Source organism: Oncorhynchus keta, chromosome 7 (assembly GCF_023373465.1).
Source record: "Oncorhynchus keta strain PuntledgeMale-10-30-2019 chromosome 7, Oket_V2, whole genome shotgun sequence".
In the NCBI taxonomy this organism is placed as follows: Eukaryota; Metazoa; Chordata; class Actinopteri; order Salmoniformes; family Salmonidae; genus Oncorhynchus; species Oncorhynchus keta.
This window is the reverse complement of record NC_068427.1, coordinates 46,972,026-47,044,114: the sequence shown is the minus strand read 5'-3', so window position 1 is coordinate 47,044,114 and position 72,089 is coordinate 46,972,026. Positions and strand designations below refer to the sequence as shown.

Sequence of the window (72,089 nt, the reverse complement as noted above, 5' to 3'; positions counted from 1 at the left end):
CTCAGCTGGCACCTCACCAGATGTTGTGTTAAACACTCCACGACAAAGCTTTCTTAGTGTCCAACAATCTTTCTCTGCCCTTAACATTGTTCTGAACACCTCCAAAACAAAGGTCATGTGGTTTGGTAAGAAGAACGCCCCTCTCCCCACAGGTGTGATTACTACCTCTGATGGTTTAGAGCTTGAGGTAGTCACCTCATACAAGTACTTGGAAGTATGGCTATATGGTACACTGTCCTTCTCTCAGCACATATCAAAACTGCAGACTAAAGTTCAAACTAGACTTGGTTTCCTCTATCGTAATCGCAAAAGACACACAAACTGGACCGTTTTATCTCCATCTCTTCATTCAAAGACTCAATCATGGACACTCTTAGTGACAGTTGTGGCTGCTTCGCGTGATGTATTGTTGTCTCTACCTTCTTGCTCTTTGTGCTCTTGTCTGTGCCCAATAATGTTTGTATCATGTTTTGTGCTGCGATCATGTTGTGCTGCTGCCATGTTGTGTTGCTCCCATGCTGTGTTTTCATGTGTTGCTGCCATACTATGTTGTTGTCTTAGGTCTCTCTTTCTGTAGTGTTGTGGTGTCTCTCTTGTCGTGATGTGTGTTTTGTCCTATATTTGTATTTTATTTTAAATTTTTAATCCCAGCCCCCATCCCCGCAGGAGGCCTTTTGCCTTTTGGTAGGTCTTCATTGTAATAAGAACTTGTTCTTAATTAACTGACTTGCCTAGTTAAATAAAGGTTAAATAAAAATTTGCCAGTGGCTGAATGGAGAATTGGGAAGCATTGGGAAATTGTTGTCCAAGATTGCAACAGTAACCAAGTGGGGCGGGACATAGGGTAGCCTAGTGGTTAGAGAGTTGGACTAGTAACCGGACGGTTGCAAGTTCAAACCCCCGAGCTGACAAGGTACAAATCTGTCGTTCTGCCCCTGAACAGGCAGTTAACCCACTGTTCCTAGGCAGTCATTGAAAATAAGAATTTGTTCTTAACTGACTTGCCTAGTTAAATAAAGGTAAAATAAAATTAAAAGAAATAGGCAAGTGTCAATTTGTATTGTGAAGTCACAAATGGATGTTACACACATTGTCACAATTATGATGTCACAATGGGATATTAGTACGAAAATGTTCATTATTTGGGAAATTGGCTCCTTGTGATGCATGTATAGACTATAATGTCACCTGATATAGAGGATAGCTGTCATTTTGTCAGTAAACAAAACATGTAGGTCTAGCCATGTGTTTTCCCCTTATGATGCATGAATAGACTATTATGTCACGTGATATAGGTTACTATAGCTGTCGTTTGTCAGTAAAACTAGTCAGCTTTTGTAGGTTATTCCTGAAAAGGGCCAACAACTTAAATATAAAAAGTATGTATTTATGAAATACATGAAACAAATAGTATGATTATTGGTTGATTAGTATTATGTAGTGTTTGAATTCATATTTATATGTAAATAAATAGGCATACTCTGTGTATGATTAATTGTAGATGGTTTAAATTAGCCATGATACTTAGGTTATATCATTGGAATAGTTCAGTGTTATTTTATTTCTATTTAATTTTAGAATCATTTAGTTAAAAACTTCTTAAGGCTAGGGAGCAATATTTTCACGTCCGGATGAAAAGTGTGTCCAAAGTAAACTACCTGCTACTCAGGCCCAGAAGCTAGGATAAGCATATAGTTGGTAGATTTGGATAGAAAACACTTGAACGTTTCTAGAACTGTTACAAGTATGTCTGTGAGTATAGCAGAACTTATTTGGCAGGCAAAACCACAAGGAAAAACATTTTTTGAGGTCACTCTCTTTTCAATGGGTTTTCTATGTGGATCTAGATTTCTAAGGAACTTGCTTGCAGTTCCTATCGCTTCCACTAGATGTCAACAGTCTTTAGAAATTGGTTGATGTTATTCCTTTGAGACATGAAGAAGTCGCCATTTCCTATCTGGGTGGAGTGGGAAACTGGGAAACACTGGGCCAAGTGTACTGTTGTGGTTGGGGCGCGCGACCTGAAAGCTTGCTCCACTTTGTTTTCGTCCGGTATTGAACACAGTTTATTTTTACATTTTATTGATTATTTACATTTAAAAATACCTAAAGTTGGATTAGGAAAATTGTTTGAAATGTTTGGATCAAGTTTACAGGTAATTTATTAGATACTTTGTAGTCATGTTGCTCAAGTTGGAACCGGTGTATTTCCTGAATCAAACGCGCCAAATAAATTTACATTTTGGGGATATAACGACAGAATTTATTGGACAAAAGGACCATTTGTGATGTTTAATGGACATATTGGAGTGACAACAGAAGAAGATCTTCAAAGGTAAGGCATGAATTATATCGTTATTTTGGACTTTTGTGTCGCGCCTGGCGGGTTGAATTATGATTTTCATGTGTTTGTTTGATGGGGTGCCGTCCTCAGATAATAGCATGGTTTGCTTTCGCCGTAAAAGCCTTTTTGAAATCTGACACTGTGGCTGGATTAACAAAAAGTTCATCTTTACACCGATGTATAACACTTGTATGATTTATGAATTATTATTATGAGTATTTCTGTTTTTGAATTTGCCGCGTTGCTATTTCACTGTCTGTTGTCAAATCAATCTCGTTAACGGGATTGGCGTGCGAAGGGATCACTAAGAAGTTACATTTAATTAAGAACCTATGCCCAAAGCTCTTCATCAAGTTTAATTGTTGCACTTGTGACTCACTGATGGTCTTTGACGTTAGTGGGCTAACTGTTTTACAACAGTGTGCAGTCTGTCAACAACCTTTTAAGACACTCGTTTGAGTAGAAGTCAAAGACAAAACAGCAGGTTGTAGAGCACAAATCAATTGTCTGGTTTTGTTTTTCGACTTCTCAAATTGTGCTCGTTAGGAAGTAATTTAAACCCACAGGTGTAGAACTTGCTTTGGACTGTGATGGATATTTAGCTACTGCAGTCTCCACAATTGATGAATCCATTCTCAATGTAAACTGATAGAGCCATCTAGTGATAACCTTCTACCATTGCAGGCTGCCACCCTTTAAGACCATAGATTTGTGCTAGAAGGTATACTCTATTCATTAGCATCAACAGAATCTTCAAATGCAAGTATTATGCCCCAAACTGTACTCACAGCGAAAGGTTACACTCACTGTACACCGACTGATTCGACCTTAGGAATTCAACTAGTTATGAACGTATTAGAACGTCTAGTCTGTGTGTGCCACTGTTATGGCCGTTAGAAATACAGGAACAATAAAGGAAATATACAGTGCCTTCGGAAAGTATTCAGACCCCTTGACTTTTTCCACATTTTGTTATGTTACAGCCTTATTCTAAAATAGATTACATAAATTAAAATCCTAAGCAATCTACACACAATAACCCATAATGACATCACAGTACCCCATAACGAAAAAAACAAAAACAGGTTGTTAGAAATGTTTTAAAATGTATTTAAAAAACAAAAACAAACATTATTTACATAAATATTCAAACCCTTTGCTATGAGACTTGGGTGCATTCGGTTTCCATTGATCATCCTTGAGATATTTCTACAACTTTTTATTTTATTTATTTTTATGTCACCTTTATGTAACCAGGTAGGCTAGTTGAGAACAAGTTCTCATTTACAACTGCGACCTGGCCAAGATAAAGCAAAGCAGTGCGACACAAACAACAACACAGTGTTACACATGGAATAAACAAGCATACAGTCAATAACACAATAGAAAAAAAACGTTTGGATTGGAGAAAAAAATAAAACTTGATTGGAGTCCACCTGGAGTCCAAATTCAGTTGATTGAACATGATTTGGAGATGGCACACACCTGTCTATATCAGGTCCCACAGTTGACAGTGCATGTCAGAGCAAAAACCAAGCCATGTTGTTGAAGGAATTGTCCGTGGAGTGCTGAGACAGGATTCTGTAGAGGCACCGATTCGGAAAATGGTACCAAAAAATGTCTGCAGCATTGAAGGTCCCCAAGAAACAAGACTCTTCCTAGAGCTGGCTGTCCGGCCAAAAGGCGCAATGAGGGGAGAAGGGCCTTGGTCAGGGCGGTGACTCATCTCTAGAGTTCCTCTGTGGAGATGGGAGAACCTTCCAGAAGGACAAACATCTCTTCAGCACTCCACCAATCAGGCCTTTATGGTGGAGTGTCCAGACGGAAGCCACTCCTCAATAAAAGGCACATGACAGGCTACTTGGAGTTTGCCAAAAGGGACCTAAAGACTCTCAGACCATGAGAAACAAGATTCTCTGGTCTGATGAAACTAAAATTGAACTCTTTGGCCTGAATGCCAAGTGTCACGTCTGGAGGAAACCTGGCCCCATCCCTATGGTGAAGCATGGTGGTGGTGGCATCATGCTGTGGGGATGTTCTTCAGTGGCAGGGACTGGGAGACTAGTCAGGGTCAAGGGAAATATGAATGGAGCAAAGTACAGAGAGATCCTCGATGAAAAACCTGCTTCAGAGCGCTCAGGACCTCAGACTGATGCGAAGGTTCACCTTCCAACAGGACAATGACCCTAAGCACACAGCCAAGACAACGCAGGAGTGGCTTCGGGACAAGTCCCTGAATGTCCTAGAGTGGCCAGAGCCCGGATTTGAATCCGATCAAGCCTCTCTGGAGAGACCTGAAAATAGCTGTGCAGCAACGCTCCCCATCCAACCTGACAGAGCTTGAGAGGATCTGCAGAGAAGAATGGGAGACACTTCCCAAATATAGGTGTGCTAAGTTTGTAGCATAATACCCAAGAAGACTCGATGCTGTAATCGTTGCCAAAGGTGCTTCAACAAAGTACAGAGTAAAGGGTCTGAATACTTATGTAAATGTGATTTTTCCATTTTTTTATTTTATACATTTGCAAACATTTCTGAAAACCAGTTTTTGCTTCGTGATTATGGGGTATTGTATGTAGCTTGATTGGGGGGGCACAATTGAATTAATTGTAGATTAAGGCTGTAATGTAACAAAATGTGTAAAAAGTCAAGGGGTCTGAATACACTGTAGCTTTCATCAGATTTGATGTGCAGCTACGCATTGTGTTGTATGCTCCCCGTTTTATGCTTTATTTGATTTGTTTTGAAGAACACAACTTTCTATTGACAACTATTATATCCTTAAGTATAGACAGCAAGTTTAAGTGTGATGTTCAAGTGTGATAGTGTTTCCATTTTGTGCTACTTTGAATTTTAGCCTTTATTTATCTAAGTCAGTTAAAACTTCGTAGGGCTGCAATCCCGTTAACGGGATCGATATGACAACAGCCAGTCAAAGTGCAGAGCGCCAAATTCAAACAACAGAAATCTCGTAATTAAAATTCCACAAACATATACCATTTTAAAGGTAATCTTGTTGTTAATCCCACCAAAGTGTCCGATTTCAAATAGGCTTTACAGCGAAAGCATCACAAACGATTATGTTAGGTTACAGCCAAGTCACAGAAAAATTCAGCTATTTTTCCAACCAAAGAGAGGAGTCACAAAAAGCACAAATAGAGATAAAATGAATCACTAACCTTTGATGATCTTCATCAGATGACACTCATAGGACTTCATGTTACACAATACATATATGTTTTGTTCGATAAAGTGCATATTTCTATTAAAAAAATCTCAATATACATTCGCGCATTATGTTCACTAGTTCCAAAAACATCCGGTGATATTGCAGAGAGCCACATCATTTTACAGAAATACTCATTATGAATGTCTATGAAAATACAATTGTTAGACATGGAAATATAGATACACTTCTCCTTCAATGCAACCGCTGTGTCAGATATTGTTTTTAAAGGGGAAAAAAAGCAAACCATACAATAATCTGAAGTCGACAACAAAGCAGCCAAAAATATATCCGCCATATTGGGTCGTCAACATTAGTCATAAATAGCATTATAAATATTCCCTTACCTTTGTTGATCTTCATCAGAATGCACTCCCAGGAATCCCAATTCCACATTAAATGTTTGATTTAGTTCGATAATGTCCATCATTTATGTCCAAAGAGCTACTTTTGTTAGCACGTTTGGTAAACAAATCCAAAGTCATGAAGCGCGTTCCCTAGTTACAGACTAAATGTCAAAAAGTTCCATTACTCTCCATAGAAACGTGTCAAACGATGTATGGAATCAATCTTTAGGATGTTTTAACATAAAACTTCAATAATATTCCAACCGGAGAATTCCTGTATCTGTAGAAAAGCAATCAAACGAGAGCTAACTCTCTCGTGACCGCGCCTCAGAGCCTGTGGCACTCTGCCAGACACCTGGCTCAAACAGCCCTTATGAGCCCCCACCTCACAGTAGAATCCTCAAACAAGTTTCTAAAGAATGTTGACATCTAGTGGAAACCTTATGAAGTGCAACATAACCAATATCCCACTGTGTATTCAATAGGGGCTGGGTTGAAAATCGACCAACCTCAGATTTCCCACTTCCTGTTTGGATTTCTTCTCAGGTTTTTGCCTGCCATATGAGTTATGTTATACTCACAGGCATCATTAAAACAGTTTTAGAAACTTTATAGTGGTTTCTATCCAATACTAATAATAATATGCATATATTAGCAACTGGCACTAAGGAGTAGGCCGTTTACTATGGGCACCTCTGGGCACCTTTCATCCATGCTACTCAATACTGCCCCTGCAGCCATAAGAAGTTTTTAAGAAAAAAATAGAATTTTACAATGACAGCCTACCAAGAGACAAAAGTCTTCATGCGACAAAACACACATCATGACAAGAGAGACAACACAACACTACATAAAGAGCGACCTAAGACAACAACAGAGCAAGGCAGCAACACATGACAACACATGTAGCATGGTAGCAACACAACATGACAACAACATGGTAGCAACACAACATGGTAGCAGCACAAAACATGGTACAAACATTATAGGGCACTGACAACAAACAGCACAAAGGGCAAGAAGGTAGAGACAACAATACACCACGCAAAGCAACCTCAATTGTCTGTTTTTATTGGAGTTGACTATTTAGTATATGGCGTAACCTTGAGCAGAGTAAACCCTCACAAGAGATCCTACTGGAATTGCATATTGCCTCAATTCAATTCTAAGACTTTGAACAGTGTTTGGAGTTATTGGTTCTATAGTGACATCCATGCCAATGGACGTAGAAGGCTTGAATAATAGTTGAAAATGTTTTTTTTCGAGGACTAAAATATTTGAATAGTGGTAGACTCCTATTCCAACCATAGCTAGCACAGTGGTTTGTGTATTCCCCAACGAAAAAAACGATCCCAATAGCCGCTTGAAAAATATTGTTTTCGGTTAAAAAAAATGTATATATGTGAATGTGATGCATTCATTGTTTTTAACACGAATATAAAAATATGTTGATTCCTGTATTGCTATATCATGGAATAATTTTGTATATACCATTGTGACTTTTATCATTACAATTGCATAACTAGTTTGATGTAAATATTTTAAGAATAACTAATGAAGTCGACACAAAGCATGCAACATTTTTAAAATGGGCTATTAGCTGCTTCCCATGTTTAACAAGTGTTCATGTTTTTTTTCTCCCATTTTCAGACAATAACATAATTTTTTTCTGTTCTGATTTTTTATTTGTTTGTTCAGTTCGGGATGTATTTTTACTCGAGCAAATGAATAGGCTGTTTCTGTAGTTGATTGCAGTTCAGATAGGTTCAGCCGTGAGAAAGTCTTGGCGAAGTTGGCAACGAAAACGTTATAGCCTAAGTTAACCTGTATATATCCAGTTTAATAAAAGCTGTCATTGATGAATAAAATAGGCTTTTGATACATTTGTTGACAATAAAAAACCATTGTTTTGAAGTCACTTTATGATTTTATATATGCCTAAGCATAGGCCTATTTAATATTCAAATGTCTTGCAGTTTTTACGTTTTATAGTTTTGGAAACCTGAGTATTATATAATTCACATTTTCCTTATTTTACTATTATTCTTTCCAAAACACAAAACCACAATAGCATGTCACGTGAAAGCAACCGACCAACCACATTTAGTTGTCAGTGTTTTGGCATTAGTCAGGCGAAACATATATAATGGCTTATTTGTCTTCATCCTTGGTTTGGTTTCACGCGCTGCAATGCAGTACCTTGTGGATCTGAGAGGACTATGTGAGGTTTTCCACGGAGAGAAATGGCGGTGGCTGTTCTTCAAAACTGAAATGAAGGTCTTGGGAGATAACATCTCCTCTGTTAATCGTCGTTTGTATTAATCTGCTCGTGGCTCTCACCCAAGCAGGTCTGCTTCAGGAGTAAGGGTATACACAATTTAAGTCAAACCGAACTCTCTTGGCCCAGAATCTCTTCGACCATATGCAACTCTGTCTACAACAACTGCAAATCCATCACTCACTTTTGGCTGTCATTTCGGGAGTAGTTCATTTGGATGCAAATTCCCTGACAGTAATATATTACAACAGGGTGTAATGAAATCTACGTCCCCGGAGTCTCCATCCTCTGTGTGGATACTCCACAGATAAACCAATGCATTTCTTCCTTGTTTTGTTTTTTTGGTTAAAAAAAAAGTTCCTAAACTGCAGTGAAAATGCAGTCCAGACTGAAAGATGTTGGTGATGTTTTCCCAAGGCTACCCAAGAATCGCTGGATATCATGATGTATCTCTTGTAACCAGGGCTGGTCTTGGAGATCCGAGGCACGAGCGGGATTTACCTATCGAGGACTATCATCAATGGATCTGGGCTCATGGTGCAGTCCACTCTATTATACCAGAGAATAGACCAAGGGCTCGCAAGTCATCTCTCACAGGTCGGTTATATCTTCTTTGACCTATTTTGAACTATTATTTCACCCACTTACAATGGCTTTAGTGTTTTAATTTTTAAAAGTAGTTAGCCTACCCGAGGGTTCCAGAAGAATTAATAAACACATTATTTTAGCCTGAAAACACTCAAGACCACACTACTAACTGCCATTTACGTTTGTGGTAATATCATGTCAAAATGATTTTCATATTCTCGAAACATGTACGTTCTTCTTGTTCCATACTTGTGTAGAGGAAAACATTATGAACCAGTCAGATGTCAGCACTTGATACAGACGTTGGAGAAATAACGGGTGCCCTTCACGAAACTACAGCTCACTGAACAACGAGAGTTTATTACCAAAGAGAAAAAACTACGTATCGCTTCTTCCACCAACCTTTCTGAGAGACAAGTCAACAATATGGTTTCAAAATCGTCGTGTCCATTATCATTATTGTCTCAATTATTAGTTATTTTGGTAAATATTTATATGAATGTGTTGTAATACCTGCTAATTGATCGGTTGAGTCAATGTCTATTGTTTATATTAAATCATATATTTGTATGTTTAAATTGTATATACATCTCTGAGATGTTTTTGTTATTGGTGAAATTTTAGGCCTTTGGCCACATTTGAAGTATATTGTAATAATATCATATCACCTAGATTTAGACGATGGGCATTACATTTAGGGTAGGTTTACCCAGAAAAAGACAACAAATCATTCTCAATCTCCATTAAAAGTGCCTTTTATTCCAGGGCTAGGCTTCTGTGTCCGGGAAACCGCCCCTTAAAGTCTATTGACACATGTATTGTATTTTTTATGGGTGGGCATGGGTCTGCTTGAATACGTGACCACACATTTACAATTACGCTCATTTGTTTTCATAATGTAACACTTAGCCAAAGCAAAGAGGGAATTTGGTATGATTGGGTGAATAAAATACAATTGTTCACACAATCAAAATTTCGAATTTTTCTAAGACGTATCAAGTTAGTTCTTAAACATTCATTGTGTATCTTAGACTATGGTCTAACAACACACACTTTTTGCGATGTGGCTGTGAAGGCATGTAGAAGGTCTACGCTGAGCCTACTTGCACTTAGGTCCACGTTTTTAGTTTTGCAATCAATCAATCTAATCGATCAATCTAAAAATGTTCATAGTCTATTTTTATTTTTAAAAATGTTAGATACATTTTTTCTTTCTGACCTTACACATTTACAGACTATGATCTCATCACAGGAGTTAATAATAAAATGGCAACTATTCATGTACTATTTTCGCCATCTACTGGATTCAGCACGCAATTGCTCCACAAGAGGGCACTTTCTTTTCGAAAAACACAAATGAAATACATTTATTTGCCAATAAAGTTATCAGAGATTATGGAAAATCATTTGATTTTTTATTAAGACAAATCATAACCGGTTTGGTGACGTTTTATATGACAATGTAAAAACCTTCTATGTCAGCGCAAAATAAATATACTGTAAAGACCCTGGGTTTATAAGTGCGGATATCGACTCTGCCACTCGAGCATGCTTTTGGGGCATAGTCGATAGCGCGCTGGACTTCGGGTCAGAAGGTTGAGGCTTCGAGATGTGCCTGTTTCATTACAACACCCACCCAGGCACAGAAAACAACACGAGTTCATATGAAACACACACCTGGGTTTAAATCGTCAGGGTGTTGGCAATTATCTTACTAGTGATCAACCCACATCAAATGTTGTATGCATGATATTTTCTTGAAAGGCGACCAGAGGCAATTTATTTGTTCTGACAAGCGAACAGTCGACTGTAGAAAGAAACCATACTGAACATGTAGCCAGTCCACTTCGACCTGTTTTTGATTAATCTAAGCTCTCTGGACTTTGACGTTGAACTATACCGATATACCGTTGAACTATACCGATATTACACGCTTTCAGTAAGAAAAACGTTGGCTTTTGTAATATTTTGTAATATCCATACAACATATTGTAATATCCATATAACATATTTTGGAGCGTCGTTTCCTGTGTATCAATGGCTCAAATAATGTCGTTTTAATCTATTCTTAAATTTACTAGACTCGTAAAAGATGGGGGGCTAGGCTGTCGCCTTTCTTTCCGGAGACGGAGGGTTTACAATTGTCATTTTCTCGCGTCCGAGGATCCAGTCTAGATTTGCTCGGGAAACTTAAGGAGAACGTAAAATGACTAATCGAGATATGTCAAGGGGTCAGCATGAAAAAAGTGTTGAGTGGAGGCTATTCTAATATCGATATTATAGAAATCCAGAACCGAGCAATTTATGTTGTGAAATAGATTTAAATATATATATATAGCCATATTTGTGTAGTTATAATCCAGTTGCTAATATATGTATAACTAGTTTTGCTAAAGAAACGTATCAAAAGAGGACATTTCTTTACTATATATGTCAAGAGAGTACTATTTAAGAGAGTACTATTTAAATGTGTGAAGTAAAAAATACGTTGATGTATATTTGAATAACAAATTAACCATAGCCATAGGCCTGAACGGGATTGGTATTTTTCAAGTGGCACAAATGGTAGGATGAACAGCAGTAGGCGTATAATATCTATTTTCTTCCCGTTTGGTTATTCATTAGTTATCATATTGTGGTCTTACTGAGAGAAGCAATTCGTTTGAAGTTATGCAAGGCTACCGTGTTGTTTGTTTGACCATTGCAGGCTTATTTTTCTATATACTTAATACAATAATGTATTAATTTCTAAATGGCGTATAAAACAGTGACAGTAGTGGGGAATCACAATTTCTCTAATAAGAAAACTATGTTCAGTCGTTTGAGGTATATGTAGGGCTATGTCCATGAGCTGTGAATAGAGGAAGAATTCAATTTTAGGATTTATGTAATACTCAACATTTGTCAGTAGGATTAGCTAGTATTATTGCGTTGAAATTGTATGAACAGTAATCAAGCATAGCATTAACGGGGCGGCAGGTAGCCCAGTGGGAAGAGCGTTGGACTAGTAACTGAAAGGTTGTAAAAAATCGAATCCCCGAACTGGCAAGGTAAATATCTTTCGATCTGCTTCTGTGGCAACCATACCCAGTGTTATTACGTTTTAGGAATAGTCTTCGTAGCAAACCATCATCCATCTTAATGTTGGTTTCATTTGTTTTTACACTGCTGCCTTATACTTTTAGCTAAATCTTAGTAGCTTGGCATATGATAGACCTAAGTAAAACTAGCCTCATTCTTTCTTAACTTGAGCATAATTTTGTGTAAATTACATTGTCTTGCACTGAACATATATTTTGTTTAAATTACAACAATAAATCGTAGGCTATAGCTAACTAGCAACAACGCCTTATACTAATACGAATAATCTCTTGGCATTGAAAATCGTCTCTTCGATTTCAATTTCTCCATCTAACAAACACCTTTTAGTTAAAAAAAATAATAATTCCCATTTGTATTTTTTATATAGGCCTATACATGTATTTGTATTTTTTATATAGGCCTATACATGTATTTGTATTTTTTATATAGGCCTATACATGTATTTGTATTTTTTATATAGGCCTATACATGTATTTGTATTTTTTATATAGGCCTATACATGTATTTGTATTTTTTATATAGGCCTATACATGTATTTGTATTTTTTATATAGGCCTATACATGTATTTGTATTTTTTATATAGGCCTATACATGTATTTGTATTTTTTATATAGGCCTATACATGTATTTGTATTTTTTATATAGGCCTATACATGTATTTGTATTTTTTATATAGGCCTATACATGTATTTGTATTTTTTATATAGGCCTATACATGTATTTGTATTTTTTATATAGGCCTATACATGTATTTGTATTTTTTATATAGGCCTATACATGTATTTGTATTTTTTATATAGGCCTATACATGTATTTGCATTTTTTATATAGGCCTATACATGTATTTGTATTTTTTATATAGGCCTATACATGTATTTGTATTTTTTATATAGGCCTATACATGTATTTGTATTTTTTATATAGGCCTATACATGTATTTGTATTTTTTATATAGGCCTATACATGTATTTGTATTTTTTATATAGGCCTATACATGTATTTGTATTTTTTATATAGGCCTATACATGTATTTGTATTTTTTATATAGGCCTATACATGTATTTGTATTTTTCTCTTAACATCACATTACCTTATGGAATGTATTTCCTTGCGGTATTAAGGCCAATGGTGGGACTGAACAACATGTTTTGCATATCACGTGACACTGCATTAACAAATCAACAATTAATTTCCCTTTATTATTTATCAGTCGCTAAAAGGGTTGTAAGAAGCGTTTGAGAGAGCTTCATGGAAATGTGTGAGCAAAATCTTCTCAATTCTGGCTATGTTGGTTCTCTGAATTTCCCTATTCCGGAGTCGTTATATTTTTCCGACTTGCGGAGCAATGGAGCTCATCTCCCCCGGCTGCATCAGATTTCCTACAACAGACGAGAGGTGTGCTCGCTCCCGTGGACTTCCCCAAATTCGTGCACATCTCCGCCTCAGAACCGCGCCTTTAGTGGCTACTCTCCGCCGTTTCCACACAATTCAGTGCCTGTAAATACTCATCCCAACGACCACAACAAGGGACCATTTAACGAGTCCAGTAAATACCACTTTCAGGATGTAAACCACAAACCAGAAGAACATGCTAGACACTCGCAGACCTTTTATGGTGAACATGGAGTTATCAGTTCCGATAGCTCGAAATATGCATTATCGAACTTGGACAGACGGTCACATGATTCCGGTGCACAACACGAACTGAATTACACCAACCAGGCAATTGCCTCCGGCATCAAGCAGTCGGCCAATTCAATTGCCCGAATTCAACCATCTGCAAGTAATGCATGTGCCAGAACTGATTTTTCTGATGGTAAGCATCTAACGATTTTTGTTATTTTAAAATTAAACTGCTCTGTATGTCTAGACTATGTATTTCTTTATTTAGTAACGTCACCTCCAAATTATAGTTATTGTTATATTTGATGTTTACTCGATGATAATTGCAGACCATGCCTGCTTTTGGATTCTTCAGCATGTCACGTTGGGTTTTATACCAAGAGATCAACAAGTTGCTAAGGACAGTCTTTCCATTCTCCAGGCGCACCCTGGTGCTCTTCACAAGCGAAACTGAGAAAGAAGAGAAAACCATACACAAAGCCACAGCTTGCTGAACTTGAGAACGAATTCATGATGAACGAATTCGTAAACAGGCAAAGACGGAAGGAACTATCTGACAGACTGGAGTTGAGTGAACAACAAGTCAAAATATGGTTTCAGAACCGCAGAATGAAAAAGAAGAGACTAGTGATGCGCGGGCATGCGTTCTCCATGAACTGAGAGCCTTGGGCCCTGAAAGTGACCTCGTGCGGATTCTGTTCAGACAAGCGCAACCACTTCAAACCTCAAACTCTATTTATTTTCAGAAAGGCTTGTGTTTTGTAAAGCATGCGATTTAGGTTAATTGGATAAATCTAATTATTTTGTTCAATGACCACACTTCGTATTTCTGAGCGTATAACTCAGTAATAAGGTACGCTCTTAGAAAAAAAAGTTTATTGTGTTTTTATATAGAACTTTTAATATAGCTATGCAATAGTTTATTTTTGTATTTCTGCAGTATCAAAATGAATGTTATTTATAATTTAATCTCTGTAGCCTACATGTATAAATTATGTAGGATATGTCGTATTGTATTGACGAAAAAAATTGATTATATGGTTAGAAATGGATATTGCACATATCTGATTGGACGGGTCGGTCCTACCTGAAATCAAACTGGGCTACAGGAATTGCTCGTCCAAGCTCAAGTTCGTATTTGTCGGTGGTTTAATGAACCATGAAAAATAGTTTTTTATTATTATTTATTTTGTAAGTGTTTGCATGTCTATCGCATGGCTATAATAATTGTGTGTAAATGTGTTTTTGTCTTATTTTTTTTACGTATGCGTAATCATAGGCTATGTAATGCCTTCCCCTGTTTGCGCTGCAATCGAATTCGAGCTCTTGGGTAAGCTATAGCGTTCTCTCTATATTAAAGTAAAACTGCCTTGGGGGTCCAGTTAATGAGTAGACCTAATTTTAGCTGTTTACTGGCACATAACCATCATTTCTAATGTAAATCGCTGTGGAGAAGAGCTGTCTGCTAAATGACTAAAATGTATAGGCTATACTTGTTTTAAATATATATAATTATTACCAAAATAAGCACACACGTACTTAATAAAATGCTTATTCGAAGTTTTCTAGCTCGAACTTTTTAATGGTCCGTTATTTAGCTCATAATTCTGAAATGATATTTTCTAGTTTTACAATCCCATTATCTGCCAGGATCAAAGGGTGTGTTCTCCCAGGGTCTTTTTATGAGAACTCTTCTAGAATACGTATGCTCGTGCTCTTCAGATATGGGGGCGCCAAAACAAAGTTAAGGTCAAGTTAGTCTTACAACAAAAAAAAATACCTACACAAACTTTAAGCAGATAGTATACTGCCTTCTCATCATTCAAATTGTTTTTTTGTTTTTTTTTGTGTGGTATTTGCAAGGATGACGCATCCATTAGACGGGCCTGAAAACAAGGCCTGAAAACAAGGCCCAACTCAACTCGGCCATTTGGTCAACAAAAACTGTTTTGTAGTTTACTCATCTTTTCGGTGTCAATCTGTGTTCATTGCCAATAGCAATTATTTTGCATACGATATTATTGGTAGTATAGGACTAGATATTTTTGTTTTAGTACATGGGTTGCAATAAAATATATATTTTTCCCTTCTACTATACCGTCTGTTTTTGTCGTTTACTTTTCGTTTTGGCCATGTCTTGTGCGTAATGACGTTGTACAATGACATTGTAGTTGTCCATGTGTGTTTCACGATTTTCTACTGCAAGGTTCATTTAATATAAACAATGATAGTATAATGAAATATTTTTTACATTTACTGTGTTGTTAAGATTGGGGATATTTCATTGTGGTACACTATATAGAAAAACAACACGGGCTCAACGCATTTCGGGAAAACTGAGATGAACATTTTAATTTAGTTCTAGTTATTTTGTCAAATTAGCTACGCTCAAACATTTCAGACCCAACTGAGGTTATATACAATTATATGAAACAATGGTCTGTGTTTGAGGGTCTGAAACACGCACGCACACGCACACACACACACACACACACACACACACACACACACACACACACACACACACACAAAGCGTTCTCTAACTTGTTACCAAAGGTGTCGCCCAAAAATAATTTAGTAACCCTATTGTGTTCCTGTTCTAGGAAAAAACAACGCATAGTCGTGTGTAATGAAAGTGCCTCATCTGGGACATTTATGTAGATTTTGCATCAAACGGGCATAGCCTAATCAGTGCAATAATACTATGGAAAGTAACAGTAAGGGCCCACAATTATAGGCGTAATGTGTTAGGAATTCACTATGGTGAATGTTCTCCTACTTCTCTTTCATGTTCTTTTGTGTTATTTAAAAATAGGTCTATATTTCTATCCGTAAAGTGCAAAGGAAGTAACTTGAAAATGAAAAGTAGTACAGGCTTATTGTCTGAAATACTGTTGAAAGTATAGGACAGGATATAGACTATAGGTTATTATAGGTTACTAAGTAATCGTCCCCCACCAAAGGGTTTCTCCTCCACCAGCTAAAATATACACTTAAACTCGAACCCGTCATTTTGTCTGTGCAATAAAACTATTGGTACGCATGGTCTCAGACCACAGATGGTCAAAGCCAGCAGAGATCTGTTGTACTTGGCAGTGCCAAGCCTTCTTTCAACCAATCATGCTGATGACGCTTATCTTTTTTATTTACATTTAGGATGATTTATGAAAATTATTTTATTTTAAAACATGATATAACCTTTATTTAACTAGGCACGTCAGTTATGAACAAATTCTTATTTACAATGAAGGCCTACACAGGCCAAACCGGACGACGCTGGGCATAATCCTCCTCTCTAATAAACTATAATCAACAATGGTCATCATGTTGTCTCTCTTTCTTGTTTTTGTTCTATTCCTTCTATTTATTTTCTACCTTTCACCTTTTCCTCTTTTTTTTGGTAGCAGATGTGGATTATAAAATACATATATATTTTTGTCGATGTTTGGTGCATCTTGTGCATTTGTTTGTATTATTGAGGCGCGAGCGTTGAAAAGAAAGGTACGTTTGTTTTGTCTTATCTCTCCAAATTATTAATCATATAACTTGTGTGTATAGATCTGGATTCGAAGTATACTGTGCATTGGGGGAACATTATTTGCCCTTTAACCTGAACTCTAAGAGTATGTCAACTACAATGTTGCCATTGTAACAAGTACACTATATATACAAAAGTATGTGGACACCCCTTCAAATTAAGGGATTCAGCTATTTCAGCCACACCCGTTGCTGACAGTGTATAAAACTGAGCACACAGCCATGCAATCTCCATAGACAAATATTGACAGTAGAATGGCCTAACTGAAGAGCTCAGTGACTTTCAACGTGCAATTTCATAGGATGCCACCTTTCCAACAAGCAGGTTTGTCAAATTTCTGCCCTGCTAGAGCTGCCTCTGTCAACTGTAAGTGCTAAAGTGGAAACATTTAGGAGCAACAACGGCTCAGCCCCTAAATGGTAGGCCACACAAGCTCCCAGAATGGGATTGCCAAGTGCCGAAGCACATAGCGCATAAAGTTTGTCTGTCCTGTTTGTCAGGAGCTTCATGAAATGGGTTTCCATGGCCGAATAGCCTTCGCACAATCCTAACATCACAATGCGTGGAGTGATGAATCATGCTTCACCATCTGGCAGGCCGATGGACAAATCTGTGTTTGGCGGGTACCGGGAGAACGCTGCATGCCCCAATGCATAGTGCCAACTGTACAGTTTGGTGGAGGAGGAATAATGGTATGGGGCTGTTTTTCATGGTTCCGGTTAGGCCCCTTAGTTCCAGTGAAGGGAAATATTAATTGGGATTGGTTGTGCTAACATAGGCTAATGCGGTTAGCATGAGGTTGTAAGTAATAAGAACATTTCCCAGGGCATAGACACATGTGATATTGGCAGAAAGCTTACATTCTTGTTAATCTAACTGCACTGTCCAATTTATAGTAGCTATACAGTGAAATAATACCATGTTATTGTTTGAGGAGAGTGCATAATTTTGAACATGAAAAGTTATTAATAAACATATTAGGCACATTTTGGCAGTCTTGATGCAACAGCTTCAACAGAAATGCAATGATTCATTGGATCAGTCTAAAACTTTGCACATACACTGCTGCCATCTAGTTGACAAAATCTAAATTGAACCTATGCTGGAATAATACATTATGGCCTTTGTCTTGCATTTCAAAGATTATGGTACAAAAAATACAAGAGAACGATTGTTTTTTTCTTTGTATTATCTGTTACCAGATCTATTCTGTTATATTCTCCTACATTCCTTTCACAGTTCCACGAAGTTAGAAGTGTTTCCTTCAATTGGTACCAATAATATGCATATCCTTTCTTCAGGGCCTGAGCTACAGTCAGTTAGATTTGGGTACATAATTTTAGGCGAAAATTGAAAAAGGGGGCAGATCCTTATTAAGAGGTTCGCTACAGTATACAATGACATTCTAGACATTCTTTCCTGTTATAGCATGACAATGCCCCGTGCACAAAACAAGGTCCTTACAGAAATGGTTTGACGAGATCGGTGTGGAAGAACTTGACTGGCCTGCACAGAGCCCTGACCTCAACCCCATCAAACACCTTTTCACCCAACATCAGTGCCCGACCTCACTAATGCTCTTGTGGCTGAATGGAAGCAAGTCCCTGCAGTAATGTTCCAACATCTAGTGGAAAGCCTTCAAAGAAGAGTGGAGGCTGTTATAGCCGCAAAGGGGGGACCAACTCCATATTAATGCCCATGATTTTGAAATGAGACGTACGACGAGCAAATGTCCACATACTTTTGGTCATGTAATGTCTGGTGTAATATATATTGAACTATCATGATGCGTAAATTGCTTACTTCCCTAATAGCGCGCACATATAGTACACGAAATAAATACTGACAAAGTTGTGGGTTTGCCATTATATAACTCGAATTCTGTTGCATTGATGAAATCTCTCAGGGATTGTTTACTAATGTCTATATCACAAGGGCAAGCACATATTTACAAAGTAGTTGTTTCTCAACCCAGGAAACCAATGAACTAACTGTTATTTTCGGTCAAATTAGTTGCTCTAGTTATTAATAATGACTGATATCGGTATATAGTAATTCCTTTACTGGATCACATGAGAAAAATAACTCAGGAATCGATCAAGATGAATTGCACGTCAGCCTACGTTTCCGATTTTTTTCTCCCTCGCGGATCCTTTCCACACGCCTATGGTGCAATAGATGGACAAAGTTTAACGCACTCGAGCTACAAATTCCTTTCGCTATAGCAAAAGAGAGAAGAGGAGATATGTCGGAGTACGATGAGCGTAACAACTGTGTGTCAAATATGTATTTACCAAGTTGTACATATTATGTTTCGGCGCCTGATTTTTCATCAATCTCCTCGTTTTTACCCAAGACTACTTCGTGTCAAAATAATTGTCCTTATTCTTCCAACATAGCTCAAGTCCGACCTGTTCGAGGAGTGGCTTTCAGAGACTATGGACTGGATCACCCAAGAAAATGGCATTACAGGGGCAATTACGCTTCTTACTACTCAACGGACGAGATAATGCACGGAGACTTAATCACGTCATCGAACAGGGCGGAAATGCTATTAAAAAATGATTCATTGTACGGGCATCACAGCGGTATGAACTCGCCATGCAATTTATTCACCAATGTCGGCCGAAATGGGGTTCTTCCACAAGGGTTCGATCAGTTCTTCCAGACTGTTAACTCTGAAAAGCCCAACTCTGGGCCCGAACACTCAAAACAGAAGGCAGACTCCAGTCTCCCCGGAGATGCTGCATGTAATAAACAGACTTCAGACCCAACTGAGGACATAGACGAACATGATTATTCTATATCAAACTGCCCCGGGGACAAGAACAACAGCCCAAGTAGGTACAAGCATTAAATGGGTTATAGTAAGTCCACAACGTAGTCGTTCCGATTTTATGTGTCCCTTTATAAGCACACAACGGTTTTATATACCCCAATAAGATTGAGTTTACTGTTGTAAAAATATTTACGATGGGAAACCAGTTTAGGTGAGCCATGCTGCAATACTTCTGATGCATATCCGAATAGAAGTCATCTGACTCTCTTGCACTGTGTAAATTACCATGCAGCCATGTTTATCGGTCTTATTTGTTTACGATAGTGAATGTACAAAGTAACAAAGCAATGATATAACCAGGGAGGTAGGATATGCTGTTGTTGTTCGAGATACATCACACATAAATGTGAAGGGGTTATCTTTAGCTGCATAAAAAATATTGTACCTATAACGTCGAAACGAACCGTGTAGGACAGACATAGAGTCAAATAAAATATCCGTGTGAGTTCCTACGTGTGTATGTGCGCGCTCACTCGCTCCCGCATATCTGCCTGTGTGTGTTAGCGGCTGCGCGCGGGAAGATCATTTTGTTTACTCAGCTAACTTGTTAATTATATGTTCTGTACTAACACTTGCATTGTACCAACTTTGATCTGAACTGCATTGTTCTACATCTGTGTGGTAAAACAATTGTTTGTCCCGTTTAGGTTCGTCAAAGTCCAGAAAAAAGAGATGCCCCTACTCAAAATTCCAGATCCGAGAACTTGAACGAGAATTCTTCTTCAATGTGTACATAAACAAGGAGAAGCGGCTCCAGTTGACAAGGAAGTTAAACCTGACAGATCGACAAGTGAAGATTTGGTTCCAGAACAGAAGAATGAAAGAGAAAAAGCTAAACCGTGACCGGTTTCGGTATTTCACTGGAAATCCTTTATATTGATCTTTTACATTTAGAGGAGCCATAAGTGCTTCACAACTCTTTTTTTTTTGTTGGTACATCTGTGCGAGGTACAAACAACAGTTGAAACACCGCACAACAAAACTGAACATTGCAAACAGGCTGAATCTATCTATGCAACTCTTTTTGTATCTTCCACTTAAATACTTACCTCAATGAACACATGAATCCTGTTATTTAAAATAAGATTCAATCCAGTGTCGAAATCATCCAGGAGACCTCGACATAATGTTCATTTGCATATTATTACGGTAATTAATTGTAATATCTAGGCTATGTATGCATATACCTTACTTTTGTACATATTTAAGTTTTAAGTTTACACGGTATGTGCTTTGGTGGATTCACAAACATTGCAGTAAGCAACGCGTACTTTGATTATAGTAATTAACGAGTGTAATAAGTAATTTACAATAGTAGAATTGTGTATGCATTTAATAGACGCATGTTATGTATATTGTGGTATCAAATAAAGTACACATGGTAAATGTAGTTATGCGTTACCTCAATTTATTGCAATCACGAGCTCCTTTCGGCTTTGGTCAGGATCCTCATTTGGCATAGGGATAAAATGATGTATCATTTTATACAATTCAATAAGGTTTTTATCATCTCCTATAGGGATGCTCATACCAAAGCAATCTGATATTGAATATTTTATAAAGTACTAATGGCACTGAAGCTGGTGGTTATGTGAATAGACCATAGAGCGAATATCCTCTAAATAGCCTTTTGTATCCAAGCAGAAGCGCCTTTTATTTGCTTCAACTTCAAAGTTTAGACTAGACCTTTTATCCCTTTATGTTGTGTTACACTAAGGCTGTTTACTAAACCTTGAACCGTCTAGACAGCATAATAAAAACTAGCTGTAAATGTGTAAATCGGAGGCTATTGGACCCTCTGGCCACTCCAAATGCGGCCCTACTCCCAAATAGTCGAGACAGATGCAGTCCTTTCTTACTTGTAAAAGCTATTGAGTTATACATGTAGAACATCTAAATGCATAGGCTATGACCAAATGTGTATATATGTTTAGTATATATTTGTTTATATTTAACTTGAAATCGCATGCCATTATTAAAAGGGAATGACTCCCGTGCGTAAAATGCCTATGTTTGATTTGGCAGCTTAAAAAACAGTGGTGTTTTTATTTGTAATGTTGTCAGTAGCCTACTAACGATCAAATATTGTTCATTTCATATACAAACGTTATTTGGTGCCTTTGAACTTCTTGTATAATGTCAAGGTCGTCACCTCTCACCTTTGAATATGTGGAGGCGCCTTTTGGCTGTTCTCCTTGACAACCGAAGCCTGAATAATATCTGCACTGCAGCAGGATTCCAATATGGCTGCGAAGCAGTGATTTTTCTTGTATGAAAAGCAATCAGATCCAGCGATACAGTTTCGTGTTTGAAGTTGATATACCTGTCTCCTATACTAACCAATTGAGATGTTGCATTAAATGTAATGCAATATACGTCAAATCACGCGCAAGCTTCTGATGTGGCAGCATTACGCACGACATTATAGTCATACAACAATACTATATTATAGTTTAGCTTTTGTACCAACATGGAAACCCTAAATATTTTTTTTAATCAATGGTTTAATTCCAAGCAGCGTGTGAGTCCCTCGTGTATTATAGCAGACATGAACAAAAAAAGGCAGTCAGTAAACTAAAAGCGACACAGTTAATTAATATAATCCTGAATAAACCTAAATATTGTATTTTTTGAGGCAGGGGAATGACCACTTTTATCATACCGGTAGTAGGTTTTGGTTATTCCTTTCGCTGAGATAATGTCAGCGCATATGATCATTCGAAATGTAGCCGTAGGAAATCAGTAATATAAGATATGTTTGGTAATCAATCACAAACACACATGTCAGTCAGTCTTGTGATAGTTGGCATATTTTATTAGGTTTTTGGTTTAGGAAATTGTTGTTTCGGAAAATATTGTACAGACGTTGCCAGTTGACTCCTCGTTCCCATTCTAACCACACGAGGGCAGACGTGTAGCAAATTTCGATTAGAGTTTGTTCATGAAAACACACGTATGTGTGACTACAACTGTGATCTAGAAAACTATTGAAAAGCTGCTAATGTTTCTGCCCGGGGTTTGATGAGAGAATATAGCCTAGTAAATGTTGGGAAATAGCTTATTTATATATATATTTTTTTTTTACATAATAGCCCAAGCAGACTGTGTTCAGTTGATGCATTCCATGCATTGCAATCAAAGGGACACCATCACTGTTTCTAAGAAGTAGTAGCCTAACACCACCATTTTAAAGTGGATTAAACATTAGCTTTAACTACGTGGATATGTATATCATAGGCATATATATACAGCCGTGGTGGGAGGAGCTGTAGATACAGATATAGGCTGGTATCAAACACATCAAACATATGGAAACCACATGTTCAACTTATTCCATTCATTCCATTCCAACCATTACAATGAGCTCGTCCTCCTATGGACATGACTTGACATTACTTGAAATATTACTGGGTTAAACTTAATTTCAGTTGAAACCCTGACGAAATCAAACTTTAAACATTTTTAAGTCATAAGGCCTATCTGGATTCCTCAATTGTCGTGTGCATGTTTTTTATTTTATTTTATTTTAGGCAAGTCAGGTTTAAGAACGTATTCATACTCTCTTTCAATGACGGCCTAAGAACCTTCAAAAGCATGCATATTTTTCCTGGTTCACGTATTTGCACAAAATGTTTTGCTTAGTTATTAAATCCCTTATAATACCAGTCTGAATACCTGGATGATTTCGTTAGATGCTGTGTTCCTGCAGTTAATTAACAATACGCTGCAGACACACTGATTCTTAACACATTTTCTGGTTTTAATAGAAGCATGTCTTCGGCCTATCCCGGATTTTCTTTAAATGTAATTTACAATTTTCTTGATGTTTGCGCAGTCAAGTATATCCTTCTTGTGTTTAGTAATCGACATGCACCAACCAATTGAGGTAGGCCTGTTCAACGTGCTTCTAATAACATTCTTCGTTTTATTCAGCAAAATAATCGGGGTGTCTATTTTTTGCATGCTTGTTGATTTCTCTGTGTGTAAAAAAAAATCAACATTGTCTACCTATTTGCAAACCTGGACCTGTTATATGTATGAGATGCTGAGTTGAGGATAGGCTACTATGGGGAGCGTGTTTAGCTCCGGATGGTTGAATTATTAAATGCGTCCACCTACTTTCGCAGTCCGTCATATAGGTCACAAATACAGTGTGCCGTACCCTGTGCAGGCATTCAAAGGTTACAAAAATGTCAACAAAATGTAGAACCGGGCAATCGATATCACCTTTCCTTGTAATTTAGTTTTTTAGAGGATAATATCCTAAACCAGACACGGTTTATTTAAGAATTAAATTACAAAATAAAATATATAGGCCTATAATAGACAGATTTGGTTGAAGTTTTGGTTGAAATGATTGAAATAGCCCACCTAATGTACATAGATTATTTTCGGTTAGGATTATATTTCCATCACTACACCGTGTGATTAGAAATCGTTATTTTGTGAGGCTAAATGTTTAAGATGTCCTTCGTCAGTCAGTTTGAATCAATTTCAAGTCTGTGTTCTAGGTGTCGCTGTTGACCACGACTGCTTCCGAGTTATGAGTCAATGTTTCCATGTGATGGGAAAAGAGTCTGCGTCTCAAGGCCATTTTCACATTTCATTGGTGAGGTTGTCGTGTGGCAGAGAGGCATCCTAAGCAACACGGACGTTGTTTTTCTAGATATGTCAGCCTACAAACGACATCTCTCTCCTTTAAAAACTTCTCAAAAATGTCCTTTCCCAACAGCTCTCCTGTTACTAATACTTGTGTAGTTGATTCGTTGATTGGCGCTTGCAGGACTGACCGTTTTTACTCCAGCAGCAACATGTACATACCGTCCGGTGCAGAAATTGGAATTTACGGAATGCAAACCTGTGGACTCCTGCCGTCTCTCAGTAAACGAGGGGACGTCAACCACCAAAATATGGGCATGAATTTCCACCCTTACATACCTCCAATTGATAACTGGACAGATCCCAGTAGACCTTGCGGAATAGAGCAACCATCCAACCAAATGCCCAATTGCACATTTTCACAAAACATTAAGGAGGAGAGGAATTTCTGCATGTATTCCGAAAAGAGAGCAAAGGTCAACTCGTCCGATGTCCCTGTATATGCTAATATAATCCCCGAATCGTGTTCAGTTGACTGCCCCGAGATGCCTGTCCCAGGGTATTTCAGATTAAACCAAACCTACTCGACTGGGAAAGACCAGGACTATGGCCAGGAGAAGACAAGTCCAAACATCACATTCGTGCAGCTCAACAGAGTCACTCCAAAACCGCAATTGTCTTCCTTTTTTGTCGAACTGGAAAAGAAAACGGCCGAGATATCGCATAACCGGGAGACCAGCAAGACACCCATCCCCGCGGAAATCCCGAATCCTACATCCACCGCGCAACGGGAGGAGAACTGCTCCACTGAATCTTCAGTATCCAGCCCAGAGTTGACACAAAGAGAATCTAAAGGTAAGTACAGTAAAAGGATGACTCGTATGGCGGTATCATAAAACCCAATATAAAACACAAACAGCCCTAAAGTCGTAATGTTTAATGAGAGCCTTACTAATGTTGCAGTAAAAGGCTTTTACAGGAAACGGTTCAACCGCGGACCAGACATGTCTGCATCAATTAGTATTTTATATTTATATTTTCTTAATTGATTTGTTTCTTTGTTGATAGTAATAGAACGTTAATTTTTATTTTTTGGGAAAGATATATATATATATATATTTATGTGTATATTAACACCTAGGATAAATAATGCCTGTAGTCTGTTTTGTATGTTCATCCTCAGTGTTGTGATGATACAGAAACCGTCTCTCACAAATGTGTATTTTAGTTCGTTTAAAATATTAATTTGGTCAAAAAAATAGTCGTGTAATTTACAGAATGTGTTGTTATTTATGCCTATACTATTCTCAACACGTTTGACCCACGACTACCAACTAATAATACTCACATAACACGATATCAATATATTTAAACATTATATAATTCTGACCAGAGCTGTGTGACAAAATCTGAGTGATATATTCCTATTTTGTCATGTTAAAACATTTGTTGATTTGATTAAATTTCAGACAGCAAAACGGACCTTCCAACGAGCAATTGGATGACTGCAACAAGCGGCAGGAAGAAAAGATGCCCCTACACAAAGCACCAGACGCTTGAATTGGAAAAGGAGTTTTTATTCAACATGTACCTGACCCGAGAGCGCCGTCTAGAGATCAGTAAAGGCGTCAACCTCACCGACAGGCAAGTCAAGATCTGGTTCCAAAACCGCAGGATGAAGCTTAAGAAAATGAACAGTGAAAACAGAATTCGGGGACTTACTTCAAATCTCACCTTTTCGTGAGTTTGCTTACGGAAAGCTTGATTTATTGTCTTTTTCCTCTAAGCGGTGATGTGGGAGCATCGGACTTTTGGGGGTTTTTCACCGAAACTGCGACTGACTGCTATTTTATTTTCATGTTTAAATGGTGACGCATTATGTATTTTGAATACATTTTTTTACAGGGTACATTAATAACGTCTTAAATTAAATTATTAAAATGTACTATGTATCCATTATTAAACGGTTTGGTTTGACTTGTTTGGAAGCTCATTTTTCGGACATGAAAACATATTAAATCGATAGTGGATGAAAAGTTATACATTCATTTAGAATTAAGCGCTAACTCTTAGCTGAATCGTAATCATATAAACGTTTATGTAGCATAAATGTGGTGAGCAATGTTAATGAGTGTAAATCTTACGCATGTTTGTGGCATGTATCCTGCAATAAATTGATAGTCAAATGTAATTTCTTATTTCAGTGCTTCGTCTTGCAGTAGACATAGGCTTTTTCATGAAGACTTTGAAGATTTTACATGACATTTTAGTCACTTAGCAAATTATCCTATCAAGAGCACTTACAATAATGCATTCGTGTATATCAGATGTATAAATAAATGTAACAAAACAGAGAACTATTTGTAGGAGCCCGCAATAAGGTTATTTTAGTTTCGCTAGAATTATTAGTGACTGGCCGTAGTTTCACATTGTTATGTGAACCAATCAAATTAAGAAAACTAATATTCACAACAAGTCTAACTGCGGTATACGTCATATTTTATGTAGGTGCAACGTCAATTTCACAAACATCCCTATTTGAGCGTTGGCCTATGCTCAACATGATTGCGGTTTAGCTATTCAAAGACTAACAGGCCTAGTCTATCTATTGACCAATTAATTAATTATGGCTCTTATTATTAATTCATTGCTCGACCTATTGTCAATTAGCATTCAGAAACATGCCTGTATTTGAAAATAAACGTTAGCTTGTGAAGTTGAGTTGTTTTGTGAATATGCTATCCAATTGGTTTCTAAGGCCTATATGTGGTGTACACTCACACACACACACACACACACACACACACACACACACACACACACACACACACACACACACACACACGCACACGCGCACGCACGCACGCACACACACACACACACACACACACACACGCACACACCTACGTAAATATAGCCTACAACCTCAACTCAAAGCTTTTTTTCATTGTTCCCCTCTAATCTCTAATCAGGGACTGATTTCGACGTGGGTTACCAGGTGTGTGCAGTGAGTTATCAGGTGGAACAGAAAACCAACGAGCCAAGCTTCGTGGGTAGGAGTTGAATACCCCTGTCCTACTACATGTTTAATTCCCTAAACTTTGATGTCAGGCTTTGTTGAAGGAGCTACTTGAAGCGTTCAGACACCGTGGGATACTTATTTAAATACTCAAAATACACACTAATACATCTATTAAAATACACGAATACTTATATTCAAACACACAAAAACAAGCATCGTATCCTATCCTATTCATGCCATGTACCTAAACATTTGATTATATTTACACGGATCTGGGAAGGTTCCCAACAACCTACAAAAACAGCCATTGGGGTCCGGATATAGGAACTTCTTAGAAAAACGGGTTCATTAGATTTCCAAAATAGGTTACATAACCATATATTCTAATAGCGTAGCCTGTCATTGTAAATAATAATTTGTTCTTAACTGCCTAGTTAAATAAATGTTAAATTATTAAAAAGTATACAAAATAAAAAGAGTAAGGAATAGGCCGAGAAGAATATATAAAATGATTTTCTTATCACATCATTGATTCATCCAATAGGCTATCACCTATAATAATAATAATAATAATATCACCTAAACAGCAACCTCTTGTCATATATAAGGACTACAATAATGTTTTTACTTCGGGTTAAAACCGGAATCATTAAAAATACATTTAATTGATACCATATTGGCCAAACATTCTGTCATGATTCAAAATATCAGAAATTAAGTTGTTATTTATGTTGATGTGGTTAAATGTCATGATCGCTTTGCCCAGTAGTAGACGTATCTGCTGCCCCTGTGTATAGAAGTCCAAGCCAAGTGTATAACTCTATCCGGGTAGACTATTTGAATTCGGTACACACTATTTTCCTCTTTCCTCTGCCTCTCTTTTACACACGAACTGCACACCCCCATGTCCAGACGAATGAACGCTGAAAACACACACACACACACACACACACACACACCAACGACAGATTACATGGTTTTATTTATCAATGGCCTGCTTGGCCACATCATTATTTTTTACAACACTAGTTAAAGCATTAAGTTATAATGCTCTATGACGTGTTATAAACACGCGTGAGCCTTTATAATGTCTTCTAACAAGGCGTATAGTATGTTGCGTAGCTCAAGCTAATGCAATGTTCACTTTCTGCTGAAGAAGCGGGTCCCAAGTGCCTGTCTGGGCCTTATGATGTTCAAGCACAAATTCATTGGCACGTCGCCGCCATGTTGTTTTGTTCTCACGTGAACATTTATGTGATAATCAGTTCTGTTCCTTCTTCTTCCTCGTTGTTTTTATTCCATCGTGGGATAATGTATTTGAAATTAATCAGTTGACAGATTTTTATTTACGTTTGTATTCATCTCTTGATGAGAGTTTTTTCAAAAGTTGCCTAATCAACAAGTCATGTGTTCTGTAAACCTAAAAAGATCCTCTTAAATCCAGACTTTTAGACATCACTCTGCACAGAACCACTTTATTGCGCCACTAGTCCGTTTTATTGTGGGCATATGAATGTATAATCAAACGCAGCCCATAAATATTTTATTGATACACATCAAATAATTATCTCTCTCCTCTAGATAGATACAATCACTATACAAATAGTATAGCTGGTTCAAACTTACAAGACCAACCAAACTAGTGAAAGTGACTAGTTTAATATATAAGCTAACAATGTAAAACAGAGTCGGTGCAAAAATGATCCTTATTTTATAGCATGTTATTACATTTATTTAACGAGGACTTACAACTAGTAGTCTATAAAAATGTTTTACAAGCATTGAGTGTATGATATACTTTATGACGATATCTTGTGAGAGTTTTCACACATAATATGGTGTGGCGTCAATGTTGAGTGGTGGCTGTGAAATAAATGTGTGTATGAGGCTAATCTATACGTAAAACAAATAGACCTGCACCACCCTAAACCGTATGCACATTCAAAACGTCCACTAACACATCATTACTTAAAGTTTGACATGCTTTCTCCTTAACCATTCGGTTTCTATGGCATTCTTTAAATAAAAAGGCTAATTAAACATAGGCCTATACCATTACAGCGGACTGATTTACTCACTGCGTTGGTAAATATGATCACGTGATTCATGTAACCAATCCCTGAAGAATGAAGCCAGCAAAAATACTGTGATTGTTCAGAGGAAAGGTTTCCATAACAGTGTAACCTTTTATATGACTACGAAGGGATCCAAAAATGTCGACCAGTAGCACTCTAAGTAACTATTATGTGGACTCTATAATGGGGCATGAAGCAGAGGATGTGTACAGGCCACGCTTTGTCCAGTCTCCGCACAGTACGACCTCAATGCCACCAGGTGTTGGGGACAATGTAGAGTTTTCCTCCTGCAGTTTTGCACCCAAATCAGCCGTTTTCCCAGGGTCTTGGTCCTCGGTCCACACGCAGTCCACCGCCGCAGTATCAGGGATTTACCATCCTTACGTCCAGTCCCACCTCTCCGCAGCAGACAGCAGATATGTTCGGTCGTGGATAGACCCAATTTCTAACAACGTTTCTTTCTCCGGCTTTCACTATAACAGCCGGCATTATGGAACAAATGGAACCAAGCCCGAAAGTTTACCACTGAAAAGGACTGAGAGTGCCACTGTTGAGCCAGAGACTCAGGACGTTGTCCGTAGCCCTGGTTATGCTTGTGGATTGTCCGAATGTCCGAAAAATGTGGCCAAAGAGAGCGTTGGCAGTGATACTTCGAATCACAGCGAGCCTAAAGAAGAGAAAAAACTACTTGACCCAAGTAAGTAAACGACATTTCCCCCTTGATTTACAACCTTAAGAACTGTACGAGCCGGGTGTGTAAAATTGGAGGTTTTACTAACCTATAAAAGTGTCTATCTTATACCACGGACCGCAAAACACTGCCTACGGATGCAAAGTGGGTATTTAACACAAGCGTGTGATAATAATTGCGTCAACAAATGCAGTATTATTGTTATTATTATTATTTGTTTTACAAATATACAATTATTCATTCTGATGCTTGTATTTACCATATTCATAGTTTGTTTATTTCGTTTTCCTGCTATTTCTCGTGTGAGTTTCAACTTTGTCCTCTGTTCTCCAGACAACCCTGCAGCAAACTGGATTCATGCACGTTCAACAAGGAAGAAGCGATGTCCATATACAAAATATCAGACACTAGAACTGGAAAAGGAATTCCTTTACAACATGTATTTGACACGAGATCGACGAAACGAAATGGCTCGAAATCTCAATTTAACTGAAAGACAGGTCAAAATCTGGTTCCAGAACAGGAGAATGAAAATGAAAAAGATGAACAGAGAGAGGGGCAGTAAGGATCACTTATAGCCCATGCTAGAGTGGATTTGTAATCCTTCGCCTTTTGGTGTACCATATTGTTGTGATTACTTGGAATATAACGTTATTTCTTTTTTGGGGGGGGTTGAATCAAAGTTAATGTTGAGTCTTAAACGAATTACTCCAGAACTCGAGTATTTATGCCCAGTATGAGCCCATGGGAATGTGCTTGCGTATCGTTTTCTTCGTGGTGTATTTGAACAATGTCATGTTTTCAGAGGATATATTTATGTTAATATTTTCAGTGAATATTGTAGGCCTAATTCAGTGAAAGATCCATCACGCAAATTGGAAATTATATAACTTACTTAAAAGGTAGAGGCTGACTGATTATGTTTGTAAGGCTGGGACTAGAATTTAAAATTAAATTATCCTATTGTTTAGTATTTATATTAGTTTCATGGTGTTTTTTTTCTGAGGATAGTTTTGAAATGAGACATGATTGGGCGTAGCCTTAATCTTAGCATATTCCTGCATTTTCCGAATCCAATTCAGGCTGTATTTAAGGTTCCCTTGCACTAATGCAGTAGTTTGCAGAATTTAGAGATATGACTAATATCGCCTTATTGCAAAACTGAAATTAGAACTATTTGGTGACTAGGAAAGTAGAACTAATGAGAAGGTTTCTTTCTCTTAAATAAATGCATTTGGTTAATCTGTATGCGAGATTCAATGATTGGATATTTCGTTTTATTTTTTTTTAAGGTCATCAGAATTAAACAACGTAAAGTGTCATTTGGTATACTGAACTCACATTTTAGAAACATTTTTTTCATCATATGAATTTGGCTTACAAGGTGGTTGGATTTCACTTGAATAGGAGAATGTTGCATTGTTTAAAGAGGTAATAAAGTATTTATGATTGGGAGAGGTGTTGCACTGATCTCCAATTTATTGTCCAACCTGTACGTATAATTGCTTTAAAGCAGGAAGAACAGTGGTCCCATAAAGATATATAGATGGCTAGACGTCTGGTCTAAATTACTTTATGAGCCAGGGTACCTCTCTCCCTTCAAACCCTCTTACTTGGGTGTTTGAGTCTTTTTGCTGACAAACAAAAATGCAGACACTTTCTACAGGGTGTCTGGTCGATAAATTGTTTTTCTTCGCGACTGAGAGGAAATCAGCCCCCCTAATGTAAAGAAAGTCATGTTTATTCACCATCTATCTACATGTCCTACCGAGAGGGCCAAAACTTCACTTTGACTGCCGCGTAAAAGGCCGTTTGCAGTGGTGATTCTATTGGTACTGCAAGGGTGGATTTAAACCCTGTTTCTGAAATACATTGAAATATGTCAAGTAATGTCTATTCTGTGTAACAAATTTTAAAAAAACGAATGTATGCGTATGATAATTTTGGTTAGTTTGGTAAAAAATAAATTATGATAATTGACACATAGTAAAGGTATATTCTCCAGGCATTGGTAAAGTATCCTACCAGATATTATTTACTAATGAAGAGACAACTTATTCTATAGGTCACTAGGAAATCATTTAGTTGAAAATCAGGAGCGCTAGAGGGCGACGTTGTTCGACAGAAGACCGCATCTCTATCGATGACGATGGGTTGAGGGCGAGGGGCCATAAAGATTTTTTTAGCGACGATGTTCAATGAATTAATGAAAACAATTTTTTTGTAAACATTGACGAGGGGCTTTGGTGCATCGTTTTTATCGACATATGGAATATTTTGACCTATAAGCCCTAATAACACACTGAGGGCTATTGCAGCTATTTCAGATTCTGCTAAAAATTCTCCTTCAGTCTATTGTTGACTGTAGATTTGTATTTTAACGTAAATATAATGACTAACAAAGTAATTACCTCTGTTGATAACAGAAAACAGTTAAAATATGCTTTTACATTAGAGCAATTGGGTGTAATATTTATCATTATTACTATAATAATAATTATTATTATCATCATCATCAATATAATTATTCTGATGGTTATTATTAATATTATTATGTATATACTGTTGCTATTTTTATATTTTTTTTTATACAGAAATGTCCTGGATATGTTAGTGAATACAGAAGATCAATGAAAAGGAAAGGGCCCATATATGAAAATATTGACAATGTTTTCCTTCATGGGACAAAGACAAGACTGAATTCACTCCGCTTTTCAAGGTGTATTTTCAGCCTTATTCACGTATGTTGACGGATGTTAACGGATGTTAGCTGTTGTTGGATTTGTTGGATTTTTAGCTCCTATATGTGATTATATATCTCATGACCTTAACTGTGGTAGGTTTATTTTCTACTGTGTTTTTTCGTTGTTGTTATCTGTGAGCGTTCCTTTCATGATCTTTGTGATCAAAATAAATAGCAAATGTGTCTAGGTGTGCTTGATCAATGTTCAGCAGTCGACTGTTTACTGAACATTACGCCAACGATAAGACTGCTGGATGACAAAACATACCCCAGTCACCACTGAACCGTTGGAATAGTCCTAAACATTAGGCAGAAATGCCAACCATAAGACTGCTGGATGACAAAACATACCCCAGTCACCACTGAACCGTTGGAATAGTCCTAAAAATTAGGCAGAAATTAGTTCTTATTTCGAGCCTTTCTATTGTCATTAGGTCTACAAACAGAAAAGGCATTTCGTGTAGCTTACAATTCAGCCATTCCACAAGCCTGTCTGCTGGGCCTGTAGCAGCACTCTGCTCAAGTCTAATAATTGTAGAATCATGGTATAACGCAGCGCGCAAGTTATCAACAGAATCCATGTAGAATTACGTGTCATAGGGACTTTACTAAATTTTACAGATACGATAACTTACAGAGACAGCAGGACTTTATAACACCGCAAGAGACCGAGCTGCTGCAATAGCCTGACAATAAATCGACCCGGTGGTAAATACTGGCGAACTAGCAGAGCGCCTAAATGAATTCTTCGGCTCTTCCACACTCTTCTCTGGATAAGGCCTCAAGGTTGGTTGGTTTCGAATCACGTACAGGCCCAATTCGTAGGCCTGCAGTTTTCAGAATCTCCCTATTAGTTTATGATGTACAATTGCAACATTCTTTGAGGATGATGATAATAGACAATACTGGAATTGAACATTGCATAACGCAGATCTATTCTTTAACTAGATAAGGAGAATAAACAATCGGTAGGCCAGCTAGAGGAGAGAGAATTTCCCTTCAACCCCATTTGACCAGGGAGAGAATGTCCACGCCATATGACCAGGGAGAGTATGTCCACGCCATATGACCAGGGAGAGAATGTCCACGCCATATGAACAGGGAGAGAATGTCCACGCCATATGACCAGGGAGAGAATGTCCACGCCATATGAACAAGGAGAGAATGTCCACGCCATATGACCAGGGAGAGAATGTCCACGCCATATGAACAAGGAGAGAATGTCCACGCCATATGACCAGGGAGAGAATGTCCACGCCATATGACCAGGGAGAGAATGTCCACGCCATATGACCAGGGAGAGAATGTCCACGCCATATGACCAGGGAGAGAATGTCCACGCCATATGACCAGGGAGAGAATGTCCACGCCATATGAACAAGGAGAGAATGTCCACGCCATATGACCAGGGAGAGAATGTCCACGCCATATGACCAGGGAGAGAATGTCCACGCCATATGACCAGGGAGAGAATGTCCACGCCATATGACCAGGGAGAGAATGTCCACGCCATATGACCAGGGAGAGAATGTCCACGCCATATGACCAGGGAGAGAATGTCCACGCCATATGACCAGGGAGAGAATGTCCACGCCATATGACCAGGGAGAGAATGTCCACACCATATGACCAGGGAGAGAATGTCCACGCCATATGACCAGGGAGAGAATGTCCACGCCATATGACCAGGGAGAGAATGTCCACGCCATATGACCAGGGAGAGAATGTCCACGCTATATGACCAGGGAGAGAATGTCCACGCCATATGACCAGGGAGAGAACTACCACGCCATATGACCAGGGAGAGAATGTCCGCGCCATATGACCAGGGAGAGAATGTCCGCGCCATATGACCAGGGAGAGAATGTCCACGCCATATGACCAGGGAGAGAATGTCCACGCCATATGACCAGGGAGAGAATGTCCGCGCCATATGACCAGGGAGAGAACTACCACGCCATATGACCAGGGAGAGAATGTCCACGCCATATGACCAGGGAGAGAACTACCACGCCATATGACCAGGGAATGTTCGATGTGTCCACGTCATATGGTCCAAGCACAGGTCCAGGCACAGTAACTGAAATACTACAATAGAATGCACCAGAATACAATCCCCAGACGAATTACGCTGAAATGTACACGATAAAATATTCTAACGCCTATTTGTGGACACTGTCTTCTGTCTGTACAGACCCAAAGCAACGTGTAACTATCATGAACGAGAGACTGTTACAATGTGGCTATTAGACTTCTGTAATGTAATTTCATATTTCTTCGTAGCCTAGTTTTCCCAAGAAAATATTGAGCAGGCCAAAATACATAAATTATATATATATATATTTTTGTTGATCTTATGACATGATGCACAATAGTCTGATGAATCATTGTCCTGGATTTCATGGACTACAGAGTTGTGTACTTTGCTTTACAAATACGTTTACGTTGCATTTTCTGTAGGCTATGACAATCTGTCCAAACGGTGTGGACTAGAACAGTGGACAGAGCTCCTTACTCACAACATGACAATCTGTCCAAACGGTGTGGACTAGAACAGTGGACAGAGCTCCTTACTCACAACATGACAATCTGTCCAAACGGTGTGGACTAGAACAGTGGACAGAGCTCCTTACTCACAACATGACAATCTGTCCAAGCGGTGTGGACTAGAACAGTGGACAGAGCTCCTTACTCACAACATGACAATCTGTCCAAGCGGTGTGGACTAGAACAGTGGACAGAGCTCCTTACTCACAACATGACAATCTGTCCAAACGGTGTGGACTAGAACAGTGGACAGAGCTCCTTACTCACAACATGGCAATCTGTCCAAACGGTGTGGACTAGAACAGTGGACAGAGCTCCTTACTCACAACATGACAATCTGTCCAAACGGTGTGGACTAGAACAGTGGACAGAGCTCCTTACTCACAACATGACAATCTGTCCAAACGGTGTGGACTAGAACAGTGGACAGAGCTCCTTACTCACAACATGACAATCTGTCCAAACGGTGTGGACTAGAACAGTGGACAGAGCTCCTTACTCACAACATGACAATCTGTCCAAACGGTGTGGACTAGAACAGTGGACAGAGCTCCTTACTCACAACATGGCAATCTGTCCAAACGGTGTGGACTAGAACAGTGGACAGAGCTCCTTACTCACAACATGACAATCTGTCCAAACGGTGTGGACTAGAACAGTGGACAGAGCTCCTTACTCACAACATGGCAATCTGTCCAAACGGTGTGGACTAGAACAGTGGACAGAGCTCCTTACTCACAACATGACAATCTGTCCAAACGGTGTGGACTAGAACAGTGGACAGAGCTCCTTACTCACAACATGGCAATCTGTCCAAACGGTGTGGACTAGAACAGTGGACAGAGCTCCTTACTCACAACATGACACTTGTCTTGTTTCTTTGTGTATTAGGATCTCCATGAGCTTTTTCAGAGGCTTTTAGCGCTAATTCCGGTTGTCCACAAAAAAACTCACAACATGTACAAAACACTGAAACAATGATAGACAAGGACAGTCACGCACATTTTAAACACAACCATGTACAACCAATATAACAACAAAACATGTATAAATAATACTACAAACAATTCCAATATTACAGCAAGTCATATTTTATTTTCATTACATAACTATGTCTCTATTTTGAGGCTGATTATGTGTAGTTATTTGTTGCATTTTCAAAACGGTGTTAGGCCTGATCGAATTTGAATGTAAGTCATGTCAATAATTCAATATTGACATTTTCGAATGGGTATTAACCTAACCGTCGTCGCAACTTTTGTACATGTTTCGTTTCAAATATCTATATGGTTCCATTTTTTTTTATGTAATATTTTGACCGACGCAAGACATCTATCTACATGTTTCTTGTCATGGATTGTCTCTGATTTCTGCTTAAAATATTGCATAGTGCCGCTATATTTTTGCAATAAATGTTTTCTTGATAATTTTTTATCTTCTTGTTTTTGCAACAAAAAAAACGATTTTGTCCTCTTCTGTTTCCGTTTCCTGATGTTCTACAACACCCCATTTAATTCATTATTAGCTGTATGGAATGTTCAGGCTCGACATTTGCTCAACACGTTTAGAAACACGTTCGTTAGGCTATTCAACATGGCAACATTATTAGCATAGGAAACTATATGTTCTCAAGTATGCACATATCTTCTGATAAAAAAAACTAGCAAATGTGGTTTGTCTACTGTTAAAATCTAACTTTATTACATATGCAAGGGCTGTTCTTTCTCTTTCCAATGGAGATGTTCAGGCAATTTTTTTTAGAAGAAATGGGGGAATTAGCCCCCGCCATTATGCGCAAAAAACAGGGGGAATTGCTGCAGTCGAAATTCTTTTTTTTTGTGAGGGGAGAATTTACAACTTGGTAATAGACCTTTTTATGTGCCTCTATCGCCTGTCATTGGATGCCACTGGTCATGTGCAAGAGACAAACGTCTTCATGGACCTTTCCCTGATTTTCCCAAGCGATGTTTTCTCTGCATTCTGCAACTGTAGCGTACCAACCAAAACGCTCAGCCTACACTCTCTCAACATTTAGCCTTTTAATATTGCATGAAAGAAACATACCAAGTCCTCGATGACTTTATTTCTTATTTACTTGACGTATCAGGGCTAGCTTTCTCTTCTCTGTGCATAGCCGAACTCCACATCGACAGAAGAGCCTCTGCTGTTCATAATCTGTATAGTTTCACTGTAACATCATGTATTATTTATACAGAGTCACCACAAGAAAATGCATGGATTACCCACCTGCATTAGGTAAGCATTTTATGTTGTTATTACAATTCAATTCAAGGGGCTTTATTGGCATGGGAAACACGTGTTAACATTGCCAAAGCAAGTGAAGTAGATAACATAAGTGAAATAAACAAACAATATTAATATACATTATAACACCATGTTTGTTTATTTGACTGTATCTACTTCCTGTCTCGTTGCACCAGGGCAGTAGTCTAATCAGAACCGCAGTCGAGATTCCATGTATAGACTATAGCCAAAACTATATGTTTAACATGAGCAACACTGCTGGTGTGTATGCACTGTGGGGCAACACCTCAACGATTACATTCACATTACATGTAAATCTGAACGCATCAAACTGTGAATGGTATTTTACCTATACTTTGAATTGTCATTTTCTGTGAGAATAATGCTGTGTTCGTTGTAGTTCGACCAAAAATATTAATGTATAAGGACACACATTTATCTTGACTTCAGTGTAACTTTATTTTTTTTACTCTCTTTGAAGTGAAGGGTTGGATTCTTTCGATGTTTGTGGGTATGAGCAGTGTCTGGCAGTGTGTCTGAGTCTGTCTCTCTTTGTCTCTCTGTGTCTCTCTTTGTCCCTCTCTCTCTGTATCTCTCTGTGTCTCTTTGTCCCTCTGTGTCTATCTCTCTCTGTGTCTCTCTCTCTGTGTCTCTCTCTCTGTGTCTCTCTGTGTCTCTCTCCGTGTCTCTCTGTGTCTCTTTCTGTCTCTCTCTGTGTCTCTCTCTGTGTCTCTCTCCGTGTCTCTGTGTGTCTCTCTCCGTGTCTCTTTCTGTGTCTCTCTCTGTGTCTCTCTCCATGTCTCTCTGTGTCTCTCTCTTTGTCTCCCTGTGTCTCTCTCTCTCTATGTCTCTCTTTGTCTCTCTGTGTCTCTCTGTGTCTTTCTGTGTCTTTCTGTGTCTCTCTCTTTGTCTCTCTGTGTCTTTCTGTGTCTATCTGTCTGTCTCTCTGTGTCTCTCTCTGTGTCTATCTGTGTTTCTCTGCCTGTTATGTATGTCTATGTTTGTGATCATCATTATTATCATTGTTTGAGATATATTATTATATAATGATATATATGATTGCATAATGTCTCTGAAGTAACAAGCAGCCTAGCTGAGTTTTGAGGAGCTGGCTGTCAATGTTAGATTTCCTAAGGGAAGTCTATTCATTAGTCCTCTTTTGGGGGCATGAATTCGATGTCATCACTGTTGTGTGAGGTAACAGCATGACGGAGTTTTTCCTGATATTGTCTTGGGTTTAATGTCACTTTCTATTAGGGACTTTGTGGACGTGTGAATATATCATTGCATTTAATAAAAGTTATTTTTCCTTTACATGGGTTAATATTAGTAGCCTAATATACCCACACAGTGTCTTACATGGGTGAACTGAAGAGAATAACAATTTACATGTCGTCTTTTCAGCTTTAGATGTTGAGAAAATGTGAATTTGTCATGTGAAAAAAAATACGTTTCTGAAATACAAAGGTTGTACTTTCCCATCAGAGAAACAGTTTTCATAGCTTTTTTCAGCTGCTTGAGATGAGGGCAACGGAACAAAGACAGTATTTCACTGTTGCCTGACAGGCAGCTGCGAATGTATTTACAGCCTTACTGCAATGCGGCAAAAGAGAGAAAGCCTGGAACGAGGGAAGCCTATAAAAGTGGGGCCTGCGAATGAGGATGAGAAAACCCTGAGCATTTAAATTACTCGATTAACTTCTAGACTATGCTCTGGATTGGAAATCAACTCACGTCCCAACATATGGATATAGAGCTGTTATTTCATCCTTCGTTCGTTCTTACCATATCGACCATAAGTTAAATAAAATATTACACTGTATATCAACGTATAGATCATTCATATAGACATACACAGACAAAGAAAACGGGTTACTTGATTAATATGTTTGGTCTGTGTTCATCTTACAGTGTTTAGATTTATTTTCATTTGTAGCAGTTAACTGTCATACGAATGATATTTTTAAGTGTCCGGGTAGTTTGGCCTATAGTATACAATTACTGAAAACCATGGCAACATTTTAATCCGTATAGCCTATCTTGTATGAGGAATTAATTCATAATAAACCTAGATCATCTAGGGATTTTTTCTAGATTGATCTGCATACAGAGCCTACAATTTATACATGTACACAATATCATGACATGAAAATGAATGCTAAAATCCAGCGGCAACAAATTGGCTTTGCGTTTCAGGAATTGGGTTAAAAACGGAACACGTTGAAAATGGGAAATTATTAGGACGTTCCAGCAAGAGGCGCTGTTGCCCAACAGTCCCATGATTATTTTTCCAGAATCGTTTACCTTACACGTCACTGAATTGGAATATATGATCGGTCCCATACGCAATATGACCAACTGATCCGTATTATGCTTTCGACATTGAAAATAAGTGGTTTCTGAACTGAAGTATCAAGAAGTAGGTGGAGTATAACCAAACTATTTTTTTTAGAGGGTGTATAGTTTATAAAGAGACGTAGCCCACTAGGCAAAACGTTGTTTCCAGGTTATTTCAACAACAACTAAATGTAATGTGATGACGTTGAATCAACATGAATCAACATGAATCAACATGGAATTTCGTAATTTTTCCCCAACTTCTTACCTACATCCAATGTCAGGGTGACATTTTTGGTTGATTTGACATGGATTCACTTTAGGTGACAACTCAACCTGTGTCTGTGTCCAGTCTGTGTCCAGTGGGAGGATTCATGATTCGGGTCTCCATCAATGCATGTGATGCATTTGATGGCTATAACGTTTTATTGAAGCATTGTTGATACATCTCTCTATCGTTATATTTTGGCGATATATAAGTACCTAGAGAGAGACAATTTAATATGGGAGCAGAATTTGAGCTGTATATTCCACGTTGGTTCAACTAATTTCATTGAAATCACGTGGACAGGTTGATTCAACCAGTTTATGCACAGTGGAAAGTTAACACGTGTGCTTCTGATTCACCCGAAACCTATTTTATTAAACGTTACATAAATTAAACATCGAGGGAAACACCCACGGGATGTGTGTAGACTACGTCAGAGATCACAGAGGGTCGTCGGAAAGGTGTTTATGGGCAAAAAGCCACCTTCCGGAGACACCTGAATCCCCACCTCTTTAAGGAATACCTAGGATAGGATAAAGTAATCCTTCTCACCCCCCCCCTTAAAAGATTTAGATGCACTATTGTAAAGTGGCTGTTCCACTGGATGTCATAAGGTGAATGCACCAATTTGTAAGTCGCTCTGGATAAGAGCGTCTGCTAAATGACTTAAATGTAAATGTAATGTAAATGCAAAAAGCCAAGAAGAGCAAAAAGTTATCGGTAGATGAAGACCTGTAACATATTAGTTTGTCAGACTTTTGTTATGTCTTATAATGACCTAAAAATACATATATGTATGAAAAGAAGCACACGGCATTTCATATCATGGTGAACTAGAAATAACACGTTTTTTTGTGGGGTGTTTTTACATTTTATGTTGCATATTTTATATGGCATCAGAGTAATCGTCGTTGTTGAATAAGTACAACTGTTGACGGTTATTTATGGAACCAGTGCTGTGTCTGTGAATGGCTGTGGGGGAGCACGTGATGCCATTAAACTTTGTTTTATGGCCTGGGAGTTGACAAGCCAAAGTATATTTCTCATTGTGTATTAGTAAAGCCGTGCCGATGGCTTGGAATAGAGCTTTGAATTGGTGGAAGCAAGTATTAAACCTCTGGTTTTGTCTGAACATGGATATGTTTTCCTATTCGATGCATTGCGGTGGACTTTGCGGTGGACTTTGCGGTAAGCTGTTTTATCATTTGATAGGCTACTAAATCCAGTGCGCATGCTGATGTCATCAGGTATACATGTCTGTCGCCTGTAGTTTGTTTGTCTGCTTCGAAATACAGAACTTTAACCACATTAGTGGATGTGTATTTTGCATGGGCCAGGATGTACGGAAAACAGGATGTGTTTGAATATGTCAATACTTAGCAGTTTATTTATTGCGGATATGACAGTCGTTTTTACAGTGGTTCAAATGACTCTTTCGAGAAACAATGCGTTTTGGAAAATGGCTGATAGCCTATATGCCTAAGGTATATTAGTTTTTGCTTCATATAGCTTAGGCTAATATTGCGTGATGGATTATTAAAATCTGTTACATTTTTATTTGCCTGCAATGCGCACACTTATTTGAATGACAATGGCGAATAGGCTTGTGGGGATCTGAAGTCTATAAGCTGTTGGCTGGCGAGTTTAGACTTGGGAGGGAAAAATATTAACCTGTTGTTGTCACAGACTCAATGGCGTTTACAGATATTAGCATTTCGTTAAATGACGTTTTTGGAACATATGCCTTGTTATAACAATATATTAATTACGTTAAATACACATCAGGCCTTTTGAATCTTAATACCCCAACAATATATATTTTTTAATTGCCATGCTCTATCGCGCCCCCTAGTACAGAATATTATCGAATCATAGTTCCTTGTAATATCTTCATTTGACCCATATCAGGGTGTTTGTATAGGCTTTACGTTGTGATGTTATGTCATGAAGTGAAGTGATGACATTGGAAGGAATGTAGATGATTTAGTTTGTTATCCAATATACACACACATTTTCATGGCGCAACATTGGGCAATGACAACATGCACGAATCAGAATTGTGTTATAAAGGCCTCCACAGTAGGCATGGGCCTTTTAATTTTAAATGTATTTTTTTAACCAGTTGTAAAGTAAACTTTGTCCATTTTTTCGGAATCCTCTACCACTGTGACCGTTAGTGTATTTCGCTGTTAAATGTACTGACATGGATTTATAGGCCTACAACTGACAGGCTATATCGTATTGAGGTTGTATTTGGATTACATTGAGAATTGCACTGCAGAAATAATTTCACTAGTCTAGGATTGCATGTTTAAGAGGGTAGCATTATTGTCTCATTATTTATAATAAATATCCCACGAATTTGATTTCAGACGTAATACAGATGTTTCATGTGTCTTAAACCCATAAATTATACATGCTGTCAATGACGATTTGGCACACAATCTGGCTTTAATGACATAGGTACTTGAAATCAGAACTATTACCTATTAACAGTTGTATAATACAGAAAACATAGCAAGTGGATTCATTCTTGGTTCATACGAAGGATTAAAGACAAGTTCTGACTTTGTCACTCTTTTGTTCCTCAGTAGCCTAGCCTATCTCGGCTTTGACCCGTCTGAACAAGTCTCAGGGTAAGGTGAAGGTCAAGCTGTCTAACAAATATTTAAAACTTGTGACATAAGTGTGTGTGATTCATATTTGATTCAAACTTTAATCGTCTTAACGTTATTTAGGCTTGTAAAGTTGCCAGTTTGTTGTAAAACGTCAGGCCTATAGCCTTTGACCTATAGCCGTTATTCTTAAAGTACCAAAATTATAGGACAGAAATTAGACTACAGAAATTGTCCAGTAACAAATCCTCGGTCTCTGTCTATTTAAGGACTATGTGAGTACTCAGTCCAATTTAGAAGGCGTTTGGCAAATCATTTTTTCTTAAACGAATGTTGTCATTTTATTTCAATCATTTATATATCATTGAAAAATGTATGTCATTGTAGGACATTCCCACAGTGGCATATTCCCAAGAATGTAGACCTTGAGGTAAACAAGGCGGTCAAATGAAGGGTCATTTGGGATTCGTGAACTTTTATACTCTTTGAGCGGTTGGCAAAGAAAAAAGAATGACACTTTTTGATAGGTTTGTAAGTGATTTAGTTTACCTCGTGGCCTTTAGTCTTTTGCCTTATGGGTCCACTCGATATTCAAACTTCGGACAGTGTATCGAGCACAGGCTGGCAGGTATCGGTAGTCTATCAGTTGTGAATGACCTATGTTGTTTACCTGTACCTCTAACCAATACATAACGTGTATTAAAAGTGTATTAAAAGTAATACATACTTTTTGGTGGCTGCGAACTTGATTCAGAATAAAATGGAACAGAATTGTTCAGCTTCGTGATGCACTAGCCTATACCAATATCTGATTAGTCAGGACCAATATCTGATTCGTCAGGGGCTATGATTTGACGGAAATAATTCTAACTTATTTAGAATGTTCATACGCTTTCATTGTGTACAATTGTCAATAGTAAGTGTATGGCGTAGGAATAGGCTCTTTATTGGTCTTTTTGAGAGTCTTATGGCTGGACTTTTGTTGAATTGAAAGAAATTATGGGACCCCTCTATTCCGTCGTCTATATATACCCTGTAGAACCGAATTTGTGTGATAAAACAACAGTCACAGATTCGATTCTAGGGGAGTATATGGTCGATGCAAAAACGTCGAATTACTTATCTACTTTTACAGATGTTTTGAATCATTATTCATAACAATTTTAAAATCTGGATGGATGGAAAGCTCTTCGTTTAATTGCTGCATTGTGTCATTTTGGGGTGATTTAAAATGATATATGATATTGTAATACCATTGTGTGCGAGTACATTTTTTAGTTATATGCACTTACAGTGTCACGTGTCATTTCATTTGTTGATTTGATTTGATAATATAAGAAACCTTTGCAGGTGTCGCTTTTTGGCCAGTACACCTATCATTAAAGCCAAACAGTGAACAGAAACCGCGTATTAAAAAAGCTATCATACCAGACTGAAATCTAAACAATTTCGAACATGGCTTCAAGGTAATTCATTTTTTATTTTTTTTAAAAACATTTACATTTCAATCATTTAATTATTGATAGTTTGGCATTGGTTCGTTGCCACGAGGCTCTTTCAGTAGTTATGAAAGGGATAGGGTAGATGAAATGATGAGATTCTTGTAACTTTTGCATGACCCTTTCTTGACAAAGACAGTCCCCATCAATTGTCCCCAGGCTTTATCCCCCCTCTTTTTGAGCCCGGGAGACGTTTTGTATCTTTTGTTTGTTTATCTGTCAGACTCACTGGCTTTAGTTTGATTTAGTATTGTAGAAGTTGAAGCATGTTAACCATAGTATTGCACAAAACCATCTAAATGTCCGTATATACACAGACATTGTATTTATTCCATTCAGATGATTTCCCATTGACGGTTAGATGATCATGATTGATATTCAGATATTGACATTAACTATTTAAAATGTTACATATAACATCTTATTTTTCAATATGGGGCTCACATTGTCAATCCTTCATTGAAATTGGTTAAATATTTGGTTTTATTCAACATAATTTAGATGTTTTGAAGTTAGTGGAAATTGCTGCTATTGGTGTGTATATGTAGACCCTACCCGTTAATGAAATAGCTTTACCTCCATTGGCCCTATCTGGTCACATGGTTCTCTAACTTTATTCAGTTGACAGCAAATAGGAGGGCTTTATGGTGGTGGAAAAAAGACAACTCGAGAAAACATTGTAATTTCTACCTTCATAAATTAATGGCCATGAGTTCGTATATGCTGAACTCTAAGTATGTGGACCCACAATTTCCCCCTTGTGAGGAATATTCGCAAAATAGCTATCTACATGAGCAGGGAAGAGGCTACTACGGTCCTTCGCAGGACCCAGATTTGCAGCATCCAGGAATCTATCCACGGTCAAACTACCCCGAGCAGCCCTTCAGCTGTACCACTGTGCATGGTCCTACAGTAGAGCCACGGGGTCATGTGCAGGGGCGAGACAGCCACCCTGGCACGTTTACCGCACAGACCGAACCGTGTACCCCGGTCCAAGTGACTGGACCCCGGACGTGTGGTCAGCAACAAAACACAAAGAATCAAAACGGGATACAAGCCAAGCAGCCTGCAGTAGTTTACCCCTGGATGAAGAAAGTCCACGTAACTACGGGTAAGATTCACTTTTCCCTCTCAACGTCGCTTTGGGACAAGTTGAGGTCCAGGATTTTAGTCACTCTAAAATCATTGCGTGAAATATTTATGGTCTGCTTTGAAGGGGCTGTCAGTTACACCAGCCGTAAATGTTTATTGCTCAGGAAATAGGCCGCTGGTTATCTGGCGGTCTCAGAGCTCCTTACGTCCACTGGCCTATGACTATGGTACATTTTATTGTGACAATATTGTCAATGAAGGGGTTGAAATTAGACCTAATTGGATCAAAGTTTGGTCATAGTTTCGTTAAATTTCATTTTCTGGATCGAGTGTTCATTGTTTTGTTTTAGCTAGAAGTTTGGAGCGTCCCGTGAAGGGCTTTATGTTTTGATTTTGATTTTGTTTTGATTGGCTCACATTGGTATTTTGTTTCTCACAGTAAACCCGGATTACACAGGACCTGAACCCAAACGGTCTCGGACAGCTTATACAAGACAGCAGGTTTTGGAACTGGAAAAAGAATTTCATTTTAACAGGTATCTGACCAGGCGGCGTCGCATAGAGATTGCCCATATACTCGTTCTCTCCGAGCGTCAGATCAAAATCTGGTTTCAAAACAGAAGAATGAAATGGAAAAAAGACCACAAACTACCGAACACAAAGGGAAGAGCTGCTTCTACTTCCGGCCAACAGTTACCAAGTATCCAGAAGGATAACCAGACTGATGTCACAACTTTCTAAGATGGGAAAACTTTGACCGTTCAATTAATTGTATATAACATCCGATATTATACAATTGACATTGCATGGTCTCAAAACATGACATTTTGGTCATTGTGATGTAACGTACAATAGTTATAAAATGTCAGTTACAATCAGAAGGACCCTCGTTGTGTTGGCTCATTGAACTGAGTCAATTTCCAACGTTGTAACTGAACTGAGAAGCGTTTCATCACTACATGCTTAACATGCTTCGAGGAGGTATTGCAGATCGAAATACATTTTATTAGAGATGTTTTCTGATTATACTCTTCTCGCTGATTCTATAATGTCACTCTTCTTCCCACGTGCACCACAAAAGTCAGAGTAAGGCATGAACATGTATATATTTATTTAAAAAAATAAAAAATACGTAAAATGATGTGAAGCTTTTGTACACACTTTAATTAGAAATTGTGTTGTGATGAAATCGAACTATTAAGATAAATAATATTTGATTCATATGATTGCTAAAAAAAAGAAAAGGTAATTGCTGCATCAGTTGATCTATACATTATTTTCAGACAAGTGACAATATTTGTTACTTTAATATAGGCTAGCTTAAAGAAACTATTGAACTCGTATTTATGGGCGCTAACCGGTTGAATTATTTTGTTTAATTAACGTTTTAAAAAAAAAACTTTTATACAATAAAGCTTTTAAAATGGCGTTAAATTCTATTGAGAAACAAGACATTCCAGTGTGCATACTCTTCCCAGGGCCCGTATTCAGTTATAAATCTCTCTGGACATCTTTGTAAACAGTGTACATTTAAAGCGGGTCTCACACATCTGAAACTCTATCATGACTTTGTCTTGTTCTTTGCATCGAATGTATATTTATTTAGATGCTTCACTATTTTCTATTTTGATCAAAATCGAACAGAACATTATTAATAGTATATATTCAATGTTAAGCACGTTGAGGGATATAAATACGTGTAACAACCCTATGTTTCCCCTATTCTTATTCAACAACAATTTGTAATATAGAGTGTTTTACATTTCTTTATGATTATTTATTTAATTAAATAGTTGTACATTTCCTTATTAAAACCCACAACAGTTCGAAACATAGTTGAGCAACGAACGTTTTATTGTATGCAATCTGTTTACAACTGTTATGGATTATTAGCAATGAATGATCTCACATTTTCTTATGCAGTGTTGAAATGCAGTATTAAAATGTTTACTCTGGCATTGATTTAAACCAAACCTAGCCACACAGGCATTCATGTCATGTCTCAAGACAGATATTCTTATTGTTCCTATCATTGTCCTCGTGACAAAAAGCGAAGACGGCTTGCATTGCGAAGAGGTCTTCCCTCTGAAGAGTCTTCACGACGAGAAGTTGAAAAGGTATTTCAACTGAAGTTCGACAAAAGCTCCAGAGGCAGGTTCACCCAGAGGACAGTGTTTCTATAGCCTTAGACACATTTCAGCCGCGAGGAGTGACCTCTGAACCCTGAACCCGTTGGACCTATAGTCTACTTCTCTCACTGGCGCTATTCGCATGGAGTTTAAATACATTTTGTACTTTAGTATTAGATATGGAACGCTTATATAACCTGGTTAAACATGCCACGTTTTAAAGCCTATATTTATTCTGCCAGATGTAACTCAAATGGTACTGGTTGCATGTCACGCCGTGTTAATATGCAATCCTGGCTGACCTTTTTTGTGTTTCCGCTTTTTTTTGTCTGTATATATACATGCGAAACTTTTTAATGGGAAAATAGATTGTTCCATGATATGCATTGTGGTGGCACAGAGCACTCACACTTGTCAATATATTTCTGTATCAAGTATTCCGAGGTTCATGCTTTACAAAAATGCCTGTCATTGCCATCAATGCTTGATTTACACAAAGGTTGACACATCTCACAGATTGAGATATTTATTTTTACCCTTATTGTGCTTGTTTGAGAGAAGAAGAAAATAATATGGCATTGTTGGATGACAATGTGACTAAGTTCAGTTTTATAGCAAGAATCATCAAATGTCCCCTTAACCACACCAATGTTAGTCAGTGCCATAGATTTCGGGAATTTGAATGTGGTCCTATCCAAACCAGTCAAGGAACCGTTAGCAAAATCGTAGGCTCAGTGTGATTATATTTGTGACCATGCTTGGATTAAAACCTGTATAACTTGAATGCGTGTCTGCTTCTCTCTGTGTGTGTGTGTTTTGTTTCTTTGTGTGTGTGTGTGTGTGCGTTTGTGTGTGTGCGTGTGTTTGTGTGTGTGCGTGTGTTTGTGTGAGTGCATGTATGTGTCTCCACATTTGCGCCCGCTCCTTTATAAGCTTCGTGTCACTCTCATCAGGCCTTTACACTGATACCTATTCATCTTCCGTTTTCCACTACATAGATGTCAGTGTACAAGCAATGTGCGCATGTCATGTCATAGCAAATGAAAGAAAACTGTACCAAATGATGCAATAATAAACAACAGTTCTACATGCAAACCATGCTGTTATACGTGTGCATTTTTAAGACTACCATAATGGATTGCTGAATTTCACATGTCACCATGTTTATTTTCCACAGTGGACCTATGAGGCTTGTAAACATGTAAATGGTCTTTCCATAGTTCACTGAAATGACCATGGGAATAATGATACAATGCCTATCATGTAATAGAGTTTGGGAAAGCAATCGTATGTCAGTACCTTTATTTTCATGTACCTTTATTTAACTAGGCAAGTCAGTTAAGAACAAATTCTTATTTTCAATGACGGCCTAGGAACAGTGGGTTAACTGCCTGTTCAGGGGCAGAACGACAGATTTGTACCTTGTCAGCTCGGGGATTTGAACCTTCCGGTTACTAGTCCAACGCTCTAACCACTAGGCTACCCTGCCCTACCATGTGCAGTGGACCTACATGTCTGAAAGCAATAAATGAGAGCCATAGGCAGAGCCATTTTCAATGACTACGTCGAATATGGAATGCACCATTGCTGCGATCACAATGGCTTTCAAACGGCCATATTTGATTTCCAGCTGTTCGCAGAAACTGTCTTCGCCAAGCGAGACAGCCCCTTAATAAAATGTATTAAACTGTGCTGTCTGCATTCGAAGATATAATTCGGAGAATATACCGCTCCTCGCTCTATTTCTGACCACGTGATTGTCTAAATAATTCATGCAGCACATCCCCTAGAAACACCGCGTCGTCATTAATCGCGAGGACTCTATCAGACTTGAAAACTGAAAAGATCCCAAGAAAATAATATCCAAACGCTCCGATACTCAACGCATCTGAAGCCAGCACTTTAACACAGCATCTGAGCCAATGGAAGCTTGGTAGGTAAATATTTTAGCTTCTTCTTTTTTTTTTTTTTGCAAGATGGTAAATGACCATATCTGTCAGATATATGATAAATAGCGCCCTTTGATGCGTGTGCCTTGGACAGGCTCAACTGCATTCTTCAATGCTTTGCTTTTTGGGAAGAAATATACCAAGAGAACCAGGTCAATATTATAAAGTGGCGATGTTTGACAACTAGCATCCTTGTTATGTTTCATAGCAGGTAGAAACAAAATGTAAAATATTTTCAGTCACATTCTGTGTGAAATGGTTGTATTGATGGATGCACGAGCATAATGAAAGCAGCATGGGTTTCTATTTCGTTCTTGAGGGCTGTATGTTAGAGCCTCTGTGATTTATAATACTCCCAAAGAGAGCAATTCAGTCATTGGTTTACACCAAATTGCCTGTTACAAAATGTAAACAGAGTGCTAAATTGAAAAACATTTAAAAGTGGTACAAGTGCAATATATTAATACAACATCTTACTATTTTCTTTGGATAGCACCCCAGCTACATGCGTTATAGCAATAACACAAATCGGAAACATTGTTGCAAGAATATCTCTCTTTAGATTCAAATGAGATGACGCCACATTGCTAACATTGTTTTTTATTGTTGATGGGGGATAATTCGCAATGTATCTCTGAGAGTAGTAGAAGCTGTGTTTGAGCAGGTGGACAGTTATCTGCCTCGTTGTAAATCATTCTCGATAATTCCTGAAATGGTGCGAGGCTGTTGGAGACCCGGGCCACACTGTAAATCTTTCCATTTTATTACCCATGAACATATGCTGCGACGCTAGTAGTCCTCTATCCTTTCCTCAGTGCAAGTTACCTCTCGGCCAGCTCCCCCGCTGTCTTTAATGGCTTTTAAAATCTCCATCTTCAAATAGATTTTTGAGCTCACAAATTGTTATTTAAAGGTATTTTTCTATTTACATCGAAAACAGTGTCTGAAAAAGAAAACACTATTGAACACCATGATAGCGCAGCGGACACACAGGAGACAAAGGGTTTACAAATTGGTTTATTTCAATACAATTTCAGACGCCTTTTCTCATACATCAATATTGGTTAATGGATTTCCTAACATTATAAAAATGCACATGTTACTAAACCAAGTATCACATTGTAGATATACAATTAACGTTTATTTTATTTTTTTTAAATTGTGAGAGCAATATGGTTATAGTTACAAGTATACCAATAATGAATATATGGACAAATCCACATGTTCAATGTGTATACGAAATTCTGTTCACAACCACATTTGAATATGATTCTCAAAACGACATGTATTATCGGGTTAGAGGCTTTGTGATCAGGTAAACAAATACATTTAATCCAAATGTATAGCTTAATATTATATGTTAAAGATGACTAAATAATCACAATAATATTCATTGCAAAGGAAAGAAGAAGAAAAAAATGATCGACAAAATGAAATCAAATCGCAAGTGAAGTATTTTCAACACGGACACAGGTCAGATAAGGAAACGTAAACGCGTTCCCATTTCAAAATGGGTTTGGGAGCAAAGGCTTGGTTGGAGAAGCACCCCAAGTCAGAACAATCTGGTAGCTCGATCACGTGAACAAATATGCTTGTATTTTAAGACGGTTCCTTTATTTGTCATCATAACGGTTTCCGAAACACACATAAACAACAACAACAACAACATCCCAATGTTAGCTTCAAATCTGTGACTGTGTCTGAAAATCTGTATTTTTCAATAGGAGATTGATTGGCCGAGAATTTTTTTGGGGTGGAATAAGGATACCTTCTTCGTTTTTTTTATTGGTAGTTGAATGTGAGTCTTTCCATTCTTTCGGGAATACTGTCTGCATTGGTATATGGAAATGTCTGAAAAACCGCAAGATCAGGTTTAGGACAGTATTATCTACAGACAAAGAGTGAAAGGATAAATTCTAGAGACTGCAGGGAAAGGAATTGAGACTAAGAAGCACGAGCATATGATCCACTGATTCACAGGTAAGCAATTGCATGACAAAATGCAACCTTTTCACCATGGCTTTACACGACACGAGAGAATAAATATGATTTATTCCATTCAGAGGGGATCTCGTCGGCAACTACGCAGATAGCCTTTCGTCTTATGGACCTGAGATACGATTTTAAGACAGGTTCACAATTTTGAGAAACCACTTTCGAAGGCTAGTTTGGATGGATGTATTTTGAGAGCCGGTTTTCAGCTGATTTTGCAGTTACATGAAAACTGACCAAAAGTAAATGAAAAAGAAGCGAAGGAAGTTTTCATTCTGACTTCTAGATTGTTAGATCATAAATCACATGTATTTGTCTTATCATCACAGTGATGTTAGACGTGATTTGTGTGGTTTGTTAACCTGCAAATGTACCAGATAAAAACGAATAATAATGGATTCAATCATTTTAATTTGAAATAAGACCAAAAATATATATACCCATTTTGATTTAGATCAAATAAAGGCTATTTAAAACTATTTGAATTGATGTTCTGCACTCATTTTTGCTTAGGCTACATGATTCCTTTGTGAAGTTATTGGATAATTCATAAATATATATATATGTATTATAGGCCTAATATGAATTAGGATTAGGTCTAAACAACAGGCTATTGTTCCCTTTCATGTTATTGACTGTAATATATTTTCAAGTAATATATGAGTGATTTTAGCAAATTATTTTCTGACTCTACTGAATTAAAGCAAATGTATTCCAAGTAAATATTTGTAAATTACGCCTAGTTTAGGATGTGCGTCTCTTGACGACTTTTTCTTCTTCATGGAAGCCTTAAGAAGCTGCCAATCTAGCGATATGAATCAAATGAATAACACGATGAGCACATCCAATAATTTGGAGGATTTATCCCAAAATTCGTCTTAAACAATAGCCAAATTAACAAGCTCCTAAAAGCTATAGGCCTTAGTTTTATAAAAATGTTTAAGTAGGAACAATTAACGAATTATTTACTCCCATGCTTCCCAGCCCAGCAGTGCGCAAAAAGTTATATAATTTGTCCCTTCAATTTCTAAAGAATTTAACAACAAATTTTAAGTAACTTCATATCAAAAGCACACAATGGACACAAAAGTATAAGGATGAAACGACAGCAGATGTAAGTGCAATTTTCGACGACGATTCTTGTAGCAGCCTATTGTATATACCAAACTTACCGTAGCAATGCGTTGGCGAGAAACATTGTTGGATCAAAAGAGGATCGTGTCTAGCCAGAGTAGTAACAATATATCCTAACAATACACTTTCAAATCCACTCGAAACATATCGACTTCGACTTCAGCGATATTTCGGAGTTTTAAATATTTCTAAGAAACGCTAGGCTATAAGTCAAATGAGAAAATGAGCTCTTATAAGCCGAGAGAAAATAACCTCAAAGCATTATGCTAGATAAGTAAAGCAGAGTTCAAACTTAAATCAAGTAGGCTAGCCCACAGATTAGTTTCTTATTCTGACGTTTATCTCCTACAAATGTGACCATGTATCCCGTCGTCAGACTTGTGTTTCAGCTTTAAAAACACGGGTGAAAAGTTCTGTGGTTTTAGGATTTCATTGTGACTTTCTTCAACCCCTTCTGCTCGTTGTTCATTAATCTATGAGTTATTGCTGAACGAGCCAAAGGTCAGCCAAAAGGCCTGCGCCTGCTAAATATTTTGGCCAGCTCATCTTTCTATACAATATTCAGTGTAAGAGTTGTTGTCTCTCCACCACTGCACTAAATGCTCGGTTTAAATGCATTTAAATTAAAAATAATAATAACGTGGTCGAACACGTGTGTATTGTCCCATTTCAAATAAATCAATCGTATATCCTGTTATAACGACTAGAATAGATACTTGTACGTAGAAGTGAATTATGGTGCTATATCAGATTATGTGTTCATCAAAAATCTCACTGTAAACAAAAGCAAATCAGTACAATATCATTTCAACAGAACATCTATATACATGGAGTCATTTGTGACATGAAATGATTACCCTGCAGTAATCCCATTTGTTTTCTTCATATGAAATGATTACCCTGCAGTAATCCCATTTGTTTTCTTCATATGAAATGATTACCCTGCAGTAATCCCATTTGTTTTCTTCATATGAAATGATTACCCTGCAGTAATCCCATTTGTTTTCTTCATATGAAATGATTACCCTACAGTAATCCCATTTGTTTTCTTCCAATGAAATGCTTACCCTATAGTAATCCCATTTGTTTTCTTCATATGAAATGATTACCTTACAGTAATCCCATGTGTTTTCTTCATATGAAACGATTACCCTGCAGTAATCCCATTTGTTTTCTTCATATGAAATGATTACCTTACAGTAATCCCATTTGTTTTCTTCATATGAAATGATTACCCTGCAGTAATCCCATTTGTTTTCTTCATATGAAATGATTACCTTACAGTAATCCCATTTGTTTTCTTCATATGAAATGATTACCCTACAGTAATCCCATTTGTTTTCTTCATATGAAATGATTACCCTATAGTAATCCCATTTGTTTTCTTCATATGAAATGATTACCTTACAGTAATCCCATTTGTTTTCTTCATATGAAATGATTACCCTACAGTAATCCCATTTGTTTTCTTCATATGAAATGATTACCCTACAGTAATCCCATTTGTTTTCTTCCAATGAAATGATTACCCTACAGTAATCCCATTTGTTTTCTTCCAATGACATGAGGGAATTGTGGGACTAAAGCAGTAGAACTCATGGACTGTTTTCTCTTTCAGGTCATGGTGGATGGAGGGATGAGCACGTGAAGAAAAACACAACACTGATCTGCATAAAATACGGTGAGCAGCATTTATTTCATGAACTGCCATTAAACGCACCAAACAATCATGTCCGCTCATATAGGCCTATATAGCGCTTTTTTCCCCCTCAAAAATTGTTTTCAATGGGTCCTTAAAAAAAAGATAAAGTAAAGACGAACCGGTTATCTACATTTGTGAATGGCAAACGTTCAACTCAATTCGCATTTTCAGTTTCCCGTGTAAGTGTAAACCTAGCCAACCAGACTCGTTTAAGACATGCTCTTAATCCTTTATCCATTGAAGAAGGTTCACCATGTTGACATGCCAGAAGGTAGCGTAAAATCAGATGCAACAGAATATCACCGCTTTGTTTAAGCAGAACATATAAGCCTCATTAGGAAATATATCCACCTACACTACTATATAGTTGGTTAGTAAAGATAGCTAGGCTACCCACTGGACACACATAGGATGAATCAACGTATTTCCACATCATGTCAATTAAATTACGTTGAACCAATGTGAAATAGACGTTGAATTGACGACTGCATTTGCGAGTGCGTAGTTTCAGCAATGCAGAATGATTGTAGGGGCTCGATTTATACAAACGGCCTATCTATTATTCCTGCAGAACTTGCGGAGTATGAAATTCTTTAGCTTGCCTTCCTCCCGCGTTTTCAGTTTTACACTACTGTGGGTGGCAAGTCTTGGTGGGTGTTTTCCTTTTCAGTCCTCTCTAAGGCGTTTACGACCATTACATTTGCACTTATACCTTTTGCTTCGGTCCACGGTGACAGGTGCATTGATATGCACCGCGCGGACTTTCAGTCTGCATATTGTATTAATTCGTCTCAATTCATGCCTTGGCCATTCAGTGTGTTACTTTTTTCAAGCCTACAATGCGAAATTGATTCCAAAAGTAGCTAGAAAATGTTGGACAGAATACAATATGTGGGTATCCTAGTCTAGGCTCTGGTAGATGATTGCTAACTATAAAATAAATACAGGCTTACTGATTACAGAGTATGTCAGGTTGCCTGAATATAGAAGCGTTTGTCATAGGCTACACGCACATCATTAGCATTTAGGAAATCACCCATTTCGACCACCCCGATATGTTGGTGAGAAAACAGGGAGAAATGATGGGCACGTATTTTAGTACATATACATCGTGATAATATTTTCTAAAATAATTTAATGGTTTAATAATTGCTATTTGAATAAAGTTACCTTTTGAAGTGGCATTAAAAACAGAAAAATCATATTAGTGTGACATTTTGTACTTAAGTTAATTAACAACGAATAAACAAAACATAAGAACGAGATTTATAAATGTGATTTTGTAATAAATGATGAATTATACATCGAGAGCAGTTGTGGAACATGTTAGAATGTTAAACAATACGAGCTGATGGTGGTTTGTGGGGTATTGTGATTAGGAACAGAAAGGGATATTGTGTGAGTCACCATGCTGATTCAGCTCCTTTTCTCCAGTAATTCAAGAAGAAAATCTTTTGATCTCTTGGCACAAGTTAAACTTTAACTAGTTTGTGCAAAACATGCCAAATGGATTGAAAGTGAGAGGTTGAGAGGGCCTATTGATGATTTGATAGTTTAGGAAAGTAAAGTTTGGAGAGTGAAGAAATAAATATTACAATATTGCATTTTTGTAGTATTTATTTTCATAAAAGAGCACGTGTATTTGCTTGTAATATTCCACGGAGTTATATTGAAACAAATGCTGAAAATACCAGACTTCAGGAATATTTAAGAACATGAGCAATAGGTTATTGATGAATATAGGCTATACTTAATCATGATTGTGTATTGGTTTACCACATGTTCAATTCATATTGCCTGCATAATGACCATAACAACTGTTCTCTTCCTAGGTGAAAGAATACTGAGGCGGTGGGAAACTCCAATCACGTGATAGAAGAACACCCATACCATTGGATAGGGCTGCATTGGCCTTCTTGTTTTGAATCTTCACAATGCAGAAAGCTACTTTCTACGATAATTCTGGAGTCTTTGGAAGCTACTCTTACCCCAAATCCGAGTCATATAGTTATGGCCCCAGTCACCAGCCCTACTCCACTTCTAACCTTGAGAGTGATTATCAGGGTCCAGTTTGTCCAATACAAACCCCAACTGTACGGCCACCAACTCATAAAGACAATACCATGAATGTAAACTGCACGAGATCCAGTAGCAGCCAAGGAAACAGCCAACTGCCGGGTATTCGTGAACAGTCGCAAGCGCCTCCAGTGTCGGCCTCTTCGCCTAACTCCAGCAACACTTCATCCCAGAAGAAGAAATCTCCCTCAAACAATGATTCTAATACTGCCACCCCAGTCACTAACAAACAAATATTCCCATGGATGAAGGAGACGCGATCGAACGCCAAACTGAAAAGCAACAGCAGCAACAATTGCTCAACCGCAGAAGGTACAGTGTGTGTGTGTGTGTGTGTGTGTGTGTGTGTGTGTGTGTGTGTGTGTGTGTGTGTGTGTGTGTGTGTGTGTGTGTGTGTGTGTGTGTGTGTGTGTGTGTGTGTTAAAAAACATGATTCGTCTGGACATGGTGGTGCGTATGCGTGCGTAAAAGGGTGATTATTCTACTGGTCATTTTAGGCAGCTGAGGCGGCCTATGATAAATCATTCATAATACACAAAGAGACTTATGGTGTTTACTATGTATTTTCAGGTGAGTCCTGCGATGAAAAAAGCCCACCTGGTCCAGCCTCTAAACGGGTCCGAACTGCTTACACCAGTGCACAACTTGTAGAACTTGAGAAGGAGTTCCATTTCAACCGGTACCTGTGTCGTCCCCGAAGAGTGGAGATGGCTAATTTATTGAATCTCACTGAGCGCCAAATAAAGATCTGGTTTCAAAACAGAAGGATGAAGTACAAAAAGGATCAGAAGGCTAAGGGGATAATGCACTCTCCCATCGGACACTCCCCGGACAGAAGCCCACCATTAAGTGGCCCAAATCACATTGGATATTCTGTCAACGTAAACTGTCTCAGCTATGACGCACCGTCGCCCCCTTCATTCGCCAAACCCCAGCAAAACATGTACGGCTTGGCAGCTTACACGGCACCATTAGGTGGCTGTATACCGCAACAGAAAAGGTATCCGGGCTCCGAATACGAGCACCACAGCATGCAAGGCAATGGTGGCTTTGCCAACGCTCATTTGCAAGGCAGTCCGGTGTACGTTGGGGGAAATTTCGTTGATTCCATGCCAGCCTCGGGTCCCATGTTCAACCTCGGCCATCTACCCCATCCCTCATCCGCCAGCGTGGACTACAGCTGTGCCGCTCAGATTCCAGGCAACCACCACCATGGACCCTGTGATCCCCATCCCACATATACAGACCTCAGCTCTCACCATGCGTCTCAGGGAAGGATTCAGGAAGCGCCGAAACTAACGCATTTGTAAAATGTGAGGATTTTGTCTGTGCCCAAATTCTGTTAGGCTCTTTTATTATCTCAGTAGACTCAATTCATTTATATGATTACACTAAAAGTGAGCCATGTATTACAAGTGTTATTATTGATATTACTATTAATGCTATTGTGTAATAATTACTTTCTAAGAATATGTCTGGGCCATTTTCTTGACTGTTGAGGATGCGCAGGAGAGACCGTTTGTCTGTTGAGGATGCGCAGGAGAGACCGTTTGTCTGTTGAGGATGCGCAGGAGAGACCGTTTGTCTGTTGTTCGTTTTCTGAAGTGCAATGCGCAGTATTGGGGACGGAAAACGTCATTAACATTACTTGAAGGTAAGTCCTGTAGATCTGACAGTAGTTACCCATCTTTATAGGGATGGGTTTTTATAAAAATAAAAAAAGCTCCAAGGTGTCTGTTTGCTATATTTGAAGCGTCTTATTTATTTTTCCAATATTGTATTGCATTTATCTAATTTTCTGTATGTATTATTTAAGGTTTTTGTATTACACATTATTTATAATTTACATGTATGACTATTTATATGGACATCTAGAATTTATGCAACATCGTTGGACAGACTTTGACATCACGGCCCTTCAATAGGTACACGGGTTTTTGGTGAATGCTTGTTTCAAAATATGCCTTCAGAGGCTGGTGGTCTTAGGTTTGTTGTAGAATGAACTCCTACGTGTAAATCTGGGAATATTGGGGATTTTTTTACGTGTCTCTATGAAAAACAAAGTTAGGCTACATGTAGCTCTATAAAAATACCGAATATTACAGAAATGAATCACACCAGTATGTCATTTGTTGTCATTGCCAATTTTCATATCAGGTCATTGTCATTTCATCAGTTGGACTGTCCATGCATACATTTATGAAACGCTAATGATATGAAAATGTTATATTTTAATGTGTTTAACATTTTGTAAATAAAGTGCTTAAATTTACACAGTGGGTTAAAAAGCACCGTTATTTTCCATACATTTAACACACGTAGAAAAATGTGAAAACAGTGAGAAAATGGTTATGCTTCAGCCGCAGGTTGGGACTAGGTATTTGCCTCGTCGCCATTTTGAAGTAATGTCAAATAGAAAGAAGGCTTACAGCCTAAACAAAGAAATGGCATGTCTCTATTCACGCATGTCCAGTTGAGAGTGTGCACAGTACAAACATTGCCTAAAGGCAAGCAGATCAAAGACACATATCGAAAATAATGTATTTTTCAAAGCATGCCAGCCCAGCATGCATATGAGGTAGAGATTGAAATGGAATCGAAAGAGAAACCAGAGACCTAGGAAGTCTCTTGGTGCTGAAGAAATTCAAATGTTCCATGACTATTAGTCCTGAAGTCAAATTGAGCAGGCAGAGCATTTTCTTCACAATGTAGGCTAAGCTACATTTTTGTCTGGGAGGTCTAATTAATTGCATTTTTCGAATTATTTTCTGTTAGAAAAATGTAGACTATATTTAATTTATTACCACATTATATTGTGAAGCAGATCCCACATTCAACGTAACTGAGGATTTGCATTTAACAAAATAACGTTAACCTATTATAACTGTTAATGTTCCTTTGCGTTGAAAAAAAAAACTTCATTTTGGGTAAATTGCACAAATACATATAGGCCTAATATTCTACAATATTATTTTCAACATTAGTGAGTGACAAAAGTTTGATTCAGGCAGAGGTAGTGTTTAGCTATAGCCACATCTAGCAGAGTGCCACATATCCTTTCTTCCTCCCGAGAGACATTTCAAAGCTCATTAATCAAAAACTCGTTGCTTTTAGACTCCGCACTGATTTCCCCTCCTTGTGAACAAAGCATTTGCATTCCAAATTCTAGAAACACATTTCAAACTGAGAGGCCAAACTTTGGTAGATGTCTAAAGAGCACACTGAGCCCTGGCTTAAAGAATACCCACACATGAGAGAGAGAGAGACAAGAGTGTGCTGAGGCAATGAATCTGAGCCACGGAAGGAAGGTACCATTACAGGCGTCGAGAAGAAAGTAAGTGTGTCTGAAAATGTGTTTTAAATGCATTCAGTTCATCAGCTATGAAAAGAGATAAAGCCTGATTCAAACGTCTGAATGAAATTAAACCAAAATAATTTGCGAAAGCTGTTTATAGCACACGATTACCAATAATTGGCCTGTTTCAAAAAATTATAAAATATAATCTTAGCCTTTATTTGCTTTGATTTCATAGTGTACATCAGAGGCACTGAAGGCTGTCCCCCCTGCAATACCGTCTTGTTTGACGCACAGTGGATGGTCGGCCATTTTAACCCTCGGGGGGTTGTCCCTTCATCTTTCATCTATACATTTTTTTCCCTCCAGATAATGATTACTTTGATACCTTGATATAATGGACTGTGTGTACAGCTCGCAACAAACGCTGGAGCTATTATAATGGTCAAAACCCTGAAGCAACCCATCCAATTCAAAGGAAGCAAATTCAAGAGGTATTAAACTGACATGTATGTTTGTTCCTTGCATAAAGTATAGGACACCTGATTCTTTCAGCAATACGTTCGTTTTGAATGTGACATGGACACAAACAAAAGGTGAATCTTGATTGACCAAGTGCCTTCACATTAACACGTTTATGGCCTGGGATGGCTTTCCCCAAGTTGCTATTTATTTGGTCAACAACAGTTTTGACACCCAAGGATGCACTTTTCTCTATTATTGGATGCCAGAAACGGTATACTATCCAGGAGGCCTTGGAGTGCTAGGCTGTCAGAATAGTGACTATCTGAGTGGTATCACCTATATACACTACATTACCAAAAGTATGTGGACCCCCATCATTCCAGTCCTGTATTGACATTTACAGGGCAGTCTTGTGCATGCTTTGTGATCACTAGTTCAGACAATTTGTGTGTGTGTGGAATTCAGCATGTAATTCAAACAATAAAAATGAATTGTGAGCATCTGATAATGAGTTAAATAGTTTGTTTTGAGCCAGAAATACTTGATAACCTGATTAGTCTAACGTGTTCGATTTAAAAAAAAGACATTATCTAACTTTTACTGCCTGCGTGTATGCCTGATACTGCCTGTATGCCTGATACTGCCTGCCTGTATGCCTGATACTGCCTGTATGCCTGATACTGCAGCCTGATACTGCCTGCCTGTATGCCTGATACTGCAGCCTGATACTGCCTGTATGCCTCATACTGCCTGCCTGTATGCCTGATACTGCCTGTATGCCTGATACTGCCTGCCTGTATGCCTGATACTGCAGCCTGATACTGCCTGTATGCCTGATACTGCCTGTATGCCTGATACTGCAGCCTGATACTGCCTGTATGCCTGATACTGCCTGTATGCCTGATACTGCAGCCTGATACTGCCTGTATGCCTGATACTGCCTGTATGCCTGATACTGCCTGTATGCCTGATACTGCAGCCTGATACTGCCTGTATGCCTGATACTGCAGCCTGATACTGCCTGTATGCCTGATACTGCCTGTATGCCTGATACTGCAGCCTGATACTGCCTGTATGCCTGATACTGCCTGTATGCCTGATACTGCAGCCTGATACTGCCTGTATGCCTGATACTGCAGCCTGATACTGCCTGTATGCCTGATACTGCAGCCTGATACTGCCTGTATGCCTGATACTGCAGCCTGATACTGCCTGTATGCCTGATACTGCCTGTATGCCTGATACTGCAGCCTGATACTGCCTGTATGCCTGATACTGCCTGTATGCCTGATACTGCCTGTATGCCTGATACTGCCTGTATACCGTCGAAGTCGGTCCCTCTCCTTGTTCGGGCGGCGTTCGGCGGTCGACGTCACCGGCTTTCTTGCCCTTGCCAATCCACTTTTCATTTTCCATTTGTTTTGTCTTTGTCTTACACACCTGGTTTCAATCCCCCAATTACTTGTTCATTATTTAACCCTCTGTTTCCCCCATGTTTCTCTGTGAGTGATTTTTTTTATGTATACAGTCCGTTTTTGTGGGCTCGAATTATTGTGTTGTATTTGTGAATACTTGAGTCAAATACGTTTATTACTCATATCTGCTGTCCTGCACCTGACTCCTCTACACCAGCTACACACAGGCATTATTACAGATTGCTTGTTATCTCAAGCTCTTACAGCTATTTCATTTTCCTTTTCAGAGTTATTGATTGCAATAAGTCTCAAGATGCTTTATTAAAACAATGTATCATTGAAATATCATATGGGCCTATAACTAAACAAATATGATTTTGCCATTATTTGAGTCAAATACGTTTATTACTCATATCTGCTGTCCTGCACCTGACTTATTCATTATTAAAATGAATAATAGTGTTATTATTAATTGCAGTAGTAGTCTTTTACCTTTCTTTAACTAGGCAAGTCAGTTAAGAACGAATTCTTATTTTCAATGACAGCCTAGGAACAGTGGGTTAACTGCCTTGTTCAGGAGCAGAAAGTCAGATTTGTACCTTGTCAGCTCGGGGGTTTGAACTTCCTCGGGGGTTTGAACTTGCAACTAACCACTAGGCTACCCTGCCGCCCCAGCGGTAGTAGTAGTAGTAGCAGTAGTAGTAGTAGCGGTAGTAGTAGTAACAGTAGTAGTAGCAGTAGTAGTAGTAGTAGTAGTAGTAGTAGTAGTAGTAGCGGTAGTAGTAGTAACAGTAGTAGTAGCCGTAGTAGCCGTAGTAGTAGTAGTAGGAGTAGCGGTGGTAGTAGTAGTAGTAGCCATAGTAGTAGCAGCAGTAGTAGTAGTAGTAGCCATAGGAGTAACAGTAGTAGTAGTAGTAGTAGCAGCAGTAGTAGTAGTAGTAGTATCAGTAGCAGTAGCAGTAGTAGTAGCAGTAGTAGTAGTAGTAGTAGCAGCAGTAGTAGTAGTAGGCATAGTAGTAGCAGTAGTAGTAGTAGTAGTAGCAGCAGTAGTAGTAGTAGTAGTAGCCATAGTAGTAGCAGTAGTAGTAGCCATAGTAGTAGCAGTAGTAGTAGTAGGCATAGTAGTAGCAGTAGTAGTAGCCATAGTAGTATCAGTAGCAGTATCAGTAGCAGCAGTAGTAGTAGTAGTAGTAGTAGCAGTAGTAGTAGTAGTATTAGCAGCAGTAGTAGTAGTAGCCATAGTAGTAGCAGTAGTAGTAGCCATAGTAGTATCAGTAGCAGTATCAGTAGCAGCAGTAGTAGTAGTAGTAGTAGTAGGCATAGTAGTAGCAGTAGTAGTACTAGTAGTAGTAGGATCACTAGCAGTAGTAGTAATAGTAATAGTAGTAGTAGTAGTAACAGTAGTAGTAACCATAGTAGTAGCAGCAGTAGTAGCCATAGCAGTAGTAGTAGTAGTAGTAGTGTCACGCCCTGGTCGAAGTATAGTATGTTTGTCTTCATTTATTTGGTCAGGCCAGGGAGTGACATGGGTTATTGTGGTGCGTTTTTGTCTTGGGGTTTTGTGGGGTGTCTAGCATAGTCTATGGGTGCCTGAGGCGGTTCTCAATCAGAGTCAGGTGATTATCGTTGTCTCTGATTGGGAACCATATTTAGGCAGCCATATTCTTTGAGTATTTCGTGGGTGATTGTTCCTGTCTCTGTGTTAGTTGTCACCAGATAGGCTGTATAGGTTTTCTCATTCCGTTTGTTGTTTTTGTATTGTTCGTGTTTTTTTCTTCATTAAAGATGTATCGAACTAACCACGCTGCATTTTGGTCCGACTCTCTTTCGACGGAAGAAAACCGTAACAAGTAGGTCTATTTTACTATTATTATTATTATTATTTTTAGTAGTAGAAGTACTATTATTACTATTATAACTATTATTATTATTATTATTAGTAGTAGTCATAGTCGTAGTAGTAGTAGTAGTAGCACTATTATTACTATTATTAATACTATTATTATTATTATTACTATTATTATTATTTTTAGTAGTTGTAGTAGCACTTTTATTACTATTATTATAATTATAATTATTATTAGCGGTAGTATTAGTTACACTATTATTATTATTATTATTATTAGTAGTAGTAGCGGCAGCATTATTATTATTATTATTGTAATTATTATTAGCAATAGTAGTAGTAGTAATAGTAGCAGTAGTAGAAGCAGCACTATTATTATAATTATAATTATTATTAGTAGTAGTAGAACTATTATTATTATGATTAGTAGTAGTAGCACAAATGTGTATTATTATTATTAGTAGTAGTAGTAGTAGTGGTAGTAGTTGTGGTAGTAGTAGTAGTAGCACTATTTTATTATTATTATTATTATTAGTAGTAGTAGTAGTTGTAGTAGTAGTTGCACTATTTATTATTATTATTATTAGTAGTATATTTATTAGTATTATTATTACTATTAGCACTATTATTATTATTATGAGTATTATTATTATTAGTAGTAGTAGCACTATTAGTATTATTATGAGTATTATTATTATTATTAGTAGTAGCACTATTATTATTATTATGAGCATTATTATTATCAGGAGTGGAAGCACTATTAGCATTATTATGATTATTATTATTAGCAGTAGTAGTAGTAGTAGTAGTAGCAGCACTATTATTATTATTATTAGTAGTAGTTGTAGTAGCACTATTATTATTATTATTATTATTATTACTATTAGCACTATTATTATTATTATGAGTATTATTATTATTATTATTAGTAGTAGTAGTAGTAGCACTATTATTATTATTATTATTATTTGTATTATTGTTATTAGTAGTAGCACTATTATTATTATTATTATCATTAGTAGTAGTAGCACTATTATTATTATTATTAGCAGTAGTATTAGTGGTAGTAGTAGTAGCAGCACTGTTATTACTACCATTACTATTACTTATTATTATTATTATTAATATTAGTAGTAGTAGTAGCAGCAGCATTAGAATAGTTATTTTAATTGTATTATTATTAGTAGTAGTAGTAGTAGCAGCACACTTATTATTATAATTGTAATTATTTTTAGCAGTAGTAGTAGTAGTAATAGTAGCAGTAGTAGAAGCAGGTACTATTATTCTAATTATAATAATAATTATTAGTAGTATTACTATTATTATTATGATTAGTAGTAGTAGCACAAATTTTTATTATTATTATTATTATTAGTAGTAGTAGTAGTGGTAGTAGTTGTAATAGTAGTAGTAGTAGCACTATTTTTTAATTATTATTATTATTATTAGTAGTAGTAGTAGTAGTGGTAGTAGTTGTGGTAGTAGTAGCACTATTTTTTAAATTATTATTATTAGTAGTAGCACTATTATTATTATTATGAGTATTATTATTAGCAGTAGCACTATTATTATTATTATGAGTATTATTAGTATCAGTAGTAGTAGCACTATTAGTATTATTATGAGTATTATTAGTATCAGTAGTAGTAGCACTATTAGTATTATTATGAGTATTATTATTATTAGCAGTAGCACTATTATTATTATTATGAGTACATTTACATTACATTTAAGTCATTTAGCAGACGCTCTTATCCAGAGCGACTTACAAATTGGTGCATTCACTTTATGACATCCAGTGGAACAGCCACTTTACAATAGTGCATCTAAATCTTTTAGGGGGGTGAGAAGGATTACTTATCCTATCCTAGGTATTCCTTAAAGAGGTGGGGTTTCAGGTGTCTCCGGAAGGTGGTGATTGACTCCGCTGTCCTGGCGTCGTGAGGGAGTTTGTTCCACCATTGGGGGGCCAGAGCAGCGAACAGTTTTGACTGGGCTGAGCGGGAACTGTACTTCCTCAGTGGTAGGGAGGCGAGCAGGCCAGAGGTGGATGAACGCAGTGCCCTTGTTTGGGTGTAGGGCCTGATCAGAGCCTGGAGGTACTGAGGTGCCGTTCCCCTCACAGCTCCGTAGGCAAGCACCATGGTCTTGTAGCGGATGCGAGCTTCAACTGGAAGCCAGTGGAGAGAGCGGAGGAGCGGGGTGACGTGGAGAGAACTTGGGAAGGTTGAACACCAGACGGGCTGCGGCGTTCTGGATGAGTTGTAGGGGTTTAATGGCACAGGCAGGGAGCCCAGCCAACAGCGAGTTGCAGTAATCCAGACGGGAGATGACAAGTGCCTGGATTAGGACCTGCGCCGCTTCCTGTGTGAGGCAGGGTCGTACTCTGCGGATGTTGTAGAGCATGAACCTACAGGAACGGGCCACCGCCTTGATGTTAGTTGAGAACGACAGGGTGTTGTCCAGGATCACGCCAAGGTTCTTAGCGCTCTGGGAGGAGGACACAATGGAGTTGTCAACCATGATGGCGAGATCATGGAACGGGCAGTCCTTCCCCGGGAGGAAGAGGAGCTCCGTCTTGCCGAGGTTCAGCTTGCGGTGGTGATCCGTCATCCACACTGATATGTCTGCCAGACATGCAGAGATGCGATTCGCCACCTGGTCATCAGAAGGGGGAAAGGAGAAGATTAATTGTGTGTCGTCTGCATAGCAATGATAGGAGAGACCATGTGAGGTTATGACAGAGCCAAGTGACCTGGTGTATAGCGAGAATAGGAGAGGGCCTAGAACAGAGCCCTGGGGGACACCAGTGGTGAGAGCGCGTGGTGAGGAGACAGATTCTCGCCACGCCACCTGGTAGGAGCGACCTGTCAGGTAGGACGCAATCCAAGCGTGGGCCGCGCCGGAGATGCTCAACTCGGAGAGGGTGGAGAGGAGGATCTGATGGTTCACAGTATCGAAGGCAGCCGATAGGTCTAGAAGGATGAGAGCAGAGGAGAGAGAGTTAGCTTTAGCAGTGCGGAGCGCCTCCGTGATGCAGAGAAGAGCAGTCTCAGTTTAATGACTAGTCTTGAAACCTGACTGATTTGGATCAAGAAGGTAATTCTGAGAGAGATAGCGGTAGAGCTGGCCAAGGACGGCACGCTCAAGAGTTTTGGAGAGAAAAGAAAGAAGGGATACTGGTCTGTAGTTGTTGACATCGGAGGGATCGAGTGTAGGTTTTTTCAGAAGGGTGCAACTCTCGCTCTCTTGAAGACGGAAGGGACGTAGCCAGCGGTCAGGGATGAGTTGATGAGCGAGGTGAGGTAAGGGAGAAGGTCTCCGGAAATGGTCTGGAGAAGAGAGGAGGGGATAGGGTAAAGCGGGCAAGTTGTTGGGCGGCCGGCCGTCACAAGACGCAAGATTTCATCTGGAGAGAGGGGAGAAAGAGGTCAGAGCACAGGGTAGGGCAGTGTGAGCAGAACCAGCGGTGTCGCTTGACTTAGCAAACGAGGATCGGATGTCGTCGACCTTCTTTTCAAAATGGTTGACGAAGTCATCTGCAGAGAGGGAGGAGGGGGAGGGGAGGAGGATTCAGGAGGGAGGAGAAGGTGGCAAAGAGCTTCCTAGGGTTAGAGGCAGATGCTTGGAATTTAGAGTGGTAGAAAGTGGCTTTAGCAGCAGAGACAGAGGAGGAAAATGTAGAGAGGAGGGAGTGAAAGGATACCAGGTCCGCAGGGAGGCGAGTTTTCCTCCATTTCCGCTCGGCTGCCCGGAGCCCTGTTCTGTGAGCTCGCAATGAGTCGTCGAGCCACGGAGCGGGAGGGGAGGACCGAGCCGGCCAGTATTATTATTATTAGTAGTAGCACTATTAGTATTATTATTATTAGTAGTAGTAGCACTATTATTACTATCACTATTATCACTATTATTATTATTATTACGATTATTATTATTTTTAGTAGTTGTAGTAGCAGTAGTAGCACTTTTATTACTATTATTATAATTATAATTATTATTAGCGGTAGTAGTAGTTACACTATTATTATTATTATTATTAGTAGTATTAGTTGTAGTAGTAGTTGCAGCACTGTTATTACTACCATTACTATTACTTATTATTATTATTATTAGTAGTAGTAGTAGTAGCAGCATTATTATTATTATTATTATTGTAATTATTATTAGCAGTAGTAGTAGTAGTAATAGTAGCAGTAGTAGAAGCAGCACTATTATTATAATTATAATTATTAATATTAGTAGTAGCACTATTATTATTATGATTAGTAGTAGTAGCACTATTATTATTATTATTATTATTAGTAGTAGTAGTAGTGGTAGTATTAGTAGTAGTAGCACTATTATTATTATTATGAGTATTATTATTGGTAGTAATAGTAGCACTATTATTATTATTATGAGTATTATTATTATTATTAGCAGTAGCACTATTATTATTATTATGAGTATTATTATTAGCAGTAGTAGTAGCACTATTAGTATTATTATGAGTATTATTATTAGCAGTAGTAGTATCACTATTATTTTATTATTAGTATTAGTTAGTAGCACTATTATTATTATTATTATTATTAGTAGTAGCACTATTATTATTATTATTATTATTAGCAGTTGTAGTAGTAGTAGTAGTAGTAGCAGCACTATTATTATTATTATTATTATTATTAGTAGTAGTAGTAGTAGTTGTAGTAGTAGTAGTAGCAGCACTATTATTATTATTATTAGTAGTAGTAGCAGTAGTAGCACTTTTATTACTATTATTATAATTATAATTATTATTAGCGGTAGTAGTAGTTACACTATTATTATTATTATTAGTAGTATTAGTGGTAGTAGTAGTATCAGCACTGTTATTACTACCATTACTATTACTTATTATTATTATTAGTAGTAGTAGTAGTAGTAGCAGCAGCATTATTATTATTATTATTGTAATTATTATTAGCAGTAGTAGAAGTCGTAATAGTAGCAGTAGTAGAAGCAGCACTATTATTATAATTATAATAATAATTATTAGTAGTATTACTATTATTATTATGATTAGTAGTAGTAGCACAAATTTGTATTATTATTATTATTAGTAGTAGTAGTAGTGGTAGTAGTTGTAGTAGTAGTAGTAGCACTATTTTTGAAGTATTATTATTATTATTAGTAGTAGTGGTAGTAGTTGTAGTAGTAGTAGTAGCACTATTTTTGAAGTATTATTATTATTATTATTAGTAGTGGTAGTAGTTGTGGTAGTAGTAGTAGTAGCACTATTTTAAAAATTATTATTATTATTATCAGTAGTATTAGTTGTAGTGGTAGTAGTTGTAATAGTAGTAGTAGCACTCTTTTATTATTATTTTATTACAATTAGTATCTCTATTAGTATTATTATTATTATTAATAGTAGCACCATTAGTATTTTTATCAGTATTATTATTATCAGTAGTAGTAGCACTATTATTATTATTATTATTATTATTAGTAGTAGCACTATTATTATTATTATTATTATTAGTATTAGCAGCAGTAGCAGCACATTTATTATTATTATTATTATGATTAATATTATTATTATGATTAATATTATTATTTTTAGTAGTCGCAGTAGTAGTAGCACTATTATTACTATTATTATTATTATTATTATTATTAATAGTAGTAGTAGTAGTCGTAGTAGTAGTAGTAGTTGTAGTAGTAGTAGTAGTAGTAGTTGTAGTAGTAGTAGTAGTAGTAGTAGTAGTAGTAGTTGTAGTCGTAGTAGTAGTAGTTGTAGTAGTAGTAGTAGTATTAGTAGTAGTTGCAGAACTATTATTATTAGCAGTAGTAGCAGTAGTAGTAGTAAAAAAACACACAAGAAAAAAAATAAACTTGAGAAATAAACGAGGAACAAGAAGGCAACAGTGTGTCAAAGGTCATCAAGGTGAAACCTGACATCCACCACGGCTACTGAATGGCCTTGTTCATGTTGTGCATAAGCCTACCAAGGAATGGACATTGAGGATACTGTCCTAAATTATACATTCATTTGAACTATAGGCCTACCAAGGAATGGAATGCTGTCCTAAATCGCACCTTATAACAGCCCAACCTGTTGCCAACTACTCTAGAATTTGATTTGATAGGTGCTATATTCAGTCATGTTGGGATGTTGGTAACACAGTAGTAAGCCTAGGTGAGGTAAGACATTTTACTATACCTGCACTGTGGTATCACATCTTACTTGTTGTGGGAATTCACTGATTGCTCTGTCCATTGTGGTATTTGAAACAGACACAGTATGTAAATTAAAAAATGACTGGTGTGATTTGAACTAGGGTGCATATTCATACTGTAAATAATGAGAACATAGTTACCATTTTGGCATTGCAGCATGACACTTGTCAGAACTGCAAATAATGAAGACAAAATATTTACCAGGCCAATGCCTAGAGCTAGATATTTATTACTATACTGCAAACATCCTTCTTTCCTACGTCAGCTTTGGACTAGGTTTACAAATGGCATGTATTGAAATTGTTACATAATCACTGGCAGAATACAGTAGCCAATGTCCACTGAGCTTTTACTATTAATCAAAAAATAATTCATCAATTACATTTCTGATGAACGAGTCTCTTAATTGATAGTTCTGATATGATAAACTATTGATGTAATTAACACATAACCCAAGCAGGGAAAATCTAAAGTACCTGAACAAAAAGGTTTATCCCTTCCACAGTTACCAGGACAACAACTTGACGATATTGCAGGAAGGGGGGTCACGTATAACCCTTGCCTTATCTATAATGCTTCCAACCTAAATATATTACGAGCACCTTTCCCCTTAGCTGAGGGACATATGGATCTCCTTCATAGCATTTTCTGTATGAAATTATGACTGAATAAATTGCATCTTCATTTGACTTAGAAACTCCTCCATGCTGACTGCAATACCTGGCTCTCAGGGCTTTACATAATTATATTAGTCCTTTACTACACCAAGAAATGGATTGCTCTGGAAAATGAACCTGGCTTTGCTATAAATTACACCTATGGATTCTAAGAAATGTGTTATTTTGTTTAAAATAGTCCCTAATATAATTAGAGTTGTAATTCATGGAGAGCTACAAGTGTGCCAATTACAGTAACAGGGTCTGGAATTGAATCTGTCTGCGGGATAAAGAATGATCCGGTGTGCTTTTCATTTGTAATCTTAGACACATTATTTCAGTAATATAGTCTGTGACCATTAGATATGAAAAATTGATTATTGTACAGACAGGTTTATTCACGAGTTTATTTATGTATTTTTTAAGTTAGTGGTCCATCCACGAAAGCAAGTTAAATAATGGGTAATCAAGTAACTTATCATAAGCTGGTGGTGACACTTTAAAGGGACAATCAGCAGTAGAAACAATAACAAAGTGGCCTCCCCGCCCCTGGTCCGTTAAAAAGCTGAAGGTTAGGTCTGGAGAAGTTCAACCACACTCAAATTCTTTGACATAGCTATGGATGCAAGGACTAACTATCCATGATATCACCATTATAGTTTTAACCATGTTTTGAGGCTATATAGTCTTTGTTTACATTTTCATTGTTTACAAACATTGGAGTAAAACAAACTTATATTTTGGGTTCTCATGGAATGTGACAGTTGAACTAAGCTCATGAGGCATTTATAAGTTATATTCTTCAATAATCAATGGGTACATATCATTAATTTATAAGTCCAAAAATCGATCTAGTAACTGCTGATTTCTCCTTTAAGCATCTCATTATTAGCTGAGCTCTCTGGTTAGAGATCCTACCTGTGCTGGTTAGAGATTCTACCTGTGCTGGTAAGAGATTCTACCTGTGCTGGTAAGAGATTCTACCTGTGCTGGTTAGAGATGCTACCTGTGCTGGTTAGAGGTCCTAGCTGTGCTGTCCAGGCCAGTAGATCTATATCTTCCTGATGTACCTAGCTAGATGGCCATGCTGGTCAAACCTCTTCCTCATAAATAATGATCCTACTACGACCTTTAAAGGTTGTAGAAACCTGCATATTATCTGTTTGGTGACTAATTTCAACAGTCCAGTGCCAGAGCAAAACAGATACAGTATATCGACCTTTAGTGGCAGGGTAGCCTAGTGGTTAGAGCATTGGACTAGTAACCGGAAGGTTGTAAGTTCAAAAACCCCCGAGCTGACAAGGTACAAATCTGTCGTTCTGCCCCTGAACAGGTAGTTAACCCACTGTTCCTAGGTCGTCATTGAAAATAAGAATTTGTTCTTAACTTGCCTGGTTAAACAAAGGTTAAATAAAATAAATAAAGTATCAGAAGAATTAGTGAAGGTGCTTTTCTAAAATTTGAGAGTTTTCCAGGCTTGATGCCCACCTCAGTGGCTTATGAATTTGGAGGTTATCGTTTTGGGATCAGTGTCCCGTCCACGGGATGGTTGAGCTAACGTAGGGTAATGTGATTAGCATGAGGTTGAGC

The 72,089-nt window shown here is 37.8% G+C and overlaps 6 protein-coding genes and 1 pseudogene across 9 annotated transcripts; all 7 read left to right on the top strand.

The window, feature by feature from the left end:
- The first annotated feature begins 8,188 nt into the window (after positions 1–8,188).
- LOC118373898 (homeobox protein Hox-D13a-like) lies at positions 8,189–9,078 on the top strand (annotated as a pseudogene).
- Positions 9,079–13,134: 4,056 nt separating this feature from the next.
- On the top strand, positions 13,135–14,700 carry LOC118373905 (homeobox protein Hox-D12a-like). The gene is made up of 2 exons (XM_035760194.2): positions 13,135–13,702; positions 13,931–14,700. The coding sequence occupies exons 1-2, from the start codon at positions 13,135–13,137 to the stop codon at positions 14,167–14,169; spliced, it is 807 nt and encodes a 268-aa protein (XP_035616087.1). The 3' UTR covers positions 14,170–14,700.
- Positions 14,701–18,988: 4,288 nt separating this feature from the next.
- LOC118373904 (homeobox protein Hox-D11a-like) lies at positions 18,989–21,270 on the top strand. Its single transcript, XM_035760193.2, has 2 exons — positions 18,989–19,887; positions 20,534–21,270. The coding sequence occupies exons 1-2, from the start codon at positions 19,293–19,295 to the stop codon at positions 20,764–20,766; spliced, it is 828 nt and encodes a 275-aa protein (XP_035616086.1). The 5' UTR covers positions 18,989–19,292; the 3' UTR covers positions 20,767–21,270.
- Positions 21,271–24,502: 3,232 nt separating this feature from the next.
- Positions 24,503–26,462, top strand: LOC118373906 (homeobox protein Hox-D10a-like). Its single transcript, XM_035760195.1, has 2 exons — positions 24,503–25,340; positions 25,955–26,462. The coding sequence occupies exons 1-2, from the start codon at positions 24,602–24,604 to the stop codon at positions 26,227–26,229; spliced, it is 1,014 nt and encodes a 337-aa protein (XP_035616088.1). The 5' UTR covers positions 24,503–24,601; the 3' UTR covers positions 26,230–26,462.
- A 3,049-nt stretch (positions 26,463–29,511) lies between these two features.
- LOC118373907 (homeobox protein Hox-D9a-like) lies at positions 29,512–33,154 on the top strand. The gene is made up of 2 exons (XM_035760196.2): positions 29,512–30,279; positions 30,607–33,154. The coding sequence occupies exons 1-2, from the start codon at positions 29,721–29,723 to the stop codon at positions 30,849–30,851; spliced, it is 804 nt and encodes a 267-aa protein (XP_035616089.1). The 5' UTR covers positions 29,512–29,720; the 3' UTR covers positions 30,852–33,154.
- Positions 33,155–37,527: 4,373 nt separating this feature from the next.
- LOC118373902 (homeobox protein Hox-D3a-like) lies at positions 37,528–58,887 on the top strand. Of its 4 annotated transcripts, none has more exons than XM_035760187.2 (4): positions 37,528–37,819; positions 54,462–54,524; positions 56,378–56,933; positions 57,192–58,887. In XM_035760187.2, the coding sequence occupies exons 3-4, from the start codon at positions 56,480–56,482 to the stop codon at positions 57,929–57,931; spliced, it is 1,194 nt and encodes a 397-aa protein (XP_035616080.1). In that variant the 5' UTR covers positions 37,528–37,819; positions 54,462–54,524; positions 56,378–56,479; the 3' UTR covers positions 57,932–58,887. The 4 variants fall into 4 exon arrangements, with proteins under 4 accessions (XP_035616080.1, XP_035616079.1, XP_035616081.1 ...); XM_035760186.1 differs by lacking the exon at positions 37,528–37,819 and adding an exon at positions 41,491–41,621; XM_035760188.2 differs by lacking the exon at positions 37,528–37,819 and adding an exon at positions 49,418–49,701.
- LOC118373903 (homeobox protein Hox-D4a-like) lies at positions 44,231–48,552 on the top strand. Its single transcript, XM_035760192.2, has 2 exons — positions 44,231–45,658; positions 46,079–48,552. Exons 1-2 carry the CDS (start codon positions 45,250–45,252, stop codon positions 46,378–46,380), a joined length of 711 nt encoding a protein of 236 aa, XP_035616085.1. The 5' UTR covers positions 44,231–45,249; the 3' UTR covers positions 46,381–48,552.
- Positions 58,888–72,089: the final 13,202 nt, after the last annotated feature.

Coding starts and splice junctions, on each gene's coding strand:
- LOC118373905 (XM_035760194.2), top strand. CDS start 13,135: ATGGAAATGTGTGAGCAAAATCTTCTCAATTCTGGCTATGTTGGTTCT. Junction 13,703..13,930: donor CAGAACTGATTTTTCTGATG/GTAAGCATCTAA, acceptor TCCATTCTCCAG/GCGCACCCTGGTGCTCTTCA.
- LOC118373904 (XM_035760193.2), top strand. CDS start 19,293: ATGTCGGAGTACGATGAGCGTAACAACTGTGTGTCAAATATGTATTTA. Junction 19,888..20,533: donor GGACAAGAACAACAGCCCAA/GTAGGTACAAGC, acceptor TGTCCCGTTTAG/GTTCGTCAAAGTCCAGAAAA.
- LOC118373906 (XM_035760195.1), top strand. CDS start 24,602: ATGTCCTTTCCCAACAGCTCTCCTGTTACTAATACTTGTGTAGTTGAT. Junction 25,341..25,954: donor GACACAAAGAGAATCTAAAG/GTAAGTACAGTA, acceptor ATTAAATTTCAG/ACAGCAAAACGGACCTTCCA.
- LOC118373907 (XM_035760196.2), top strand. CDS start 29,721: ATGTCGACCAGTAGCACTCTAAGTAACTATTATGTGGACTCTATAATG. Junction 30,280..30,606: donor GAAAAAACTACTTGACCCAA/GTAAGTAAACGA, acceptor TCTGTTCTCCAG/ACAACCCTGCAGCAAACTGG.
- LOC118373903 (XM_035760192.2), top strand. CDS start 45,250: ATGGCCATGAGTTCGTATATGCTGAACTCTAAGTATGTGGACCCACAA. Junction 45,659..46,078: donor GAAAGTCCACGTAACTACGG/GTAAGATTCACT, acceptor TGTTTCTCACAG/TAAACCCGGATTACACAGGA.
- LOC118373902 (XM_035760187.2), top strand. CDS start 56,480: ATGCAGAAAGCTACTTTCTACGATAATTCTGGAGTCTTTGGAAGCTAC. Junction 56,934..57,191: donor CAATTGCTCAACCGCAGAAG/GTACAGTGTGTG, acceptor ATGTATTTTCAG/GTGAGTCCTGCGATGAAAAA.